The sequence below is a fragment of the Crinia signifera genome, chromosome 2, assembly GCF_055691185.1.
Source record: "Crinia signifera chromosome 2, ASM5569118v1, whole genome shotgun sequence".
NCBI classification, from domain to species: domain Eukaryota; kingdom Metazoa; phylum Chordata; class Amphibia; order Anura; family Myobatrachidae; genus Crinia; species Crinia signifera.
This window is the reverse complement of record NC_139218.1, coordinates 43,098,892-43,170,980: the sequence shown is the minus strand read 5'-3', so window position 1 is coordinate 43,170,980 and position 72,089 is coordinate 43,098,892. Positions and strand designations below refer to the sequence as shown.

Genomic DNA, 72,089 nt, shown 5'->3' with positions numbered 1-72,089 from the left:
TCGGAAATAGCGGCGGGACATTGCATACCCCTCTTAGAGATGTCAAAAATAACCAATTTACTGTAACTAAGGTGCTACAGTAATTTCAAGGACAATGGAAAGACAGAGGGTATGGATGAGTCGAGAGTTTCTTGAGAATGGGAATGTGGAGTTCTAGCGATGGGTGGGTGTGGAATGTGCACACACAGTCGCACCTTTGTGAATTTTTGCTGCAGTCTTTTAGAGAATACAGACTGTAAACTACAGTATGAACCCTTAACATAAATGTGGAACTGTATTTTGTGCCTCTATGATACCACCAATCCCTGATGAATTTAAGTTCTGCACTGTTATTGGTTCCTTAGGAAAAATGGCTGCCCACCCCCAGGTGTATGAGACAGACAATAGAACTACGTTAATCTGTCTATGGATGAAAAATCCCATTCTAGAATAACAGATGCGGACAACCCTGTTATTATTTTGCATGATGAGTGATGGCGGCGCTTCACCTGGAGTATTATAACTAACCTTTTGTCGTGGAGAAGAGTCTTGACGAACTCTCGGGCCCTTCCAGTGATCGAGCACACACTGGATTAATTGATGCTTATCACTTGATGGCAGCACTGAGATTCTCTCTTCATCCACATACTTGAAAATGACATTGCGGTGAACTTTACGTCTTTTCAAGAGTTCGGTGGCATCCTTGCTGTATGACAGAATTGCATCAATGGCATCTGTGCAGAAAAACAGATGGAAAATATTTTGTTGCAGAGAATGAAAAAGCTAAAACTGTACATGGTTACGGACATGCAACTTTTTTAAACTCCTCTCCGGGAGAAGACCGGAGAGGAGTGAAAGCAGGGCTGGACGAGGCTTCGTTTTGGGGGCGGAGCGAGGCTGATGTCACCAAGCCCCACCCCCGACCGGCAGCCGCATTAATTATCGGGTCCGTGGATGGGGGGAGGGGTTCAAGTGCCACAATTTGTGTAATTTTAGCCCCGCAAAATTCTGACATTTTTACCGCGGTGAAGGGGGAGCAGGGGCTGTTGCTACAATGCGGGGGACTTGCATACCTTCCCGGGGGGCCGAGAGGGGGACCCGATTTGCGGGACCCTCCCGGCCATTCTGGGAGGGTAGGCAAGTATGGGAAACAGCTGTCCATCAATACCAAACAACCGAAAAGGAACAACTTTACCTCACAGGGGGGAACCAAATCCTTATTGACTATAAAAGACAATGAGCCTCATGTTATGCAGTACAAGAATAGGGGACGCGTGGCATGCAGGCTGAACCAAGTTTTTTTTTTTTTAAAGGGGCAGTCATTTACAAGGCATGATTTTTCCTTGTATAATAGTGTTCATTCTACCACCTTGCATCTTTTAAAACCCGTGCAGTTCCTCTTTCCTGCCTTGCCTAGCATTGCGGTCGGCTGTGGAGTCTCTAGCAGTCTAGTCCGTTAATCAATACAGACCAGACTGTACTAGTAGCACCAAAGCAGACAGTGACACCCCAAAATGGAAAGAACAGGTTTTAAAAGGTGCAGGATGCTAGAATAAACAGCGCTGGCAGATTCCCGTAGCTGGCGATCGCCTGCGGAGAGGCTCTCCAACTCACTGGGACACGCGAGCGTCTTCCACACACACGTGTCCCTATCAACACAGTGGCGCGGAGCCCTTTCACTGCCCGTCTCCGCTTCAGGAAAATGGGCAGGGTTAGGGGGGAACTGGGGGCATCGGGGGAGTCACAGCGGGCGGCAAAGGGCTCAGTCGGAACGGGGCGCGCTAGCGTCTTGAGCGAGCGCACCCTTCTGGTGGCGGCTGGTGGTTCAATTGCCAGGAGCAGCTCTAATTAGACTCACACAACATTACATATGTGTGCAGGGATGAAACAACCCGAAGCTGCTTAAGTCATAAATGTATTTTTTTACAGTTTCTTATATAAATGTGATACCGGCACAAAGTATGGAGTTATTGCTTCCGCACATAACTCCCCTATTTAACACAGTGCTGTACAGAGAATATTTATCCTTCATGCCAGTCCTTGCCCCATTAGCGCTTACAGTCTACAGCCCCTACCATACACGTATCCCCGTCCACACACTCCAGGCTTCATTTGGTCAGATACAACTATCCTACCAGTGTGTTTATGGAGAAAAGGAGGAAACCCGGGAATTCAGCCATTATGTTGATATTTACAATGTTGACATCAGTATATTTATTTATTTATTTACATTTTCATATAGCGCAGCAGTATATCAAATGTTATGTCACAATTTTAAAAACTGTTGACATCATGAAAATGTTGACAATAGACATGTTAGGGTCAGTGTTCAGCTGGTGTGTCAAAACCATATCAAATTTTGTCGGTGTTCACATACAGTTGTGTTGTCTGTCAACATGTTTGTAATATCAAGAAGACATACTGAATCCAGAAACTGGAGATGGGGCCGTCGTCAGAAATGAAACTCACAGCCCAGTGTGAGTTTCATTTCTGTAAAACAACAATTATGTCACCAAGCAACACACAACTGAGCACTTTATAATTGCAGCTTTCATTTACAAGTGTAGTAACTTGGCAAATGTGTGTCAGTGTGGGTGGAGACCATTTACAGTATGCATGTAAACATTTCAGGGCTGAATTGTTAATGCGTCAGTAAAAAGTCCTTACATTTCCACCAACTTTTCACATCCCCACAGACACTCCTGTGTGGAGAGGAGTAATTTGACAATGAGGATCAGTCATATGACTTCAGCCGGGTCCACAACATACACACTAGACGATAAAGTGAAAGATATCGTTCAGAAAGGGATTTCTGAACGCGCTCCAGCGCACATGTAGCGATGATTGATATCTACCAAACATGCGGGTCAATTTGGGAATATAGCCAAATGATCTGCATGCTTATTGGGCACCGGTGACCCCACCAACGCGATATTGGCAGCCGATATCGTTCAGTGTGGATGCACAATACCAGCCGTGGCCGATATTGTTTACTATATCAGGGCTTTAGCGATCCACGACACCACCGATATTGTTAACTATATCGGCAGTGACGCGGGAGAACGATATCTTTAACGAGATCAGTCGGCTTTGTCACCCGATGCTCTAGTACACAGCTACCGCGTTGAACTACAAGTACCAGCAGAGCAATGCCAAAGCCCGACAGTGAGCCTGGGTATAAGGCTGCAGTATGGCGCCGCTCACCTTCCCTGCTCAGCACATGGATCATGCGGTTGGTTACGGTCTCCGCTATGGAGATCAGGTCCTGGGTGTCGAACAGCGCCAGCAGCCGCCTGCAGCCCTCCTTCTCCCGGCAGCTGAGACCGGACATAGCGGCTGACACACGGCGCCCTGGCTGAGGCGGTTCTGCTCTCTCGCACTGACAGTGACAGCGGTAGGAGAGCAGAACCGAAACTAAGGACGCACTATACTTCCGCTGACGTCACGGTACACTTCCGGGACATACTGTCATGAAAGTGACCAGATCCATGCCGCCAGTACACGCTGTAGTGACGTCAGGGCCACGTAGCTTACTCCCGCTGCTCCAGTCCTGACGGACATGATAGAGAGTGATAGCAGAGAGTAAAGCAGGGGTAGGAAACCTGTGGCGGTAATACCACACCTCCCAGCATGGCTTGCCCTAGTTTTCCTGTTGGGACAGGCTAAAATTGCGGAAGAGCATGCTGGTAGGTGTAGTTCTATAGGGCTGCCTACAAGACACAGTAAGAAAATGTCTGTAAATTCCCCATTATTTGGTTGCTATGCTCAACACCTTGAAACTCACCAAACCCCTACACAGCATGTCCAAACTGAGGTCCCCCAGCTGTTGTGAAACTACATTTCCCAGCATGCATTGCCATATTTTAAGCATACCCTTATAGCAAAACTGTGGCAAGGCATGATGGGACTTGTAGTTTCACAACAGCTTGGGGGGGGGGGGGCGGGCATAGTTTCGCCATGCGTGTTTTGTCCCGAAGTTCTGATCTTTTATAATTACAGGGCTCAGAATACTCAGGGCAGAATGATCAGGGCAGCTGATAAACAACGGGTCTCGCTTCGCCTGCATAACAATGGGAATTGGCCACCCGTAACAGCCTAATGTAATAACAACCCCCCATCCCTTGCGTCGATAAGGAAAGCCGATATGTCCTGTGTCCACGGCTCTCCCGATCAGCGTCCTCGACAGCACTGGGAACTGCAGTGAAAAAAAACCCCTCTCTCCCCCGGCCGGCTGTAATGTTCATGCGCAAGTTCTCGCGAGATGTCAAGCGCAGCCCGTAGCCAGAAGCAGGCCTAGCATTGTCCCTGCAGTGGGAATAGGACAATGCTAGCCCTGGGCTGGGGAAGTGGCCACAGCAGCTTAACAGGCGATGTATGCCTGACAGCCAGTCATACATCGCCCGAGCCATAAACGGCTTGGGGGGCTGTCCCTAGTATACACGTTAGGTGCGCTGATAATACATGTTAAAAAAACGTTAACCCCAGATAACCAGAGTGAAGTGCAGCATATGCACTTAGGGCCTTATTCTAATGCCAGTAATGGAAGTGTGCCCCGGCGATAAATCACCGGGTGCGCGCTCCCGTTTTCTGCCCCATTGTAATCACTGGTCGCAAGAGCTTGCTGCTGCGACCAGCTAATTACCTCTGTGGCTCCCCCAGCAGAGGTTCCTTTTCATCAGCGACCATCTCTGGTCGCTGATGAAAAGGAGACACTGAGCAATATATCTCCCCCCCCCCGTGTGTACGCACCTTCAGATAGACAAAACCATGTGCACTGCAGGTGGGGCAGATGTTACTTGTGCAGAGATAATTAGATTTGGGTGGGGTTTTACTTCAAAGTGAGATCTATATTGCAGTGTAAAAATAAAGCAGCCAGTATTTCCCTGCACAGAAACAAAATCACTCACACAGATCTAATTCTCTCTGCACATTTTACATCTGCCTCCCTGCAGTGCACATGGGTTTGTCCATCTAAGAAGAATTTTGTCAGAAAGAGTGAACTAGAATAAGGCCCTTAATGCTCGTAAACACATCTACCCCATTGTGTGCTATAAATCTCATAGTTTATTACTTACAGCATTTATTAACAATTATCAAGCAAACATACCCATGCTTAGTGGATACCAGCCAGGACTCAGATCTTGCCGAAATATTCAGATCACAAAACAAGGCAAAACATCATATTTTCGGCGTTGGATCACGTATATGTTTGGAATTTGGTTGCCATTTTCAAAATTGAACTTTTGTCCTGGGATCCAACAGACAAATAGCCCAGCCATCACTGCAGCTGCAGACGAGCGTATGATTCAAAATCCGATGTCCAATACTTTTGCCATAGATGGGGGATTACCAGATGGTTTCCCTTTATCGATGGCACAGCAAAACCAATGTTTTGCTTTTTTGTTCAAAGTTCCGGAATGAGGAGCATAGCTCCACCCCCAACACATATGTAGGCCCACCCAGTGTCTTTGAATCACAGAAAATAGCTGACTATCGATATATATATACATTGATGGTCATCCATTGCATAGTATAACACTATCGATGGGCAGTTGCACTATTACCATTGATGGCAAAGACTATTACCCCCCTCCCCCCCTCCCCAAACCTGCAATGACAGGGGGCAGAGCTTCAGAATCCTGGATAGACCCCCCTCCCCTCCAAGCTAAGTATGTGGAGCCAATATGTCGTCGTCACCCCCCCCCCCCTCCCCCTCCCGCGACGAGCCCCTCTGAGTCCTAGGCTCGGCCCTCTGCAGTCCACTACCCAGACATATCTGAAGCTACAAATTTCTTCAGATTTCCCTTTAACTCTCCCAGTAATTTAATCTAATATGACCCTGGGCTAAATTTTCCCTCTATTCACTTAGATAGATCTGATCAGACGGATCAGATCAGATTGATCTGATTCATACATGCTACATCAGATGTATTACCATCAAAGTCACATGACATTCCAATTCCTGCAAAGCTCCTCTTCACATAAATGTTTCTGCTCTCCTATATGCTTCACATAAGACACAACTACACTATTAATAAACAAACTACAATTTTTAAACGACACATTTTGCTACCTGTGCATCTATTTGGCCTGAATTTGATGTGTGCCATTCTTAGTACAATTTGAGTATCCTTGGTTGGCTTCTTGGGATATAGTTAAACCAATCTGAGAGATGGCAGCTATCTGCCTGGATATAGGAATGTGAATCAGTTGGCTTAGAAAAATTCATGGTATTCACTTTGTTTTCCAATTGCAAACTCATTGGTATGTTTTTTTGTATTTATTGAGGTATGAGATGTATACCCATCTTTAAAGTTACCGTCAATGACTATATGGAAGCTATATCCAAAACAGTATTATTGTTATGTTCAGAGATATTGGACAATTAAAACATGCAGCTTCCAGATGATCATAGTAACAACCTAGAAATTAGGTATTGACTAACAAAGTAATGGTCAGGACCATTACCGGCAGTTTATAAAAGAAAACTAACAATAAGAACACTGGGCATGGATATGCAGAGACGTTCTGATTCAACAGTCACTAAGCTAAAAGGACATTAAGGGGGAAATTTACTAAGAATACGAAAAAAATTTAGTCGTATTCTTAATACGAATGTATACAAATGCATACGGCTGTTTTGGCCATATGCAAATTCGTATTCCAGAGGAAAATTTACTAATCAGTCGTATTTGACTTTCGGATTTTCTGATGGCGTATCCATTCGTATATTTTCCGTTACGAATTCGTATTTTAAATACAAATTCGTATTTTTAAAATACAAATTCGTATTGGCAGCCTGCACGGATCAGTCAGATCCGTGCAAGGTTCAGTGTAAAAAAAAAACGGCGTGGGGGCCGCATGCTGGAACTTGTGGTTCTCCAAGTCCCAGTATGCATTCCAGGCTTGCTAGGACTCATACTTCCACAGCAAAACCCAGTGGTTTTTCAAATTTTTACACCATTTATCAGCCCAATACCCACATGCCAGGAGTACCGGGGACAGCACCAGGCTTCAGCCTGGGCAGGTAAGTTCTGGAGGGGGGACCCCTACCCAGGCTGACTGTTAAGGGTTAATGTTTTGGCCATGTGACCTTATATAATAAGGGTCCCCCTGCTGTGACATTACCCTGCTGGCTGGTTGGGCCTGGTTCTTAAAATACACGGGACCCCTATTCATTTTGTCACCCGTATTTTGCGAACCAGACCTGGCCCTGGAGCTGGTTTTAAAAAAAATTAGTGGAGCCCTACGCAAAATTTTCCCAGATTTTTTAAAACCAGAAAGGCTTTTTGAGCCTGGTGCTGGTTATGGCCACGGTGGGACCCCACGCCATTTATATTTAATTATTTTTTCCACAGTGAAGCCTGCATGTATCTGACTGATCTGTGCAGGCTAAAGCCAAATACGCCAGGAAATTGAAGTCTATTTTCCTGGCGTATTTGGCCTGCAATTACAGCCGTTTACCGCTAATTAGCGGCCGTATTTTCAATACAGCCAATTTTCAATACGGCCGTTTAGTAAATTCGGAATCACCATTGTTTTGAATGGTGATTCCTAAACGTATTCTGTCTATGGCATTTCCATTCGTATTTGTAAATACAAATGTTCCATCTTGAGGAATACGAATTGCCGTATTTTCGGGATAGTAAATCCCGAAAATACGAATGTGTAAAAAATAGGTGTATTTCTGTATACGAACACACCTATTTTTAACGATTTTGCTGTAGTAAATTTTCGCCTAAGACTTCAACCAGCCCTCTAACAAAAGCATTGCCGGCTGCTAATGTGATGTAACAGGAAGTAGTGTCTCAAAGAGATACTGAGTGGCCTTGCACAGCAAATAGTCATGGGTCTTGTAGGAAATTGAAGTGTAGAGAAAAGCTGTGCCAGAGCCACAATGATTGGTTGGACTGGGCATTTTAGGGAACTTCAGGACTTCACATTCTTGCTTTTGACATCTTGAGAAAAAGACCCTAGGAAGGGTCAAAACACAAAAGTGCTGGTACTAGGACCTCACCTGATGACAGTACTGCAGGATCCAACATCTAGTAACTGGCCAACGATCCAAGACGACACTGGGATATTATATCCATCGAATTGCTTAAAGAAAAGACCATTACCAGTTCTTTAAATCTGGCTCAGTGGTTCCCAAACTGTGTGCCGTGTCACCATGGGGTGCCTTGAAACACTTGCAGAGGTGCCGTGAGTTAATGGTCCAGGACCAATTCAAATTATTCCTGGTTAATGTAATTGGCAGCCACTAGCCCTGGTTTTGTCTATTATAAAGTGTACAAACATGCAAATCCTGTCCCACAATACATAATTAAACCTAAGGATGACAATTACAGTCTACTTAATTTTTAGATTTTTTTTCTCTTAAAATATTTTTGTCCTTGGGGTGCCTTGAAATAAATTTCCAGTTTGAGTTTTTTCCCACGACACCCCTAAGCCAAAAATGTTTTAAGAAAAAAAAAAAAAGTACCACATAATGGGATTACAATAGGTTTGTTTTTACTACATTTTTGGGCACATGATGATACTCTTATGAGAAATTGTTACACATGAAATAGAGAGTTATGGTAGACTTACCTTTGGTTAACTTTCTTCCAGGTTCATGGGAGCCACAGGGTTAACATCAGGCTTGGATCCACCTACAACCCCTGGGTTAGCCCTGTGGGGACCACGAAACCTGAAGAAGAAAACGAGAATGATCTGGTAGACTTACCTTCAGTTAACTTTTTCTTCGAGGTTCCTAGAAGCTACAGGGCTAACAGTGGGGGTTGTAGGCAGATCCAAACTATGTTAACCCTGTGGGGACCATGAAACTCGAAGAAAAGGAGGTTGATCGTGAAATTACCTCTGGTGGAACACCGATACAGAGAACTGACAAATAGACGTTTGTGGTTTTAACTTTCCTTAATTGAGCACCCTTTTTGTTAGTGCTAGTATATCGGTATAATTTTTTTCTATATTTGTTTCTGGTGGAGGGGTCTTGTTGCACTAGCTGCTTTCTTGTGCACAGTTCTCTTATTTTTGGTATAGCCATCAGTCTGAAAGTTATTTTTATACTAACTTTCAGACTGGGGGCCGAGAAATTGCCAGGTCTAGCAAGCCAGCAAATGCAGAAATCACAGGTTGATGCGCGGTCACAAACCATTAAGCGGCATTTAGTAACTTGTGTGAAAAGAGTTCTATTCTGCCTTAAGAATGGTGGTTGGGAAACCCGGTTTGGTGCTTAGCCCAGATCTTCTACTGCATTTGTGCAGACATCTAGGGATTAATCGTATTTGAGAGTAGCACTAACCCATTTAAATAAAGGATTGTGGCTTTTTCAAACCAGATATTTGTTTAACACACAGCAGTTCTAGATCATGCATATTTATAATAGACAAAATGTCACATTCGTACTAATGGATAGTAAATATATAAATGACACACAAATACATGAGTCACAATACTTCAGTATCAACCCCCAAAAAATTTTTATTGAACAAATTAAGTATAATACAAAAGTCTATCAGGAAATCACTAATGACTTAATGCATTTCAATGGCTCATTCTTTATTAAAATTCAAAAACAAAAATATATTATAATAAGAATAATAATAATAAGATTAATAATAATAGCACACATTCAAATCAGATATTGGACACATTGAAAAAGTGCATTTGTCCACCAAAACATTGTTAATATTTAAAAATGAACACATTAGTCTATTCAGTTTTCAGGTTGTATGATATAAAAGCATGGTAAAAATCAAACTACAAAATGAAAGACCTGGTAATTGCATTACCAGTGAGAGAATTTCTATTGCACTTTAAATATAAAATTACCATCATCGACAGCTCTACAAAAACGTAGATAATTTGAAAGGTCCACAAATAATGGTAGAAGTCAAAGGTGAATGTCTAAATGTAATACCAAACAATTTTTGTGTGTCAATACTTAAAATAAACTGCTGCATGCCTTCATAAGTTAAATTGCAAGTGGCATACGGCTGTGATCATTGGGAGCCAACTGTCTGTGCAAGTCCACTTATAAAAATTTACAAAGCATTTTCAGAAACCTATTTAAATTACTTTGTATGAGGTTTTGGAACTTTTACGGACATATTTGCAAATGTTAGTTTCAGATCAAGACTGTGAAAAATTCATTTTTTAAGATCACCTAAATAAGTTGTAAACCACTTTCTAGATTTCAGTGCAAGAGGCGTAAATGTCCAAGAAAAACAAAAAACAAACACACACTCGCACACTACCTTAAACACACATTTTAAAGATTCCATTTTTAGAATTCAATTAATTGTCCAGGTGAATCTATCAAAATGAAAATAATGTAGTAAAAAGGTTTTTCTGATTAACCGTACACCACTAAAAATGAAAATTGTTAATGGCCACAAGAACTTCCTGCATTCTGGAAAACTTTAATATTTGTTAATATTATCAAATTAGGGTACTTGTGTTATATCTGGGTGCCCGATGCGATTGATTGTATGCCTTAAGGCATACAATCAGATACGATTTTCCAGTAAAATCGCGTTGATCGCATCGCGACCAAATCGCATGCGATGCGATCAACGCGATTTTCCATAGGATTCAATGTTAAAATGGTCCTGTTCATTTCCCCACTATCCAAGTGGGCATAGAGTTGATTTTATATAGCGTGGCGAGCGCAGCGAGCCATCGAGCCCGAAGCATGGCGAGCCACGCGTTGGGACGCGGAATACATTTTAAGTAATCCGCGTGCGCTCGCCATGCTTCGGGCTCGCCACGCTATATAAAATCAACTCTATGCCCACTTGGATAGTGGGGAAATGAACAGGACCATTTTAACATTGAATCCTTTGGAAAATCGTGTCGTTCGCATCGCATGCGATTTGGTCGCGATGCGATGGACGCGATTTTTCCGACCCGATCAAAAATTTGGGCGCCCAGATATTACACAAGTACCCAAATTAGTAACACCAAAATGATTAAACTATAATGCCGGTTGTATAATATAAGTTAAATTAAATTATTCCAGTTCTTAGACTTAAGTTTTCCAAATGCCTTGTCTAACTTAGCCAAGGACCTCAATTTACCCCAATCTATCCATTGAACATACAGAAGTCAAACAACCATGACTCTTGACACCCGGCTGAGATTGTAAACGGTTGTGAAATAAGGATAAACATAACCTTTACTAAATTTTTCTGATTTGTAAAATTTTGCAACAAATGTTATATTTTTATTTCAATCATGCAAACATAGCCCCTTACTGGCTTAAATGGCTAATATTTGATAAGATAAGATAGTAGTTTGTTACAACCCTAGAGGGAATACAGATGAAGAATTGTTTTTTTATAATAACCATTTCCTGACTTATCACTGACAAAACCTCCACATTACATTTCAGAAAAAGTATAATGTATACAAATTATATTATTTAACACCTTCCTACATACTTCAATGCAACAGCAATACAAAATTATTCCACCCACAAGGCAGTAGAATTTTGCAAAGCCATATGCATTAATGCCCCTTTCAGACCGCACAAATTAAACGGTATATTGCCATTTCTTTACCGTTTCAAAACGGTAATATGTGCGGTCTGAAAGGTCCAGTGATTTTACCGTTTTAAAATAACCGGTATTTTAAAATAGTAAAAAAGCAGGGTCCTACACGTTTCAGACCCGTTTTTTTTGCGGTCTGAACGGGTCTGAAACGGTACCCAGGCAGCAGTGAGCACTATTGGTCCCCAGTGCCTGCATATTTAATGAGCCGGCCACTAATTACATATGCGCATATGTAATTAGCCGATAATTACATATGCACATATGTAATTAGCCACTCATTACATATGCGCATATGTAATGCTCGGCCGGCTCGTTAAATATGCAATGCGCTGGCTCAGAGGGACCAGCGCAGAGGGGACCTGGCTCAGAGGGGACCCCCCCCCCCCCCAATGTGTTTAAGAAAAACCCCACGCGCCGGTACCTCGTGTCTTACGATCCCAGCTGTCGGCTCCTGCTGCTTATAAAAAAAAAGTGACTTTCGGAAAATGGCTGCCCCATAGGAAAGACTGTTTGAAAAAACTGTCTTTGGTATGGGGGCAGCCATTTTCCGAAAGTCACTTTTTTTATAAGCAGGAGTCTGAACAGCCGGGATCCGCAAGGCATGAGGTTCCGGCTGCATGGGGGGCTTTCTTAAACACAATGGGGGGGTGGGGGGGGGGTGTTAGCCATATTGATTTGGGGGGGGGGGGGGTTGTTAAAACTGTAAAAACTGCCACACAGCGTGTTACAGGGGGGGGGGGGGGGGGGGGTGTTTCTGAAGACCGCACTGGCTTTGAACCTGTATTTGGAAAGTTTCCAAAAACGGGTCTGCCAGTGTCATAAAAATGGCACTTAAACAGTAATATCCAGTTTAAGAAACATTTTTAGAAACGTTTCAAATTACCGGTCAAAGCCAGTTTTGCGGTCTGAAAGCAGCACAAGTCAGACTTTGCTAATACCATTATATGACTTGGTAAGAAGAGGTCTGAAATAGGGTATTCTGCTTAAAGAATTAATATATTTAAAAAAAAAAAAAAACAGATCTGTATCCTCAAGTGTACACACCGCAGTGGAGAAAATAATAAATAACAAAAATAATAACGCCTTAACTGGCAATCAGTTTTGTTCCACAAAACCAGTGTTTGCTTATGGAACAAGTTTGCCTTCTTTGTACCAAAAGTTTTTCATTAAACTATTAAGTTATCATAAGAGTTCACTGGGATCATCCACATCAGCAATACAGTCACTTGCAGATTTTATGCATTAATCCCATTGGGCATGGATACAGGTCTGAGTTCTCAACAATTTTCCCATTAGAGAATGAATAATAAGTATGTTACATAATAGTTTCCCGAGACTAGCTTTCAAGTACAGCAGATGTTAATTCAGTAGATAATAGTGCAATGACTATTGTTTACATGAAAATGGATTTTAACTTGTAGTCTTAAGGCCCCCCCATCCTAACAACAAGTCGGACCAGATTTCCCTTAAGAACCCCGGTAACCCCAAAGGAAGGCTTACAAATGATTTTTTTTTATTTTTTACATGCGATAAAGCCACCTTGGGTGGCCGCTGATTCATATAAATGGGGGGGGGGGGGGTGGATTATCTGCCACCCGCCGGGGCTGCAGAGCACCTTTACTGCCCAACACTTCCCTGCTCTGCAGATAGGTGTGTGCCAGCGATGGCACACACTTATGGACCGTATTACTTGTACTCCAATTGGGTCAATTTTATTTCTTCAGTTAAAAAAGTTGCAGTCTAAACATACATGCACCTAGGTGAGAGATTTGGTGAGAAATCTCCAGTTTTGTTTTTTTAAGTGTCAATCATGTACACTACAAGACCAGTTTGATTTTAGAGTGCAAATGATTGCCACTTTAAAAAACCTGGAGATTTCTCACCAAATCTCTCACTTTCTGAATCTCTCATCCTATTAAATCTCACCCTGAATGTCATTTCAAAGGGGTCTTTGTTAATCTGTATTTTACAAAATGCCCAAACACGATCAAATTATAAAATTGCGCATCTTCTTTATCCTTTAAACCGCACATGCAATATTGCAGATGTGGTTCGCATAAATCTATGTCAGGCCTGTCCAAACGGTCGCTCTCCAGCTGTTGTGAAACATACTCTTCCCGGTATGCCTTGTGACCGTTTTAGCAGAAAAACTGTGGTAAGGAATTCTGGGACTTATAGTTTCACAACAGGTGGAGAGCCACAGGTCAGCCAGGCCTGATTAATGTTAAGCATTTCACAAATTATATAAATATATTTAACCCTTTGAGTGACAACGTTGCTCACAGCGACTGTTCTATTAGTATAAATAAATACAAATCCAGCCAAGTTTAGTTAAATACTGCACCCAAAAATAACAGAACAGTCGCTGTGAGCGGCGTTGGCATTTTTAGCTGATATTTTGAGAATCTCTTACAGCAACGTTGGCACTCAAATGATTCAATGGAAGATCAAGAACAGATGGCAGAACAATGGTTTGCCTAATTTTTTTGGAAGGTTTGCAACATTCTCTACAAAAAAAAAAAAAAAAAAAAAAGGATTGATATCGCCTCTTGATACATATGATAAATAAAAAATAAAATAAAAAAAGAAATACAGGAAGTTAAAAATGAAATACAAGGAAACAATGGAGACACAGAAACTAGAAGAAATATTATCACGAAACACTGAACTTGCAGGTTGTGAAGTAATTTCCACCTGAAATATTTATGCACCTCTAAAGGTTATATTCAGATATAAAGCTGCCAAGTTATTCCTTTATATAGGACTTAAACTACGTCTTGATTAAAATGTTAAAGTAGTAGCTTGCATTTTTGATTTTATTTAGACATTTAATGATAAATATCACTTTCCTTCTGTACCTTCCTTTCTGGTACTGACCGATGTACCCAATACCGCTCACAGACAGATTATTGGCCTCTACTGGTAAACAATAAGATAAAATACATAAAACCCATCACATACACACACGCACTGAAGAATAGAAAGTGGATTGATATGTAACACACCTAGTATAATAACATAACCGTTCCCATAACTTAATTTGCCTGAAGGAGGTCACTAGTTTCTAATAAATACTGGCTTAGCACACAAAGCTGCCTTGTGAAGATGATTGGTCCATATTAAACATAATCCATCTTCGGAGCCTTTCAACTTAGCCAAACTTGTTGTAAGTCAGCAAGTGGGAGTTGTATTTAAAAACAAAAAAAGCAAAAAAACGTTGCATGAGATCCCAAGGCGCAGTTGAGCACAATAAATTAGATAGCCTGGTTGAATGACTCTCAACATAGGCAGCTGTGATAAATATAAAATATTTTATTTAGTTCAATCTTCAAGGCAGTACACACTTCAAAAATGACATGGCACAAATTTTGTGGTTGTTGCTAAAATGTGAAAAGTGAACTTTTTTTTTTTTTCTGGACTTGAAATATATACACCTAGCACTGAAAGTATTCCTAGTAAAAATGTGAAAGCTGGTTAAGTCCCAATGTTTAAGGCCAAATTGATACCAAAAAAAGATGTTTGTTTAATCTTCTTGTGCAAGTGTTCACCAGGCACCTGTGAAAACAATGGAATATATTAATGTTGATTATAGCAAGCCAATTAAATATCCTATCCGTTAAATGGTTTTGTTAAAACAAAAATATTAAAGTTTAAATTCAAATTCACACACAAGAATTAACCAAAGAAGGTTTTGTCATTTTATTACGTCATCCCAATATGTTTTATTACAATGCAACATTATGTGATTTATAGGTGAAAATTTTTTTAGACTGAATTTTTAGGACAATAATTTTTTTTTAATAAATGTAATTTGTATTCTGAATCTGAACTATACAGGTGTACACTGTATAGTCTTATATTATAGTGGCTAATCGGCGCTTTCCCAATAGCATACTGGATACATTTATCCACACCCCTGTCCTACAAAAAGGGAAAGTCTGGTAAGTGCATTTAACTGTATAACATTTTATAGTGTTCATTCTAGCACCCGCTATCTTTGAAAACCCATGCAGTTCCTCTTCCCTGCCAGCCACTGTCTGCTGTAGTGCTTCTAGCGCAGTGTGGTCTGCATATCAGCACTGATATGCAAACCAGACCAGTGCTAGAAACATCACAGGAGACAGTGACACCCCAGGCAGGAACAGGAACTACATGGGTTTTCAAAGATGGCGGGCGCAAGAATGAACACTAATTTTATACACACAAAAATTAAGTACTTTTTTTTAGATATTCAAGGTAGAAGGACAAATCACGTGACCTTCAAAAGGTAGAAGTCAATATTAGAATCGAAAACTATTTTTTATTTAAACTATGGTCCCTCAGCTTCAAAACAAGACCAACATGAAAGCTCTAACACAATTTGAAGCGTAACATGTGCAGGGAGAGTTAGATTTTGGTGAGTTACTTTGTTTCTGTGCAGGGTAAATACTGGCTGCTTTATTTTAAGACTGCAATATAGATATCAGTTTGAAGTACACACCCCCACCCAACTTTAACTCTATGCACATGTTATATCTTCCCCACCTACAGCGCACATGGTTTTGTCCATTAGCAAACCAAATGCGCCTTGCGAATTAACCAGAATCAAGTCTTTTAGGTCATCTATTATCCTACCAAATTTCATGAAAATCTGAGATGGTCGGGTTGAAAGCTGTGATGATTTGGCATGGAATGACCCAGAAGAAATAAAGTACCAACCAATACGATTTTAACTGTCCCTTTTCAAACTAAAACAGAAGCGGATTGCTTAGTTCTTTACCAATCTCCAAGGTTATTAAGACTGTTAAAACAGATTGGTTCAAACGTTTATTTCTCTTCAATGTTTGATATGTCGCCACCCAACATGAAACGATGAGAACACTTAAGGTTTGTGGAGACAAGGATAACTGCTTGTCAACTTCTGCGGGTTCACGGACCATTACATAAACCATTAGAACAGAGAGGGAGTGGGTTTAAATTCTAAAGTCCAAAAATATAACGGTAGTTTAGTTGTCTAGCATAAAGGTGTGCATGTACACGTGGTAGGGAATATACCTGGGGCAGGGACTGATGTGCAAGGCCACATATTCTCTGTAACATGTATGCTACATAAGTAACTGGCAAAAATAAATGAATGTCAGACAGAAGTGTCAAGAGACAGGCCTGCCTTTTAAAGATCTTATTTCTAACTACTTTAGTACAACATTAGACTTACATTTTAATTACTTGATGGCATTCCAGACGATGTTCTAACTCACACATGAGACCACTACATGACACAGCTTAGGGTAAAGGTCCTACCAAAGACTGTCAAGTTCCTAATATTTAACCAAGGTAACTTTAATAATCACTATACAACTTCTACCATATAGAGTAACCCTGGTAAGTCATTAGCTCTAACTGGCGTCACCAGAAGGACAGAGAAAAGCAGGAATGGATACTGGTAACCTTCAGTACTAAGCTATTTGGAATAGCTTAATTAGGTGTGTCTGCGTTATTATTTTTAACAAGTCTTTAAGGCCCATCTGAAGGATGGGCGACAGTTTATGCAATTCTTGTTCCACCTACCGTTCCCAACCACAGCAGGGCAGTAGCTGCTGCAGCAGGTACAGAAGATCCCGAAAACGCTCAATGAATAAGCAAACAATCAAGAGAAAAAATAACTGTCTGGGGATCGATCTCACAATGATATCTAGTGTTCCATTCACAGACCACTCGGCCGATGAGTCGCTTATTAATTTCAGTTTGTCAATAGTTTTGTAAAGTGAAAATGTTTTTCATTTAATGGACCCTTATAGGCCTTTAAGGGTCCACTTAAGGGAGTCTGTATATTGTGTTGTATTCAGAATGTCATAGGCTTTCCAACGACATATCACAATGCATGAAAATGCTATTGCGCATACACACTGACCGATATCGCTTGTGCTATTGGTCAGTGACATCACCTGCCCGCTGCACCGTATGTGCAGTCGCTAGCGGTATTGTCAGATCGAGCTGCATGTGCAAATGACATGGGGGGTCGTTAACAACCCACAGCCACACGCATCTTTAACAATATTGACACAACACACTGGAGTATTTACACGCGATATCATCCATATGGTTAATGATATATAGCCAGGTGTGTACCCAGTTTAAGACTAACATGATATCAATAAACTGCCCAAAACGTAAACTGCTAAATACTAGACCCTCCTATAGAACATCTCAGGTTGAATTGGGAATGTTAATAGTGATGTACATACACTTAGTGAGTGGTTCAATTTAAAGTACAAAATACACTTAAGACATTTCAACTAATTTAGAGAACTGAAATGGAAGAGAAAATAATATTTTTCTTCTAAAAACAAGCCTGCAGTAATGCGCCATTTACAAAAACTAATCACACAAATCACAACATATCCTACAATGGGGCAGATGTATGAAGGGTCGTTATGGGGGAGAATGGGTGTCAGCGCACGTTATGTGCACTGATACCGCTTCTCCCCCATGTATGAAGGAGGTGAGATGCGGTAAAGGACAGGGGCGCTGTCAAAATGATAGCAGGCCGAATGTATGAACGGTCAGCATCGCTGACCGTTCCGCACGAAGCCTGCTTTGGCTTCGCCAGCATCAGGCTGGCGAAGCCCTATCTAAACAGCAGGGACAGCGCTGTCCCTGCTGTTATGTCTGGGCTGCGCTGGGGATCTCGCGTGAACAGCGAGATCCCGCGCATGCCCAGTGCGGCTGGCCGGGGGACAGGAGATAGCGCATCAGTTAATACTGATGCACTATCTCCAGAAAGGGACATCGCCGGAGGGGGGAGTTAACGCTCCCCCGCTTCGGCAGACAAGAGGTTAATACATCTTGTCGATGTCCCTTCCTGTTTCGCCTCGATATTGAGGCGAAGCAGAAAGTATCATAGCGGCGCTTATCGCGCCGCTATGATCCATCTGCCCCAGTAGTTGTTATAACATTTCTGGTTATGGTATGGATGGTTGACAGAACCATTAATGGTCAACAGTTAGTACGTTGACACCCTTGAATGACCGACTAGGTCAACACTGACAGAAATTCGACACACTGCAAAAGGTTACCATGAACAGGATCGACAAAGGGAAAGGTTGACACATTATTTCATGGTTTTTGGAGTCCGTATAAGTACCGCGTGTGCTCTCCATGCTTTGGACAGGGTGCGATCAGCACATTAGTCTAACCTAACTCTATGCCCATTTGGATCGTGATGCAAGAACAAGTCAGTTTAAAAGAAAATAAATAAATTGTGTCGACGTCGTGTATGTTGACCGGATAACCATATCTCTATTGCATGGTAGTATACCACAGCTTGCACAGTTCAGGGCCTAATGCATGGGACTTAAGATCTGCTCTTTTGCAAACAAGACCAGCGCATCAGTCAGACAGTATCTTAAGCACGCAATTTAGAAATTGGTTGACGAATGCGGCGATTGCTTGTATCCATTAAGTAAGATGGTTGACAATAGGGTTCAGGGAGAGGAGCTGGACTGTGCATTCTAATTACAAACCTCACGGGAGTTGCTATCATGCTGAGACTTGTGGTGACATGCACACTACAAGCACTGCTAATCAGCATAATGATAAAGAACTTTGCGATCTAAAAGTGCAAAGTCCAAAAAATATCAGCACACGAAAAACCGCCCATCTGGTGGGTCCCTAATACTAAGGTCCAAGCCTGGGGGGGGGGGGTGTGTGCAGAACTTGAACCTTAGTCTTAGGGACTCACAAGATGAGCTTACCTGGACGTTGGATGATGGGTAGATATTTTTTGGGACGAAAAGTATGCCAAGAATATCATTTTTTCTCTAAGTTAGATTGCAGACTTCATTATAATTATTCTGATAAGCAGCGCTTGGTAACTATTGAGTGCGTTACTGGGATGACTGACAGAAACCAGGTAAAAATAGGGCCATTTATTCAGAATGTCTCCATAGAAGGAGAGCCTCAAAACAGTATCTGTATTAGGGTCATTACTGAAGAATAAAAAAATAAAAAAACCACAACAACTTTTATCAAATATAAATCAAACAAATAAAGATGACCGGTCACACATTCTGCAATTTTAAGCCCCGTTGTCGTTTTCAACCACCAACAATTATTTTTATACTTGCCGACAAGATCAGCAGCGGCTCCAATCGTGTACTGGTCATAAGGTAATGTAGACTTTTGTAGGTTTACATACCCCACATGCTGAAATTAGTGGTATATAGGGAGGTGGAGGGAAAAAATTTGGAGCTGGAAAAAGGGGAGGGCACTTTCCGGTCATCTGCTCTTAAGTAATGAATATATTATTTGTAATGTATTAGTTATTGAATAATTATATTTAGCATAAATATTTTTAGGCTTTTCCAGAAGTCCTTGACAGTTTTCTATAAAAAGGTCCACTTTAAAGACAATTGTGACATAACATGGTCTCATTTAACGGGAGATGTATCAAGACTTCTGAAGAGTGGAGAAGCGGAGATGTTGCCTTTGCCAATTAATCAACCTTTGCTGAGCCAATGAAATTACTTGATAAATGCTACACACAAGCTGATATCTACTCTTCAGAAATTCTTCATACATCTCCCCCTTACTGGACCTGAGCAAAATACTCACTTTCATCATCTGAGTCGAACCCAAAATACAGCTGACACTTCTTTTGTGCTAGATGCTGCTCAAGTGCTTCTGAGCTGCAGTAATTCGTTAGGCACTTTGAGCATCTAAATTTGTCCACTGAAGTATTGGAAACAGTACAGTTTTCATCCAGGTGCCCTTCGGTGTTCTTTCTGCGTTTTGGCATGCTAATGTACTGCTCATCTAAGTAACTTGGCGGCAACGGTCTACAGTATGTCCGCTTTTCAGCTGTGCTAGAATCGGTCGTGCAAGTGGACAGATTTGGCTTGGAAGGAGTTTGAGGGTTTACAGCAGCACTGCTTGTCAGTAGAACCTCTTGTGCAGTATGGGAGCCCAATGTATCATTTACATCACTTTCTGTAGTATTAGCTACAGTTCCGGAGGTTTCTACTTCAACAGCAGTCTGCTCCAGCATACCATATCCATTGTGGATTTGTTCCTCAATAGCAGGCGGTGGAACTTCTTGAACTGGATCCTGCCTAACGTTTACCTCCGAAACGTTACAACTATTTTCGCCATTCATTTTCTTCTCCACTTGTTTATACGTCTTTGGTTCTGCTACATCCTTCCTGGACCTCCAGATGGGAACTGGCAAGTCCTCTTCCTGGACAGGTTCAACCCGCTTACTAGGCGGTGCAGGCTTATCTTCTACAAGAATGTCCTCCTGTGGAACAGGAACAGTCTCTATTGGCTCTATCATCTCCAGTACTGGAGGACTAGCCTGCAGAGGATTTTGCCCATAGTGCAGAGCTTCATGCTCGTAAAGGGAAGAAACTTGTTCGAAAACTTCAGCACAGTTTAGGAAACCGCACCGAGCTATGAAAGACTCGTGGCTTAGCTGATGTTCTGTAAACTGAGTTGCTAACTTGAATCTTTTATTGCAGTTTAGTTGCTGGCAAAAGTAGACATTGGGGTAAGCGTGTCTTTTTAAATGGTCCATAAAGTGACTGCAATCTGAAAACTTTCTCTGGCAGAAGCGACACTTCCCCTTATTCCATGCCATTATGTGTTGCTGTACCGTTACGTCAGAGGGGTGAGCGTTCCGTGCATGCTTATTCAAAGCCCTAATCCTTTGGAAAAGACGGTTACATCCCTGAGCAGGGCATTGGTAGTTAATTTGCCTATTTAAAGTCTCTACGTTCTTAAATAAAGATCCATTTAATTTAACACATTCAGTCACATTCTTACTTAATGGGTCTTTCACCTCTTGCGTTTCGTGTACTGTAGTCTTATCTTCTGAACTACTGACATCAGTGGAGAAAGAAGTCTGGGTAGCAGTTGAGCAATTTAGATCTGCGGCATTGAGTTCAGGGGTGTGATTTTGTTCCGGAATGATAAGTTCTGGGGCAGGTTCCTGACACAGAACATGCATGGCACTCAATATTTCATTGGTTGAACTACTAGAATTTCCATTTTCTAAAGATAACGATGAAGCTTCTGAGGAGTGAACTTCATTTGTATCCAAAGCCAATTCTAGGGGGCTTTCCGGTGGAACTTCTGGTGGACTTGCTACCGGATGCCTTTGCATTATCTTTAGGTGATGTCTTAAATGCCTAACCATGTTTATTCTATTCCTGAACTTTCGAGCACATATCACACATGAAAAGCAGCCATTATTTTGATGAGTCTGCGCATGTCTAAAGATGTGACCACCCAAAAACTCCTTATTACACAACGTACAAAGATGCTTCGGAACGGAATGCTCCAGCAAAGGAGGACCAAACTGAGTATGGTTACTCCTGGCATTTGTAGAAACTCTCAGCCTGCTCTTGGGTCCGTTGTGCTTTAATACCCCATTACGTAACTGCATTCCAGAAACATTCAAAGGCAAACTTTGTTCAACAACATCCAAACAAACTTCGGTGTGCGCGGTGTTCGGAGTTTGCAGAGTTTCTGGTGAAGTGGGGTTTGATAATGCCACATCAGCCTTATCGCCGAGTAAAGAAGCACAGTTTCTCTGGATCATTTCAAGACTCCAAAATTCTGGATCAAACACTAAACCCCTTTTTAATATTGGAAGTAGTTCGAAGCGTACCCGGTTTTCAACGTAGCTGGTGAACTCGTTATAATCCTCGTCTGAGCATTTGTACAAGCGTTCCACATCCCTATACAACTCTCGGGTTCGTTCCAAAAAGAAAACGGATAATGCGCAAATTCTGCAAATCTCCAAGTCAGTGGGTAAAAGGTAAGCTATAGTCTTATAAATTAAAGATTTTGTTTCGGGATTGTTGTGAAGATCCAACTGTAACGCACATCCACACAGCTCCACCGACAACTGTACACCAGCTTCTCCTATCTGTATAGATAAAGGACATGTGAATTATAAACTCTGCTGTACATCTAAATCATCATGAAGTATACAATGTATGCTGATTTAAAAAAAAAAATGCATTTAAAAAGGTACTAAGTAAAATCAAGTTTTTACTAATATGGGGGCAGATGTATTAAGCCAGGTGAAGTGATAAAGTGGAAGGTTATAACGCAGCAGTCATTCAGCTCACAACTGTCATTTTCCAAACAGAGTCTGTAAATTGACAGATCGGGGCTGATTGGTTGGTCCTTTATCACCTTACCGGCTTAATACATCTGCAACATAATTTCATATGTATGGCAAAAATTATATTTCAGATGTAGCGGTTAAGTTTTGGAACACTTTACCAGGAAATGTGGTAACAGCAAACACAGTAAATGAGTTTAAAAAAAAAAACTGGATGCATTTATGAACACAAAGGGAATATTATAGTTATTTGCTAGTCTGATATAAAATTAAATAGGTTGAACTCGATGGACTAACGTCTTTTTTACAACCTAAATTACTATGTTACTAGCTTCCCCACCTCCCCTACAGCAAAATACATTATCAAAAGATGAAATTAACCATGTTTAATTAGATGATTTTCCCAACTAAACTGGGTATCCTACACAAATAGGTTATTAGTTTACACTATTCTATAGTACAGTGGTTCCCAATTTTATTTATATCATGGCACTCTAAAGTATCAAAAGAAAAATTCACTAAACCAAAAGTTTCTCATTGAGACATTTAGAAAAAACGCTAAAATAAATTGGGCTTACATGTCATCTTTAGGGGAAGTACGGATGGTGCAATGGTGAGCATTACTGCCTCACAGCATTGGGTTCGATTCCCACCATGGCTCTAACTGTGCAGAGTTTGTCTATTCTCCCCGTACTTGCGTGGGTTTTCTCCGGGTACTCCGGTTTCCTCCCACAATACAAAAATATACTGGTAGGCTAATTGGCTCCCAACAAAAATGTGGTAGGGAATATAGATGGTAAGCTCCGCTGGGGCAGGGACTGATGTGAATGTTCAAATATTCTCTGTAAAGCGCTGCGGAATATGTGCGCTATATAAGAAACTGGTAATAAATAAGCTTTAGGGGCAGTTACGTGGTGAGGGACAGGAATGGCTTCTGTTTGCCCACATATATGATCAGAAGTCACCATCACTAGTTTTGCCTAGCACAAATCACCATAAATAACTTGAAAAATCGGTCCAATACCAAATGTGTGCACATATTAAAAATGAAAAAGGTCAAGATATTTGTGGTTTTCAAAATGAAAAATTATTTTAAAAAAATAAATAAAAAATGTATATTAACATTCCCAGCTGGGCAATCTCTCCAGTTCTGCTCAGAGAAGCAGTCACCGGCATGTACCTACACAAACACACTTACCTCCTCCTTGATTATCTTCATGAAGGGAAATATGACTTTAACATTGGCCGCGACCCTTAACATATTGTAGCACTGCTCAACGAACACTTGCTTCGAGGGGTTTACTTTCAGTTGAAGTTTACTCCAAATAAAGATTAACTCCCTGCAAACAGATAACATGAATACAATTAGAAAGCTCACGCTCGGTATCTGTATGCTAGCAGATAATTAATATGAAAGGCAACTTAAACACTGAATGCAGATTAGGACGGATATTTGGCTGCCCCCTTTTAGAGGGGATGGAGTAGTTACATTAGGCCTGTGGCCACAACAACATACAGGCTTTATTATTTCAGCACCGTGACCTTTGAGTTACAATGTCCTTATGAGGCTAGAACCATATCAACCTGCAGACATCTTGTGGTTGCAGTTCACACTCCAGCAAGTTCCCCGACTAGAAGTCGGTATTAGATTCAGTTATCAAGGGTCTAAAACCGTAAAGCAAGAACAAAGCTGAGGCCTCCTGCTATTTGTTCCACTTCTACGTACAGAAGGAACAGGTGCTTAATCATCAGAAACACAGACTTACTGAAAGCGGTGTACAATGACCATGTGGCCTACGCGTAAAGTAATACATCTATATCCAGTACACGCACTAATACTCTAAGGGGGGGGGGGCTTGGAGTCATGTCAACCTTTTGACCATGTAGACCTAAGGTATGCCGAACTTTGGCCTATTAACCAACCAATTGACTGTTGACCCTTATTACCGTCGACAACATCCTGCCTGACCGACAGTTTTTCTCTGTTTACAGATTCTGGAAGCAAATGACTGAATTACAAAGTGAATTTGTTCCCATCCTGTATCAGATTTTTATTCCGTCCAACCAGCTAGTTGGATGAAAGTTGATCTAGTGTATGGCCAGCATTAATTACACATGGAAAAAGCATAGTATGGTTTCTGTGGTACACTCCGGATGATCAATGAATATCATTGCAGTGAGAAACTTTGATGTCTTATGGAGAGTACACACTGTCCTATATATCGGCCGTTCTATGGAAAATCGGCCAGTGTGTACCAGTGATCTGTCTGAACGGCGTAGTTCACAGATATAGCGCATCGGCTGTGTAACACAGCAGATGCCTGATAGATTTGCGCTTTGTGTATGGGCTACCCGCCCATACAGTAGTCGACGGTGATTAACACTGACTGGGCGAGCACATGCAAGTGCTCCTACCCAGATAAGATGTCAGGCAAAACTGATGGAGCAGTTGGCATGGAGGACACGCTGCCAAATCTGATGACAAATAATCTGCCAGTGTGTACCCAGTTTTACATGTGTACCCCACACATATTCCTGCAATATGCAACACAGACGCTCAAATGTTTTGAGCGGTGGTTTAACCAACGGAATAAGTTATTGCAACAGAGCTCTGCTTAATTCATCTCAATGCTGTGGTTGCGGAATAAATGACTCACTAATTACTACGCTGCAGATCTGGCAAAAAAAAAAAGACAATGAGTATCCAGTGTTACAATTAAATGTATTTATAAATATCAGCTGCTACACAGCGGCTGTTCTATAAACCATCAATAAACTGTGTGCATGCAGGCTGAATGCTACATTACTACAGACATCCCTTTATAAAGGAATGCTTTGTGAACAGAACCATAATGATACAAATTGTATGTATGAACTTCAGCAATGGCATTATTACTCCTTGCTGTGCCAGCCGCCCTCCCATCCAGTCCTACCCCAGCATCAGAGAGCATAATGCATCCACGGAGGTCTCCCCTGCTCTATTACAGTACAATGTCTGAGTACAGTGTTCACATGGCAGTCACATTATCTTATACCTGACAGGTGTCAAATGTTACAGCTGCATTCGCAGGCCAGGGGGAAACTCCCACATCATTCGATGGTCGCCGACCATTCAGTGATGTAGTGAGTGCACGCATATCTAAAATGACTCTCAGGTCACCTTAGATATGCGTGCACATTCGAGAGGAAGTGGGCGGGCAGCTGACACCCCCCCCCCCCCCCCCCATCTTCTCGGCACCCACGTCACGGGGCGATTTGAAACACCCAGCGTTTGAATGGGAATGCACGTGAAATGCTGGGGGTTCCCATGCGCGCAACTACTCCCCCCCCCACCCCGAAGTGTTGGGTGCGTGCCCCTGGCGAACACCCTGGTCGCCGCCGTGGCCACACGCACCCTGCATCTGCGCATGAGCGGATATACAACATGGGCTACACCTGTGTGGCCGCTGTACGCCCCCGGGCCGCAGCGTTGAGTGCGAATGTCTCGGCGACTATGCAAGTCAACGTAGCCATTCGCACAGGGAGCCTGCACATGCGCTGTACAAAAACCGTTTGAATGTGAATCGGGATAGGCCACACTCCCGCATACTCTACTCCCCCTCCTCCCGGGGAACCACCCTTTCCAGCTCCTATGCTGAGACAGAGGTAAGCGCTAGCAGGAAAGAGAAACAACACTCCCTACCAACTACCCAAACTAGTTAAGAGACCGGAGAGAAAACAAGGAAGAAGGGAAGGAGGTTACATACCACCAGGAGGGCGGTTCCTAGAAAAATATCCTGTCTAGAGGAGAGGGAGAATATTCCAGTGTTATGGGTGACATGGGATTGTAGAGGTAATACATTTTAAAAGTAAAGGGATGCGGCTAAGATGCTGATTTATTGGATCTGCAGCACTTGTATATCTGTGCGGGACAATCTACGATGCAGTGGCGGTCTCTTTTTTCCATACCAAGTTCTGTTGTACTTCATATACAGACTCAGTTGCACAGATATACAAGTGTCGCATATCAAATTAACCCTGGTGCATCAATGAAAATACCAGATGCGAGCAAAGTTGCACGGTAATAGTCAGCTCACTAGCAGCACACATATCCAGCTACGTGCCACAATAAGGGCTAGATGTAGGAGGCCGCATCTGTCAGTAACGGTTTACAGTAACGCAACTCAATTTCCCGTTACCCCCTCCAATTCTGTACTGTGGCTGTACTGTACTGTACACGAAGCAGAAGACGCTGTATTTTGAATGAATGTTTTCTAGACACTTACCAAACACAATACATTTTCCCAGTCTGCAACTGCGTCACTAGAAAGGCTTCACTGAGCTGCAGTGCCAAAGCCGTTTTACCTTCTTTTTCAATATCGCAGATAATTTGCACTCCATCGCTGCTATCTATTCTGAGCACGTGCTGCAACCGGTGGAAAAACACAATTAGACAAGGCCGCATGGAGAATCGGAAATGTGAAGAGATCGGAATCATGGCAAACCTTTTTTCTCTTAAGCTTTATTTAGTTAAAGTTGCTCATACACATCAGCTTACAATTAAGCAAACAATTAAGACACATATCCTGCAATCTATTTAAGACTAACAAAAAAAAATAACTGCACTTCATTTTTATTTATTTATTTTCACACCCTCACTGGCACTCCCAAGAAATTTCTGGCCTATGCTTCAGTGCCCAGACTGGCAAACTCATGGGATTGTCACGGTGTGTCTCTTAGTGTCAGGCAGCTGTACTGAGCGCTGGACTCTGCTACAGCCACTGCCCAGTTCCGGCTGCCCGACCCTGTCTCCTTCAACCTGGCTGCATGTGGTGTGACCTTGCTAACATCAGGCCGCACACAGCCGGGTTGCCGGGGGCAGGGCCAGGCAGCGGCTGATGTAGTGCTCAGCGGCACTGCCCGACCACGGGAGACACAGTGGTGGGGTTTTTGGAGGGAGCGCCCCCCCCAAAAAACTCGTCCAATGGGGAGCGCTCACTAAAAAAACAAAAAACGCTGAAGGGGTTAATAAAGCCAAGTGGAAAGACACCAGCTCAACAAGTATTCATACATAAGAACTTAAGATTTAATAAAAATTACCATAAAAATATAGGAAACATCCCAGAGGAGATTTCTATTATACCCCTTTCAGACGCACCTAAGATTAGTACACGGGTCTAACCCAGGAGTGACTTGCCATTAAGTGTAAGCTCCCTGTCCGACTCCCGGGTCCCTGACATTACACGGGGGCAGGGCAGAATGTCATCGGGGGTGGGGGTAGGCAGTGTTGGAGCCGCCAGCGCTGCCTCCTCCATAGTGTGAATGGGATCCGGGTCGCTCGACCAAGGTTACCCGTTCACATTCCATCTTGACCCGGGTCAGAGTAGTGTTCAACCCAGGGTTGAAATACCGGGTTGCAAAACCTGGGGTGGCATAACGACCTAACAATAACCTGGGTTGAGTGTGCAATCTGAAAGGGGTATTCACAAATAAGACACCACACAAAAAGGACCTTATTCTAATGTTTCTCAAATGGGCAAAACCCCTGTTGCACTGCAGATAACAGATAACATGTGAAAGTTAGATTTGGGTGGGGTGTGTTCAAACTGAAACCTAGATTACAGTGTAAAAATAAAGCAGCCAGTATTTACCCTGCACAGAAACAAAAAACTCAGGGGAGGGACCTGAGCCCCGATATGTTATGTAACAAAATGCAAGACGAAAAAATAAATATCAAACCTCAGATAGCAGCCTGTCCGTTAAGCGAGTCATGTACAGACATATAAAATAGGCCTGATGGTAATACAGATTTCTGCTGATTTCAGGATGACTCAGGCAAGTTGTTATTAGAGCGACTGCTTCTGAAATGCGTTCACAGGCAATGAGGTATCTCACGCGCAATTCAAAGAACAGCTGATTCTCAGACTTCAAGTATTTATCAACTAGAAGAGAGGGGAAAAGAAATAGTGTGTGATACATTAGTATCTGCCCCTTTTGGTTATTTCTTATTCTTCCAAATGTAGAAGTCTGCAATATGCAAATACCAGATGTTTGATATAAACATAAACAGGTTAAACATATCTATATAGACGAATACATAAATATACACACAAATGCTGCATATGGCATTTTTCGATAAAACCAAAAAATATTCACACACAAGTGTCAAAATTAAATCTGCAAGTACCTAAGGTAACGCTGTGTAAAGCTCATTATTAAGTACACATTTTGGACCTTATTCCGGTCCATTTGCAGTGTCCTGTTCATTCGCATGGGGCCAATGTTTTCTCAATGCGCATTTCTGCACCTGTGCATGCAGACACGGCGGACAGATTGCACATTGCGTCTGGTGGGCAGCAGCCAGGGGTACTCGCTAATTGGGAACGCCCAGCATCGCCTGGTGAAGTGGGAAGGCAGATGACATCACCAGATGTCAGCTGCCCGCCCACTTCCTTCAGAATGTGCACGTACATCTAAGGTAGCTCTGAGCAACCACACGTTCCACATCATTCAATGGTCGGCGACCATCGAATGATGTGGGTGTTCCCCGGCAGGCTGAGAATGGATGTTTGTGTAAAACATCCACTCAAGGCCAGTGCGTGAGAACACACGCTGCAAATGGGTGGCGAGCAGGCCACCATTCGCACGGGTTTGGTGGACTTGTAAGGCTGCGAATTATACTGGTCCCAAGTCATCGCAGCTGCCGCGTAGTCCAGGACTTACTTGGTGGCTGCAATGAAAACAGGCACATCCTGGCTGGTACCGGACATCACACAGCTTCCCTTAACAGCCTTAGGCACGCCTGAGTTTTCTTAGATGCGCCCAGCGGTTTCCACTCAACGGCCTGCTACCATTCAATCATCTTGCGAATGGCTAGCCCTGGTCATGCCTGCGCATTGCGGATCTTGCACATGTCTACTGAAAATCGTCCGCTGTGCAAATCTGCAGCGGTGCGGTCTGAATCAGGCCCACTATTTTAAACCACATTGAAACCCATTAACCCCTAGACAAGGACCTGGGATAAGTTGGGTCATGTGCTATACAGGTCTTGGGACCACTACCCTGGTCATTCCTATGGTTTTCGGCTGTGGCCTGAAAGGGTTTTCCCGGGTTATGTTGCAGGGAGCCCATAAAGCACCTTTTAAACCTAACACAGGTCTAGCAACCCGAATCACCCCCTTCACAGCCAGCAAATACGGCTCGGATCTGGGAACTGCTCACTTCATGCTCGGTGTCGCAGACCCATCACATAACCTGGGGACTGACCCTTTCCCAGCGACACACGACCCAGGGGGTTCATTAATGATCTGCATTTTTGCTTGCAGAATGTGCAGAACCGGCTGTATTAAATCCTGTGGTAAAAGCAGCAATTGTGTATTTCCAATCAGCTACTGTATGTAGCAAATAATCTCTATACAATGGTTCAATGGCAGCAAAGATACCAGTCTGCGTTTCTCGTGGCTTATAGATGAAACAGAGGCATTTTTAGGCCAAAAGAAAGGACACTTACCAATATCTTGGGGTTCTGATTTTCCCTTGAGTACAGCTTGTAATACCAGATTCTCCCAAGGGCCTCCATCCTTAATAACACAAACAACCAACCTTAGGTCTGTATTGTCATATCGGATTAAGAGGTCATGGCATTCCTGAAAAATTACATTATGGTCAATGAATGAGTTTGCTGTAATCTGCGGTGAACGTTAACAGTAATGAAACACTAGTTTCATATCAGTTCATTCTTATGAATACAGGTTAGAATTATTTCTTCCTAAAACATTTGTTTATTTTCATAATCCTATTTCTTATGGTGCATTTGTGTTTGTCCCTGAATAGGATACTAAATTGTAACTGCTCCCACTAATAGCATTTAAATGCCACTAATAAAGAGAAAGATTGTCCAAAGTGTAGATTTACTAAGAGGCGGCATATGCAAACAGTCAGTTCATGGCGGCTTTGTCCTCAAAATTGAAAGTGGTCCTATTTAACGGACATTAAAAACACCTCCCTGGGCAGTGTCATGTTTACCATTCTTCCTCATAGCGCTGAGGTCATGGGCTCGATTACCACCATGGCGCTAACTGTGCGGAGGTGGTATATTCTCCCCGTGCTTGCGTGGGTTTACTCCGGTTTCCTCCCACACGCCAAAAATATACTGGTAGGTTAATTGGCTCCCAACAAATGAACACTGGAATGAATGTAGTGTGTGTGTGTGTGTGTGTGTGTGTGTGTGTGTGTGTGTGTGTGTACACATGTGGAAGGGAATATAGACTGTAAAGGTGCCCACACACTAGAACGATTTTTGGGCCGATTGGCCGATTTTCGATAAATCGGCCGATATTTACCGATAATCGGTCGAAAATCGGCCGATGCTCGCTCCCGTGGATCTTTTGCTAAATCTTCTGATCTTACGTGCTGCACAAAAGATCAGAAGATTTACCAAAAGATCCATAGGAACGCATACGGGATCTTAAGAAAAATCTTTGGTAAAGATGTGCGCTTGGCTGAAATCCTTTGTCCAGATCGGACAAAAGATTTGAAGGCTAATTTATGCGCACATCTTATGATCGCAGATCTTTCTAGTGTGTGGGCACCTTAAGCTCCACTGGGGCAGGGACTGATGTGATTGTTCAACTATTCTCTGTAAAGCGCTGTGGAACATGCATTCGCTATATAAATAATAATTAAAAGCAGTGTAAAGCTAGCCCTAACTGAACATGCCAATTTCTCTCTTTACAATACTGTCTGAACACTTTATGCAAAATATGTATATTATGAATAAAAACCACCACAAGTACCTGCACAGAGCCAAGAATGTCTTTTAAAGGGGCTTCGTAGAATTCATCTTTTCCAAAAAACAGCAGCAGCTCAAACAAACTCCTGTAGCAAAGCAGATGTGCATTATACCACGGAATGATACACTATATTGGAGAGCTCACACATAGTAGCTGTTGCCTTATATTTCTTACAATAAACGATCTACAGCTTTTAAAATGACTGGTTACAAAATACTAACAGTGATGCAAAATGACTATATAGCCTTAGAACTGGCAACCTCTGGCAAATAACACAAGAAAGTGATAGGAACTATTCACATCATATATGCAATGTTATCCAATTAACAAAATGTTGAGTAAATACATTCTTTACAATTAGACTTTTCGAGGAAGAGTGGCTGTATGTTGGGTATCATGTTCTTCTCTGACATTAAAGCCTATTCCTGGCACAGAGACACTAAATAATACATCTCTCAGTATGTCTTGTGTAACATGTAGAGTTCCTACTGATAGTGGGCACAGGACTACAGTGTGGGGCAGGAGAGAGGACACTGGAGGCCTAAACATACATGAATGGCACTGTAGGCAGGAGGTGTGGCCTAAATGTGCTGCCTGACTGGATGACTGCTGCTCTGGCCTGATCAGGGGCCACATTTACATACCATTCTTTGCAGATTTATAACAGAGACCTAGTTCTCTCTATCCATCACACTAGAACGATTTTTTGGCCGATTTCCGATAAATCGTCCGATGTTTACCGATAATCGGTCGAAAATCGGCCGATTTTTGTCCGATGCGCACTCCCATGGATCTTTTGATAAATCTTCTGATCTTACCTGCTGCATGAAAGATCAGAAGATTTACCAAAAGATCCATAGGAACGCACACGGGATCTTAAGAAAAATCTTTGGTAAAGATGTGCGCTTGCCTGAAATCTTTTGTCCAGCACAGGCAAAAGATTTGAAGGCTAATTTATGCGCACATCTTATGATCGCAGATCTTTCTAGTGTGTGGGCACCTTTAGATTGGGAGATGGGAACGGAGGTTAGATGTAGCTAGTTGTAGTTTTTATCTACATCGTATACAGTGCACTATTACCACATACTGTAGCATCACAGAAGCAACAGCTTGCTAGCCCCATTATCTAATTAGCAGCAGTCTCCTCAAGTGCATAAACTGTATGAAAAACCATTACAAAAACAGTAAGGGATAAAGAATGCAACAAATCAAACATTCCTTTGATCATTGCCATTAATATATGCCACCATCACCTTATTATAGCTCACCTTCCCAGTCACATGGTGCTCATACACTTGTGTGATTGGATGCAATTCGATATCGCGCTTCGATCTGCATACAATCATGTGATAAATCACATGCCCCACGTGACCTGAAATATGGTCATGGAATGAGGGCAGGGCTATCTGGGGAAATATAAACACCACAGATCGCACTCGTGATAAATGGAATGCGTTAAACACCCCACCTTCGATCGCACATGAGATTCGATAAATATTATGTGCAGCACATAATACCTTGAGATGCGATATTCGACTAATGTGCCCGTGCATCGCGTCGGGTGACACACGCGATTGTCCTGTTATACAATTTGTCACTGCAATACATCAAAATCAAACGTGTATACCTGTGATCTCACAAGTGTATGGGCACCAATACTCTGAGGATATTCAGAACTACAGAAGTAAACCAACAAGTCACAAATCTACACTTTTGCTTGAAGTATAAACTTAAAACTAGTTTCCTTCTATATGCACACACACACACACACACACACACACACACACACACACACACACACACGGAAATTTACTAAGATGGGAGTTCTACAGTATTTGAGATGGGCTGTTGCTATGGGCAACAGAGACTTTGGGCAACGGCGCTAAAAAAAAAAATAGATTCTGATTGGTTGCCTATAGCAACATCCCATGAGAAATAGAACTCCCATGTTAGTAAATTTCTCGCACAGAGTGGGCCTAATTCAGACCTGATTTCAGGGCACATTTTGTTTGCAAATGGACAAAACCATGTGCACTGCAGGTGGGGCAAATGTAACATGTGCAGAGAGAGTTAGATTTGGGTGAGTAAATTTGCTTCTGTGCAGGGTAAATACTGACTGCTTTATTTTTACACTGCAATTTAGATTTCAGTTTCAAGACACCCCACCCAAATCTAACTCTGAACAGGTCCCATCTGCCCCACCTGCAGTGCAACACGCGAGATCTAATGAAGTGCAAAAATGATCTGGCAACAAACCGATGCGGATACCTCGGCCGTCAGATTAACCATTTTAAACTTATTAACTTTCACACCCATAACCTAGTTACATTATTTAGGATAACAAGGAATAACAAAGGGAGAAAGAAAAACACAAATATGTTAAATGTAAAAAAGTGTACTTACAAAGCTAGTCTACTCAAAACATACTGTATGTGCTCACTTTCAGCTTGGAAAGACACACTTGCCGACGTGAAGCAACACAAAGCCGTCTGGAGTACTTGAAGCTGAGGCAATGGGACTTGCCACCGTGTGGTATACTCCTCAACCACCTGGTGGAGACAAGAAAACAGGATTGTAAGCAAAGTGCTAGAAGAGGAGGCTCATAGGTACACAGCTACCTGCTCAGTCTGTAATGTCATATTGTTACTATACCAGGCAGCATCCGAGTTCCATCCAGTACTGGTTAACATAAAAAAATCATTTTTACAACAGTGCAAAATTATATATATATCCACTTTAAGGGTTGATATATGTAATGCGTTTATTTAGAAATGTAATATGTGTTTACACAAGCATTAAACAAACATGTGTAATAGTGGGTACAAACTTTGAAATTTACACTATTTTCCTAATTGATTTTTCCTTATAGAAGCAAAATTAAATCGGAGTCGATTGGGCATCAAATTGTTTTTCCACATTCCATGCAGATTCGATCCCAATGCGTGTAAATCAAACAGAAGGCAAGACTATAGTGCAGTGATGGCTAACCTTGACAGTCCAGCTGTTGTTGAACTACACACCCCAGCATCAGTTTTAGTATAGCCAAATAGCAAAACTGTAGCAGAGCATGCTGGGATGTGTAGCTCAACAACAGCTGGGGTGTCAAGGTTAGCCATCACTGATATAGTGTAAATTGAGAAGGAGATTGAGAAGGAGTAGAATAATGGAATAGGCCAAATCTAATCTAGATAGAAATCTCACCGTGTGTACCCACTATTACAATTCAGAAATGTATCTTTGCCTGACATAAGCAAATGCCAGTTTGTACACATCTTAAAAGTGCATAAAATATAAGCATATTGCAGCCACTAAAATGGACATGCTGTATTTCATATTGTGGAAGGGAGCAAAGCATATCAAGCGGTGCTACTATACTGGCAAACACAATGGGGGGAATTTAATAGAGTCGGAAAGAGATTTGGTAAGAAATCTCCAGGTTTTTTTTTTTTGTTTTTTTTTAAGCGGCAATCATTTACACTGCAAAACCAGTTTGATTATACAGTGTAAATGATTGCCGCTTTAAAAAAAAACCTGGAGATTTCTTACCAATTCTCTCACTTTGTGAATCTCTCACCCTATTAAATTTCACCCAGTGTCACAGAAAACACATCATTACAGCATGCATTCGTTTTCACACATTTGTAGATATTTTCAGAACATATTATTGTGAACAAGACTTTAAAAACAATAATCAAAGCCCTGTTTAACTTCTGAAAATGCAAATCCTAAATATTCGAGGAAGTGATTGCCACTATGCAATAACAAAAAACAAACAAACAAAAAAACCTTATATGCAAATGATGAAATATTTGTTCATTCCAAAGTTGTATAAAGCAAAGTAAATACTTAGGGGGGGTATTCAATCCTGGTCGTAAACTGCCAAACTGTTGAGTTGACTTGGTTTCCTTTTGCTCGCCTGTCAATTCTTAACTCGACAATCAAGTTTTCCACCTAGTCACAGTTTGAAACTTTCATAATGCCTCCTGTAGAGTTTGGACCAATGTTGCGTAAAATAGTTATTCCTAAATCGCCTTCCCACCTAGACAGTTTCTATATAAATCCCTGTTCTATATGGCTTGGCGCCATTATGTCTAACTGCAGAGCTGTAATAGGAGCTGGGGGGGGGGGGGGACCAAAACCAGGACCTGGAGAGGTCAAAGAATATAAATAATCAAAATATTGATGTACAAACACTGCTCCCGACAGAAAAAAAATGTCTAATTCAAATTGTCATCGTAATCATGACTAAAAACTGTCTAAACCAACTTGACAACTTCACATACAATAGGTTCATGCCATTTTTCTAAGCTCTAACTCGACAAAATGGTAAAAAAAAGTTGAGGAACACACATTTCGGCTGTCGATAGAAACTTAAACAAAAAACTGTTGAGATGGATTCGACAGTCGGAAAAACAGAACAATGAATAGGTGAACGCATTGATAAGTAGTATGTTGTGTATTAATGTGAGTGATGTTTACTGTTAAACACAGCTAACACATATTATACTGTTCAGTTACACAGATGTCTAGAATTGGTGCCCTGGTTGTGCTCACGACTCCAAGGTACTTGACAACTCTGATTTGTTCCACATTGCAGAGGAGAATCAACACGGCTGGTTGTTCCCTAGAGAGGTAACTATGTGTATTGTTTTCTTATGCAAAATCTCCTATATATTTGGCTACATCTGTCACTCAAAGTGGGTGTCTGTGTCTATAACGCTCTGTTCCTGGACTTTCCTCTTAATGTGTGATTGCCTTCATCTGTGCTGAACACCTTTCTGAGAAATTAACCTGTTTAAAACAGGTGATGGCAATCATACATTAAGGGGAAGTCTAGAAACAGAGCATTGTGTCCCTCCTGGAGAGGGTCATGTTGGGAGGTATGTGACAGAAAACCAGCCCAGTGAGCCCACAGACAGTGCCAGACACCCACTGCCTTCCCATGTTGCCCAGCACTGCTACTCCACAGCCACCAGGTGAGCGCCCCCCTCCCGCGATTTGCGGCAAAACCTCCCCCCCCGCGCGCCCCCCCTCCCGCGATTCGCAGCAAAAACACCTGCTCCCCCGCGACCCCCCCTACCGCGATTCGCAGCAAAAACACCCCCGCGACCCCCCCTCCCGCGATTCGCAGCAAAAACACCCCCGCGACCCCCCCTCCCGCGATTCGCTGCAAAAAGAACCCCCCCACGACCCCGCCCGCAATTCGCGGCATAACCACCACCCCGCGACCCCCCCCTCCCGCGAATCGCGGCAAACCCTCCCCCGTGACCCCCCCCCCCCCGATTCGCAGAAAAAACACCCCCCCCCCGCGACCTCCCTCCCGCGATTCGCGGCAAAAAGAACCCCCCCCCGCGACCCCTCCTTGCACGATTGGCAGGACCCCCCCTGCGACCCCCCTCCCGCGATTCGCGGCACCCCCCCCGCAATTCGCAGCAGCCCCAGGATTAAGTGGCACATGCAAAACACTGACATGGCTATGGTCGACAATGAAAAAGGTTGACATGAGTTTTTGAAGATTTATTTTTAATTTTTTTAATTTTTTCATATTCATTGTCATGTGTCGACATGGACACCAATGAAGTGGCACACTTATGTCAACATTTACATGTGTTGACCTTTCTGTGTTGATTTTTTCTTGTGGCGATTCGCGTCACACCCCCCGCAACCCCCCCTCCCGCGATTCGCGGCACCCCCCGTGACCCCCCACCTCCCGCAATTCGCGGCAACCCCCCACCGGAACCCCTGTGAACCCCGCCCTCCCGCGATTCGCGGCACCCACCCCCGCGACCCCCCCTCCCGCAATTCGCGGCACCCCCCGTGATTCGCGGCAGCTCCAGAATTAAATTGCACATGGAAAACACTGACATGGCTATGGTCGACAATGAAAAAGGTTGACATGAGTTTTTGAAGTTTTTTTTTCATTTTTTGAATATTTTCATATTCATTCTCATGTGTCGACATGGACACCAATGAAGTGCCACACTTATGTCAACATTTACATGTGTTGACCTTTCTGTGTTGATTTTTTCTTGTGGCGATTTGCGTCACACCCCCCCCCACCCCCCCGCAACCCCCACTCCCGCGATTCACGGCACACACACACCCCCCGCGATTCTCGGCACCCCACCCCGTGACCCCCCCTCCCGTGATTCACGGCACACCCCCCGCGACCCCACCTACCATGATTCGCCGCAACCCCCGCCCCCGTAACCCCCCTCCCGCGATTTGCGGCAACCCACCCCGCGACCCCCCTCCCGCGATTCTCTGCAATCCCTCCCGCGATTCGCAGCATCCACCCCCCCACAACCCCCCCCCCTCCTGCAATTCGCGGTACCCCCCGCGACCCCCCCTCCTGCAATTCGCGGCACCCTCCGCGACCCCCCCTCCCGCGATTCGCGGACACCTAAGTTGCAATACAGGGCATCTTTCATACAATTCTAACCATATTTCTCATATACAAACGTTCACAAATTAAGGGGGCGCAGCCCCTTACGACGGTGTGAAGAGCGCCCGTAGGGCGCGATGAATCACCTAGTATAAATACAATAGCTTGCAATTGTGGTACAGGTTTGGACTATTAGGTTTGGTAGCAGGGGAGGTGTTAAACTCACACCTTCTATAGCTGTTGTTTATTTATTCTATCTTTGCGATGTTGGTGTACACTGTGGCGTCCTTCACTGTCCCAGGGATCCATTTCCTTATCTCTTCCCCTCTCACTGCCAGCAACTCACATACCTCCTACTCCTTCAATATGCCATTCTGTCTTTTCTGCAGCACAATTGTGCCATCAGATGCCAGCGCCAGTACCCCACCTGCTCAATCAGGGGGAACCTGCCACTCAGCCAATCGGCGCTGTTAAGCGCGACCAGTTTCTAAAAACCCAGCTGCGTCAAATCCGGCAAAGTCCCGGTAATTCAGCCCTAGATCGACCCATTCAGACAGAAAAAGGTAGAATTATGCTCACCGATAATTCCTTTTCTTCCTAGAGATCCCATGGCAGCCAAGACCTTGGGATTTCATCCCTCTCCCTTCAGATAGACAGGCTGTTTTTTTCTAGGACCTCCCCCTTCCTGCATAAATGGGTGCACCTCCCCTCTCTCCTTGTCTTTTTGAGTGTCTCCTTAGCTCTTGGTCCTGGAAAAAAACCACAAGGGGAGGGCAAACTAATGGCTGCCATGGGATCTCTAGGAAGAAAAGGAATTATCGGTGAGCATAATTCTACCTTTCTTCTACGATCCCCATGGCAGCCAAGACCTTGGGATAATACCAAAGCAGAAAAAAGGGGGGGGACACATAAGTGCTGAATAATAATTTTTTATTCGTTCATGGTGCTATGGAGAACCTTTTCCCCAAAGTTTGATCGTGACACATTCAGTGCGTAATGCCTGGAAAACGTGTGTATCGACTTCCAGGTTGCTGCATTGCAGATATCCTTCACCGACGCCTGTGCCTTCCTTGCCCATGAGGTCGCCATGGCCCGAGTAGAGTGTGCCTTTATGATACCTGGAACTTCTTGTCCTTCTTGTTTGTAGACAAACGAAATGAGCTCGCGGATCCACCTCGACATGGTCTGCTTTGAGGGGGACAACCCCTTCTTTGCCCCGTCTGTGATTATGAATAAGTTCTTTGATTTTCTTATCTCCTTGACTCGATCCATGTAGATCGTGATACTTCTCACTAAGTCAAGGGTATGCCATTCTTCTTCTATTTCTCCCTTTGGTTCAGGGTAGAAAGCTGGAAGAGTTATCTCCTGGTTGAGATGGAAGGTACTTACTACCTTAGGTAGGAAATCGGGATGTGTGCGTAACACCACTCTGTCCGGAAATATTCTTAAGTAAGGCTCTTCAGTGTAAAGAGCTTGTAGCTCACTGATCCTTCTAGCGGAAGTGACCGCCACTAGGAACAATATTTTCCAGTTCATATACTTCATATGTACTTCTTGTAAGGGCTCAAATGGGTCTTTTGTCAAAGCTTTCAATATCATATTGAGGTCCCAGGGAGCTACTAACGACCTTACTGCCGGGCGTAGTCTCTGGACTGCATTGCAGAACTTTCTTATCAGGTCCTCTTCAGCCAGTTTTTTATTGAGTAGGACGCTGAGAGCTGAAATTTGAACTTTCAATGTGGATGTCGCTAAACCTGCATCGAAGCCTAAGTACAGAAACTGCAGAACCTGGGCTGTGGATGACTGTTCTATGTCAATAGCCGACCCTTTCCAACGAATAAAGGCTTGCCAAACTCGGTAATATGCCAACGATGAGACTTCTTTCCTGGCCTTTAATAGTAGACTGACCACTTGGTCCGACAGTCCTCTGCTTTTTAGTAGCCCCCTCTCAATTTCCATGCCTTCAGAGATAATTTTTCTGGATTTTGAAACAGAACTGGACCTTGGTGCAGTAGGTTCGGTATGCTCGGCAGAGTCAGGGGTTCCTGAATGGCTAACTTCAGGACTGTGGAGAACCATGACCTTCTCGGCCAAAATGGCAGGATCACAATGACTGTTACCTGATCCTCTATAATCTTTTTCAGCACCCTGTGAATCAGTGGGAAGGGGGGAAAAACATACCCCAGGCGAAAGTTCCAAGGAACTGAGAGAGCGTCTACTGCAGATGTCTGCTGATGATAATATCTGGAATAGAATATCTCTACCTTTTTGTTGGAGCTCGATGCCATTAGATCTATGTCTGGCTTCCCCAATTTTGCAGTTATGTGTTGGAATACCTTTGCGTCCAACTCCCATTCTCCTGGTGATATTGTGCTTCTGCTCAGGAAATCTGCCAACATGTTGTCTTTCCCTGGAACGAAGACTGCGGTCAGTGAGAGAACATTTTCTTCTGCCCACTTCATTATCTTTGAGATGACTGACATGAGGTCCCTGCTTCTTGTCCCGCCTTGGTGATTCAAATGTGAGACCACTGTGAGGTTGTCTGAGAAAACCCTCAAATGTTTTCCTTGCATTTCCCGGTAGAAGTGCATTATCGTTCTCCAAACCGCTTCCGTCTCTCTCCAGTTGGAAGATTTGAGACTCTCTGCCCTTGTCCATATCCCTTGGGTTGTTTGATGCTCCATGTGAGCACCCCAGCCCGACGAACTGGCATCGGTTGTAACCACTAGGAATTGAGGAAGGGAAAGAGACACCGCTCTCCTCTCCATTTCTGCTTCTTTCCACCACCTGAGCGACTCTTTTACTTTCAGTGACAGTTTTATATTTGTTTCTAGAGCTGTTCTTGCTTTGATATACGGAAGAATGGCCCATTGGAGGGTTCTGAGCCTCCAGTGAGCCCAAGGCACTGTCCCTATGGAAGACATCATCATACCCAGCATCTTTAGACATGTTCTTAGCGGTACATGACTTGATTGTATCAGCTCTTTGGCATTCTGTCTTATCCTTTGACATCTCTCTTCTGACAGTTTGACTTCGAATTTTTTGGAGTCTATTATCAGCCCTAAGAATTGAATGGACCTTGATGGCTGCATCTGGCTCTTTTGGAAGTTTATTATCCAACCGTGCTCTTCTAGTGATGTAATCACTATTGCTAGATCTTCCTTGATCTTTCTTTCCGATGATGCCGCGATTAGTAGATCGTCCAGGTACGGCCAAATACGAATATTCATTCTCAGGGCTGCTATCAAAGTGATCAGGACTTTCGTGAAGACTCGAGGCGACGTTGCCAATCCGAAAGGAAGGCATGTGAACTGGAAATGTTGTTTCATTACACAGAATCTTAGAAACCTCCTGTCTTGATGTCTGACTGGGATGTGGTAATATGCATCCTTTAAGTCCAGTGAGACCATAAAGTCTCCCATCTCGACCCCTGCTAGTATCGATTTCTGCGTCTCCATCCTGAATTTTTTTACATTCACGTAAGAGTTCAATTTCTTTAGGTCCAGGATGGTACGATATCCTCCTGTACCCTTTTTTACCAGAAAGAGATTCGAGTAGAAGCCTTTCTTCTCCTGCTGTTCTTCTACTGGTTCTATAGCTTTGATGCGTAACAGTTGGGATATAATTTTCCTTAATTCTTTCTTTTCTAATTGATCTTTTGGTTCTCTTGATATCCAAAAACGATCCTTTTTTGGAGTATGTAGGAATTCTATCGCGTATCCATTTTGCAGAATCTTCAGTACCCATCTGTCCTGAATGGTATTTTCCCAAATCCTCGAGAACTGGAACAGACGAGCTCCTACCCAGGGACCACTGTGATTGTCATTGCCTGGGCCCTCCCCTGAAGTTCTGCCGAAAGGACTGCTTGGAAGACTGAAAGGAACCTCTTTGACTATATGGTCTTCCTGGTCTGTAGCCTCTTGCTGCTCTATATTGAAGCTTTGCTGGATTCTGGAACTGAAATTTATTTCTTTTCTCCTGAGGCAATCTGAGAGATTTCCCGCCTGTGATCCTATGTATTAACGCATCTAGTTTTGAACCAAATAGCTGTGATCCCTCGAAAGGAAGAGAGACTAATCTATTTTTTGAGTGTGCATCTGCTGACCATGATCTTAGCCATAATGCTCTTCTTGCTGACACACCTGCCGCCATTGATCTTGCCGCGAACGAAACTGTATCCAGTGATGCCTCACAAATGAAATCTATGGCTTTCTGCATCATTTCTAGATTCTTAAGTAAGTACTGCTTGGAGATCTTGTCTTCAATATCACTATGTAGTGACGCACCCCACAATCTCAAAGCTCTGGCTACTGAGGCCACCGATACTCCTGCTTTTAGCGACACAGCCGCCGAAAAATGTAGTTTTCGGAAGGAACCCTCCATTCTTCTGTCCATGGGGTCCTTGAATGAGGCCCCGTCTTCCAGCGGGATTGTTGTTCTTGAGGTTAGTTCGGCCACCGCCGCGTCCACCTTTGGCAGCTCACACCACTTTAGAAAAATGTCGTCCTTTACTGGGTACATACGGTCTACTCTAGATAATTTACCTTGCCTTTTCTCAATATTGGACCACTCCTTAGATATCAGGTCTTTCATTACTTTGTGGACCGGAAAGTTACGGCCTTTTTTAGATCTGTCTTCGAATAAGATATCTTCTCCTTCTACTGGTGTGACTGACTCCTTAATATTCATGGTTTTATATATGGCTTTAAGTATATTTTCCACATTATCAAAATTAAAGACTCTTGTCTCCTCTTTAATTTCTCCTTCCTCTGCAGATGTATTCTCAATTTCTTCTAATAACTCTTCTGATGAGGCTCCTTCGTCACTGAACCCTGCTTGGTCCCTTGACCTTTTACTGCCCTGGGAATCTATAAACTCTTCTTTTGAGACAAAAGATCTTTTCATCCAATCCATTAAGTCTTGTAATATTTTGGGTTGGTCAGACACAGGTTTAGGTTTAATTTCACATTTTTGACACAGATTCTTTCCTTCAGTTGAAGAAAATATTACATCACAGGCCATGCAGGTCATATTCAGGTGCTTCTTTTTTGCAACTTTCTTTTTTCGGATAGTAGCTGATTCTTTAACAGGCACACTATAAAAACAAAAAATATTCTATCACTGCCTTTTGAAAAACAAACACACTAGCCTGCTTTTGTCAAAAACCATACTAGAGCTTACCTCACAGGGGCACTATCAGGCCTAGGGGGGGGAAGGCGTATCCATGTTCTAAATCTGCAGCAGTACACCTGCATGATTTTAATATATATATTAATACGTATCAATCCATTCCTGAGCGAATATAATCATATTCAATTTCCAAATCATTTATGAAGTAACCAGCTTCAATACCTTATCCTCCAGACAACGATAGCTTGCAGGCACGCACTCAGCTTCCTCTCAGCAGCAGCAGAATAGATCTGTAACAGCGCCATCTTCACTTGCTGCACCCAGAATATATAGCCCTTTTACAGCTGTAAGCACTTGCTTGTCATTAGCTATTGCCGCCCAGCGCGATCGCTACCACAGTGTATTCTGGTAGCTGTAGTTTACACTAGGGCGTTCGCGCTTGTTTGCGCATTGCATTATGGGCACTGTAGTCCTCTGCCAGGGATTTTCTGTGCTCCGGCGGCCATCTTGCGGAATCCACCGCATGGGATTATGGGACCTGTAGTTTTCCGGCGTCCGCCGCTGGCGTCCCGGAAGTCTGTGTACTGGACACAGAACTTCTTTCTCCCCGCTCACGCATGCTGTAATCAGCCTCCTCTTGCGTGCGGCCAGCATGGAGCTCCCTCCGAAGGCTTCCATTTACCTCTGGGACCCTGGCTCCAATTACCTGAACAGACTCCGTTTTTCAGGCACACTTTCAGGTCAGTTTATGGGCAGGAACCTTGTCAGGTCACACTCCCATGTCGCTCACTTCCCCCAGAGTGAACCCTGTGTTTGAGGCAAGCTCCTAGAAAAATAAAACAACCTACTCTGCCTAGTCTAACTGTATAACTAGGAGACAGGAAAAAAAGACAAGGAGAGAGGGGAGGTGCACCCATTTATGCAGGAAGGGGGAGGTCCTAGAAAAAAACAGCCTGTCTATCTGAAGGGAGAGGGATGAAATCCCAAGGTCTTGGCTGCCATGGGGATCGTAGAAGAAATGTCCGTACTATTGCCAGAAAACTAACGAGTGGTTTTGTCTGACTGAAAGTGGTATTAGTGACATATTACAGCACAGCACAAGAACGCCATTGTTTCAAGGTCTTTATTTAAAACTTAGGGACAAGCCCAGCACCCACATTTATGGCACCCACATTTATGACATCGGCAGGCCCGCCCCACCACATTCAAAATGCCTCTTGTCCCCCAGCACCCTGCCCTCCTGTGATGCTGGAGGGAACACTATCCTTTATGGTACTTGTGTAATAGCACGGAGCCCGATTTTACTACGTATGCAAACGTAGTAAAATCGCATTGCATGCCGTTATGGTATGCCATGCGATTTAGACGCTTACAATGGCATTTAATGTAGTATACCATTAAATGACATATAATGTCATTTTTTAAAGACCCCCCAGTATCAACGTGATCTAGAAGCATGGCAAGCGCAGTGAGCCCCGTGAGGGGCGGCGGTACGCGTCCGTCCAACCTTTCATACCCTCACTATCCACGTCGGCGTGGAGTTGATTTTATATAGTGTGGCGAGCGCAGCGAGCCACCAAACCCGAAGCGTGGCAAGCACCGCGAGGGGCCGCGTATTGTTACATGTATTATGCGTGCGCTTGCCTCGCTGCGCTCGCCACACTATATAAAATCAACTCCACATCAACGTGGATAGTGGGGGTATGAAAAGGTCGGACGGATGCGTACCGCTGCGCTCGACACGCTTCGGGATGACGTGGATAGTGGGGGGGGGGGGCAAAATAAATTACAAGATATGTCATTTAATGGTATATGACAGTGGTTCCCAACCTGGGGTACTCTGAAGGCAAGTTGGGGGTACTTGAAAATAATATTGGTAATGGTGGAAGATGAAAAAGTATTTTGATGGCAGAAGAAGAGGACCCATTGCTATTGAGAAGAACCACGTTGTGTCACTTATGGTTCTGTCTTCAGCATCATCAGCGTCTCATTGTGCTTTTGCCTGACCAGCAATCCAATGGGAGCTACCAGTGCTGCCCGCAGACATCAGCAATCTGCCCTGCGCTGACACAGGTGGAGGAAGCAGCGGCATTAATCCTACAGGTGTAAGTGGGAACCCTGGAGACAATACACAACCAGCGGCCAGACACGGAAGGGCACGATTCCTGTCCGCTACTTCTTAATATAAGGACATGCCCAAGGATACGCATACCGCTCACTTCCTCTCCACTCCTAAGTGCTGTCTATATTTTAAATTGAGAGGAGGGGTACTCATCAATGTAAAGCCTAATAAAGGGGTATGGGAGAAAAAAAAGGTTGGGAACCACTGGTATAGGACATTAACTAATATTATTATATGTTCCATCAGAACCGATATCTCATCGCATGCGATGCAATTTTTCATCACACCCTATCTTTTTAAATGGATTCACTGACACGGAGCAGTGAATACATTATATAGGAAAATTGCATCTACAATATGGTATGCAATGCGATTTCACTACCGTGAATAGCCCTCTACGCAGAGTAGTGGGCGCCGTGATAATACACAAGTACCTCCTTTATTTATAGGGTGCCACAAGGGATTACCAGCACCCAATTACAGAGTACATAAATGAATAAGCAAAACAGTGACATACAGTAGAGGACGAGTACAGGGCACATAAACATAGCAGCATAAGCAGATGACAATGAAAGAAGTATCAGCGTGGCAGAAAACCGCAAGATTTGGTGCCTTTAAAGTGGGTTAAGAGAAGGAAAAGTACATTAGGCAAGAGGGCCCTGCTCGCGAGTGGGTCGACAATGTCTAGTTTGACAGTCAGTAGGTAGACCACTAATGGTCGACAGTGGCTATGTCAACACATGAAAATGGTCTACATACCATATGTCAACACCTTTTTTTCTTCTTCAATTTTTGGGGTGTCTGTGTTGACGTGGATTCCGAATAAGTGTACCGCTGCGCTCGCCATGCTTCGGGTATGGTGCTTTGCTGCGCTCGGCACACTATTATATTCTCAGTCTACGCCCACCTGGATAGTAAAGTATGGACCAAGTCTGTCTACACCAAAAAACATACCAAACTCGTGTCAACCTTTTGAGTATCAACCATGTCCACATTGACCTTAAGCTTGTGTTGACCTTCTGTCAACCATTCCCAGGTGTGGACCTAGTCACTGTAGACCTAGTAATTGTTGACGTAGACATTGTCGCCCCAGGGACAGTACACCAGTCGTGAGAGCTTACATTTTGAAGGGATGGGTAATATTACACAATATTTTTAATCATCTTGAACATTATTTATTTATTTATTATTTATGGTACTTGTATACCTTCACGGCTCCCATCTCATGCCATCGCATGCCATATGTAGTGGCATGCGATGCGATTTTTCCGGGGTTTTTTATGCATTTGTTATAAAAATTGCATGCCATGCGATGCGATTTTGATCACAAATGCATCCAAATGCATTTAAATTAGTAGCAAACATGTTAAATGCACCCCAAATGTCTTTTTTTCACACTGTACCACCCCCACTATCAACGCGAACCCGAAGCGTGGGGAGGCGCAGCGAGCCCGCGAGGGGCGGCGGTACGCGTCCTACGACCTTTTCATACCCCCACTATCCACGTCGGCGTGGAGTTGAGAATAGAAAGTGCGGCGAGCGCAGCGAGGAGACGCGGATACCTTCACAGGTATCCGTGTCCCCTAGCGGGATTCACAGCTATCCATGTCCGCTCGCCACACTTTCTATTCTCAACTCCATGCTGACGTGGATAGTGGGGGTATGAAAAGGTCGTAGGACGCGTACCGCTGCGCTCGCCACGCTTCGGGTTGGCGTTCATAGTGGGGGTGGTACAGTGACAAATGCCCTTTGGGGTGCATTTAACATGATTTTAACACGTCAATGATTTCTGTGAAAAATGCCATCGCATGCGATGCCCATCGTGGGAGCCGTGATACTACACAAGTACCTTATTTATTAACAGTTTCTTATATAGCGCACACAGATTCCGCAGCGCTTTACAGAGTATAGTTATGAGCAAAAACACATAACAAATTACAGCACAAGACAGTTTAGGACAAGTACATGGTTAATATGGATAGTTGCATCAGGGGACAGGACACTGAAGCAATCATCAGGGTGGCAGAGGTTTATATATTCTAAGAAAGGCACATGAGGAGAGAGGGCCCTGCTCGTGAGAGCTTACATTCTAAAGGACATAAAACAAAGGTAGTGTACATTGGACCATCAGAAAGCAAAGCCGTCACTATCTCACTTAATAAAGTTTGGATTTTGGAATATTTCAGATTTTTGGATATGAGCCTCAACCTGTATGAGCGAATAGATGTATTCAGGAAGCTTCATTTTCCAGGGCAGTGTCAGAAGATGACCACCATTGTGCAGAATTAGGTCAACCAATAGTTGCGGGTTCTGGTAAGACATGCCTTATCAGTAGCAGTCAACTTTGTGCTATTGTAAACAACCAAACGCAAAATGGGTAAATACTAACTAACCACTTCAACAAAGAATAGTAAAGGTAGAGCACTAAAACCCACACAATCCAAAAGGAAAAACTCAAAGGGAAACATTGGGGCAGATGTATTAAGCTTTACCAAGAGATAAATCCAAGGGTGATAAGGAGAGATTAACATCCAGCCAATCACCTGCTAACTGCCATGTTACAGCCTGTGTTTGAAAAAAGTCAGTGAGGAGCTGATTGGCTGGACGTTTATCTCTCCTTATCACCCTTGCATTTATCTCTTGTTAAGGCTTAATACATCTGCCCCAGAGTATCACTCAGAGAAACAACAAGGTCAACAACATTTAAAGAGGGTTTGGCACCATGAACCTATTATTGAATAATCTTAGAAGAACACGGACTGGCAAGAGGTATTAAGGCAATCCATACACAACTCACATTAATAATTGTGATCGCTACAAATAGAGAGGATTTAGTTTAAACCACCTATACAAAGTGGGCGAGTCAATTGTTTAACCTCTCCCCGCTGGGCATCTATACTAATCGGCATCTGTCAGAGATTTTCATTTGTTGCCAATTAGCAATTTATGTAATTGACAACTCCTGGTTTAAGCGCGCAAAACAGCTAAACCCATCTAAGGTTCTCATTTGGGTGCCCGACCTACAGGAGGCTGCGAGAAAAAAAAGGATGCCGTGATAATTGAATAGTGCCAAAAGATGCCCGTTACTATAGACACCAAGCAGGGGATGCAAGAAGCAACTCAATTGTTCCCAAAATGTGTGTTTAATAGGCATTTTATTTACAGGAGCAGGGATATATTTGAATGAATAAAAGAGCTCTATAAATAGTGATGCACTATATGTAGACGCTAAATGAGTAGTGGTCTACTGGGCAGTGCAGGGTACACCCAGGTGAGGCAGGTATACTGGGCAGTGCAGGCTACACCCAGGTGAGGGGCAGGTATACTGGGCGGTGCAGGCTACACCCCGGTATGGGGCAGGTATACTGGGCGGTGCAGGCTACACCCAGGTGAGGGGCAGGTATACTGGGCGGTGCAGTGCACACCCAGGTGAGGGGCAGGTATACTGGACAGTGTAGGCTACACCCAGGTGAGGGGCAGGTATACTGGACGGTGCAGGGTACACCCAGGTGAGGCAGGTATACTGGGCAGTGCAGGCTACACCCAGGTGAGGCAGGTATACTGGGCGGTGCAGGCTACACCCAGGTGAGGCAGGTATACTGGGCGGTGCAGGCTACACCCCGGTATGGGGCAGGTATACTGGGCGGTGCAGGCTACACCCAGGTGAGGGGCAGGTATACTGGGCGGTGCAGTGCACACCCAGGTGAGGGGCAGGTATACTGGGCGGTGCAGTGCACACCCAGGTGAGGGGCAGGTATACTGGGCGGTGCAGGCTACACCCAGGTGAGGGGCAGGTATACTGGGCGGTGCAGGCTACACCCAGGCGAGGGGCAGGTATACTGGGCGGTGCAGGATACACCCAAGTGAGAGGCAGGTATACTGGGCGGTGCAGTGCACACCCAGGTGAGAGGCAGGTCTACTGGACAGTGCAGCGCACACTCAGGTGAGAGGCAGGTATGCTGGGTGGCGCAGCGCACACCCAGGTGAGAGGCAGGTATGCTGGGTGGTGCAGGATACACCCAAGTGAGAGGCAGGTCTACTGTGCGGTGCAGGGTACACCCAAGTGAGAGGCAGGTCTACTGTGCGGTGCAGGGTACACCCAAGTGAGAGGCAGGTATAGTGGGCAGTGCAGGGTACACCCAGGTGAGAGGCAGGTATAGTGGGCAGTGCAGGGTACACCCAGGTGAGAGGCAGGTATAGTGGGCGGTGCAGGGTACACCCAGGTGAGGGGCAGGTATGCTGGGCAGTGCAGGCTACACCCAGGTTAGGGGCAGGTATACTGGGTAGTGCAGGCTACACCCAGGTTAGGGGCAGGTATGCTGGGCAGTGCAGGCTACACCCAGGTGAAAGGCAGGTATAGTGGGCAGTGCAGGGTACACCCAGGTGAGAGGCAGGTATACTGGGCAGTGCAGGGTACACCCAGGTTAGGGACAGGTATGCTGGGCAGTGCAGGGTACACCCAGGTGAAAGGCAGGTATAGTGGGCAGTGCTGGGTACACCCAGGTGAGAGGCAGGTATACTGGGCAGTGCAGGGTACACCACGATGTGGGGCAGGTATGCTGGCAGTGCAGGGTACACCCAGATGTGGGGCAGGTATACCGAGCAGTGTGTTATGTGCTCAGGTGAGGGGCAGGGCCAGAGCAGTACGGCATTTGGAAGCCTCAGGCCACAGACCGTAATTGCCCCGACAGACATTTCCCTTTGCTCACACAGACCCTCACCTCACAGAAGCGGCGGCAGTACTCCTGGCTCCTCAACGCACCCACTCCCAGTCCACCCAGCTCCTCCTCGGCTATGGCTTCTAGCTCCTCCACCAGCCTCTCCGACTCCTGATCACTCTCGTCTTCCGCCATGCTGCTGTCCCCGACCTGCGCGTACAGCAACGCCGGGCAACCGCCCCCTCCTCTTCCTGCACCGCCCATGCCACAACGCTATTGGTCGAGAGAGAACTCAATCAAGTGAATGGGGCGTTGCTGGTGTTGGTGGAATTTCAATGCTAATCACCCATTGGACGTTTCCTATATCCGTCAACAGTCTGTCTCTGGGATAGTTGACGTTTCAGCCTGGGCGCCGGGGATTGGCTGAGACTGCAGTTGTCAGCAACAGCTTTTAGACTGGTCTGTCATACAGGGAGTGGGCGGGGCGGCGGCTGCTGTGCTGCTAATTATCTCAGTGCGGGGATGGCCTTTGGTGTGTAAACTATCGAAGCGTGCGAATCTGAGTTACCATCGATTATCACCATCCGAGACAATGTAGGCCATCGATGGTTGAGAAACATCAATTGGATTGGAGATGGCCAGCCTTATGTTAGTGACGGTGTGTGTACCCTGTGCTACACACACACACACACACACACACACACACCCCACCCTTTTTAGAAGTGCGAGATGTTGCCCATAGCAACCAATCAGAAAACCGCTCACCTTAGTAAATGTACTCCTACTACCTGTGACTATAGTGTGACAGGGAGCTGGGGTACTTGTGTATTATCACGGCGCCCACTACGCTATTTGCGTAGAGGGCTATTCACGGTAGTGAAATCGCATCGCATGCCATATTGTATGGCATGTGATGCGATTTTTCTATCTAATGTATTCACTGCTCCATACCTCCCAACTTTCGCAGATCAGCAGGCGGGACGCTGCTGCTGCGCGTCGGAGGCGCGCCGAAATTTTCGGGGGCGTGGCCTAATTTGGGGGCGTGGCATATACTCGCGGCTCTTCCGCGAGGCCACGCCCCCATTTTGCCGCTATGGGGGCATGACCCAGAGGCTCTGTGAGCCTCTAGCCATGCCATCAGCCCCCTGGCTGCGGGAATAGACGCTGTGCGCATGCGCACAGCGTTTATTCCCCGCTGCTTAGCATCTGACGGGGGGACTCCCAACAGCCCCCCCACACTGCGGGACACTGCCGCCCGCAGGTGGGACAGCGGGACAGGCCCTGACAATCGGGACTGTTGGGAGGTATGCTTCTCTGTGTCAGTGAATCCATTAAAAAGATAGGATGCGATAAAAAATCACATTGCATGCCATTATTGTATGCCATGCGATGCGATGGTGTGCGGTTAAAAATTGCACCATTATGGCATACGATGCGATGAGATATCGGTTCTGATGGAACCTAGAATAATGCCATTTAATGGTAAAATGACATATAATGTAATTTATTTTGGAACCCCCCCACTATCCACGTCATCCCGAAGCGTGGCGAGCGCAGTGAGCCCCACGAGGGACGGCGGTACGTGTCCGACTGACCTTTTCATACCCCCACTATCCACGTCGGCGTGGAGTTGATTGTATATAGTGTGGCGAGCCACCGAGCCCTAAGCGTGGGGAGCGGAGGCGCAATACATGTAAAGGAGCCCACACACGCACCGTTGCCGGCGGTGCGATGCTGTACGATGGGGTGCGCGCTCCCGCGGCACCTCATCGTACAGTACAAAAAGTATGTGCTGCACATACTTTTTGTACTAGCTTTTTCTAGCATAGCATCGCATCGCATGCACATCGTATGCACAAGGCATACGATGCAATGCTATGTGTGCTAGTTAAGCCCACAACGCACGCCGGGATCGGTGCGTGTGTAGGCTCCATAACATAATACATGTCCCCTCGGGGGGCACGCTGCGCTCGCCACGCTGCGCTCGCCACGCTTCGGGCTCTGTGTCTCGCTGTGCTCGCCACACTATATAAAATCAACTCCACGCCAACGTGGATAGTCAGGGTTTGAAAAGGTCGGTCAGACGCGTACCGCCGCCCCTCGCTGGGCTCGCTGCGCTCGTCACGCTTCGGGATCATGTCGATACTGGAGGGGGCATTAATAAATCACATATGTCATTTAATGCTATATATAAGCATCAAAATCGCATCACATCGCATGCCATACCATAATGGCATGCAATGCGATGCGATTTCACTATATTTGCGTACGTAGTAAATTCAGGCGCCGTGATAATACACAAGTACCGGGAGCTGTAATTGCCAGAATGTAGAGTTATTGTACTTGCTGCTGTTTTTATGGCTATTTTTGTTAATGATTTTTTTCCCTTGTGTATGAGCTCATGTTTTGCTGAACGATTTATCCAGACTAGGAATACTGAACATTTGTCAACCTGCAGTACCTGTGGTGGATGCTGTCGGGGCGTCCCTGCACCCTGCAGTGCTGGAGCGGGCAGGGGTGTCCGTGCCGCGGGGGTACCTGCAGCGCTGTCACTGTATAAAGCTGCTGGCGGCAGTGGGGTCCCTGCAGTGAATAGAGAATAACTAGAGCTATGCCAATCAGCCAATCAGCGTGCGGCAAGTCGTTTCAAACCCAGAAGCGCTTCCCGCGCCGTTGCACGCATAGCGCTAGTTATTCTCTATTCACTGCAGGGACTCCGCTGCCGCCAGCAGCTTTATACAGTGACAGCGCCGCAGGTACCCCCGCCCGCTCCAGCACTGCAGGGACGCTGACAGCTATATGCTGGGGGTGAGGGGCGAACTGCCGCCCTACAGGTGCCGGCGCCCTAGGCAAATGCCTAGAGCTGCCTAGTGGTGCTGCCGGCCCTGCCTGTCATGCCGTAGCTTGTCCTAAGGCAAGCTACGGGAGGACAGAAACCTCCCATGGAGCAGAGGGCCATAGATCTGGTCTCCTTGCCCAATAAACAGCCTTTCTAGTTGCACCATAAGAACCCAGTATTGCAAATACTCATCTAAGTCGGGTGCCTATCTATATTCATTGTTACATCTGTTAAAGGGACAGGAGTGGATGTTATCTGGGGTGTAACAATTTCTGGGGTGTTTCTGGGGTGTACTGGGGCATAGTGGGGATATTTGTCATGGTATCCGGACTCGTGATAAATTTACTCTAGGTCGACAGTCATAAGGTCAACAGTCAAAAGGTTGACAGGGTCAAAAGGTTGGCAGTTAAAAGGTTGACAGTGTCAAAAGGTCGAAAGTTAAAAGGTTGACAGGGTCCAAAGGGCTACAGCCAATAGGTTGACAGGGTCAATAGGTCGACAGCCAAAAGGTTGACATGGTGAAAAGGTCAACATGGAAAAGGTCAACATGCATTTTTGTAACAAAATTTTGACCCAACATATGTCCACTACGGTGTGGAGGGAGAATATAATAGTGTGCCGAGCGCAGCGTTGTACGGAGAGGAAGCATGGCGAGCCATGCAAGGTGACGCAGTACACTTAGAAAATGTCCATGTCGACCTATGTCGACATAGACACCCAAAAAACACGTAAAACGCATGTCGACCTTTTGAACCCTGTCGACCTTTTGACCCTGCAGACCTTTTGACCCTGCAGATCTTTTGACCCTGCAGACCTTTTGACCCTGTCGACCATTAGTGGTCGACCATATGACTGTAGACCTAGACATTGTATTTGTACACCATAACCATTTGTGATAATGATATTCCGGGGACTATGGTAATGAGTTGTTTGTCTGCTAGATTGAGATTTTGGGGTCTGTGTTCAAGTGTGAAAGTTGGGGTATTAATGGGTCAGATGTATTAAGCCTGGAGAAGAGATAAACTGAAGATAAGTGAAAGGAGATAAAGCACCTGCCAATCAACTCCCAACTGTCATTTTTAAACACAGGGGTAGATGTATGAAGTGGCAATCAGGGAAATGCAGCCCCGTTGCTGATCGTCAGCTTTTTCTAGCACAGCGGGTCTCCAGCCTTCTAATACTCCGCCTGCTTGCTGGTCTTCTGCATCTTCAAATTAAAACAGGGCCGGGTGGGAATAACGCACTCCCATAACGAATACTTAAACATTAATACATGCAGGTGATGTGCGGGGCCGATTCACCGTGATAAAGTGGTGGAGCAGAATGGGACTGGTAAGGATTGAAAAACCAGGAATGATAGATCTACCCCACAGTTCATTGGCTGGTGCTTTATTTCCTTTCACTTTATCTCCAGTTTATCTCCTTTCCAGGCTTAATACATCTGCCCCATTATTTGAAATGTGAAGGTTTGTGGTTTGTCACAGTAACTTAGGTCTGGGGGCCACTAGAATGCTAAGCATATTGAAACCAATGGCTTCCACACAGGTGTAGTGATGTATTAATACCACATATTTTTGTGTTAGCTCCGCCTATATTTGATTCGGTACCGCCCATGTGAGGCCACTTCTACAAAGTTTTCCAGGGCCACTTTTATTTCCCAATCCACCCCTACTAAGCAGAACAGCGAGTGTCAGGGGGACTACCAACTGCCTCCCACACCCACCTCAGGACTCTACTGCACGATGGTGGGACAGAGTTCAGAAAAAAATAACTGTGCCGTGAAAAATTGGGACAGTTGGGAGGTAGGCACACTGGATCTGGAAGTTAAGATATTTAGGTTTGAATTATGCACCTATACACTGTTGTTCATAACATTTGCTCACTCATCATGATACACAAAATACAGTGACAATCAATGTAAATAAATACCTCACAAACAGATCCCTTTGTGGTCATCTCGCACGTCAGCCGCACTCCCAGTTAACAGATACACAGGGGATATGCTTATAAGTATTTATTTACATTGTGGAGCTAAAAATTGATCCTTTTATTTGTTTATGACATGTGCTTTATACCCAGGGAAGCTCTTTCGGTTATTATTGACATGTGTGTTTTCTATATATTCAGGTGGGCGCAACCCAGGGTTGCCTACCCTCCTGGAATGGCCGGGAGGGTCCCGGAAATCGGGTCCCCCTCCCGGCCCCCTGAAAAGGGTGGCAATCCTCCCGCATATCCTCCCCAGCTGCCCCGATGTGTCCCTCGGCGGGGAGTTGGGCGGTAAAATGATGCGATCGCGACATTTTAGCCCCGCCGTGCAATGCCTGAAATAACGGCATTGCACGGCGGGGGCGGGGCTAAAATGACGCGTTGCTGTAGGCACGCCCCCCAACAGGGCAGCATCTGTGTGGCCACGGCCACGAACCGCCTCTTTTCACTCCCGGATGTGGCCCCGCCCCCCCTGCCTACCAGAGCTGGCTGCCCTCTCCCGGAGAGGGCAGCTGAAAAGTCGGCAGGTATGGCGCAACCTTCTTAAAAAGATTTCAAACATGGTAGGTTCAAAATAACATGAATTTATTGAAATACAGTAATCGTTTAAACATGAGACAAAATATACTTGTATACTAAATATACTTGTAATTAGCTGATATAAGGACCGCATCTACTGTATCTTCCTGGAGATTTGCAATAGTTTGAAACAGGGCCGGACCGGGACCAGAAATCGGCCCTGGCATTTTGAGCACACAGGCCCACTTGCAGTAGGCGGGACTGTTGCGCGGCGAAGCCGTGCAGTGAAAAGGGGGCGTGGTCTCACGGAAAGGAGGCATGGCATCAGAAAATGGAGGCATTACATGGAACACACCGTAATGCAAATTACAGAATATGACACAATGTGGACCCCACAGGCTGCTCCCCCTGCACAATAATAGAACACCACAGGCTGCCCCCCCCCCCTGCACAATAAATGGACACCACAGGCTGCTCCCCCTGCACAGTAACAACACCACAGGCTGCTTCCCCTGCACAATAACACCACAGGCTGCCCCCTCCCCCTGCGCAATAAATGGACACCAAAGCCTGCTTCCCCTGCACAGTAACAGGACTGTGGAGTCAGGACACCACAGGCTTCTCTCAGAGAAGTTCTCTGGAAGAAGCCTGTGGTGTCCTGACTCTTCAGCCCTGTTCTCCCTTTACAGATGAGGCTATGAAGCTGATTTCATATAAAGTATTCCTCTATAAAGAAGTGGCGAGGGGGAAGAGGAACCATTTTAATAAAGCAGAAGCGGTGACAGGGGGAGAGGAACAGTCTTTATAAAGCTGCAGCAGCGTGGAGGCCTGAAGAAGGGAGACGGTGGAGATGAGAGTAAAAGCAGCTAGTGAACATTAAAATCTTACCCTTGCTGCTGCTCGCGCAGGTGCCGCCGTTCCACTGTTCCGCTGGTGCTCCCACTCTCAACCCTCCTGTGCTACCTGGGCTAGTAGTGCCCCCAAAGAGAGAGACCCGCGGTGGCTGGAATTTGAAGGAAAGCGACGTCATGACGCCACTCTTGCAGGACCTGACCCCGGAACTCCGGTGACTCGCGCATGCAAAGTCACATTTTTCACGGGAGACAAGTTTCCTAAGCCGCGGCTTTGAGAATATGGCTTAGGTAACATGGCCTCCGGCATCCTGCAGACGGATCTCAAATTCAGCCCACCTGGCCATCGGCCCTTCTGGCATTTGCCAGAAGTGCCAGATAAATGGATTATCTCACTATGGGCCCGATGTATCAAGCTTCAAAAAGTGATAAAGTGGAGAGTGATAACAGCCAGCCAATCAGCTCCTACCTGGCATGTAACAGACTGGGTTTAAAAAATGACAGGTAGGAGCTGATTGGCTGGCTGTTATCACTCTCCACTTTATCACTTTTTGAAGCTTGATACATCTGGCAGCATATAACGGTGCTGCAGTGGGCTATACTTCCATGGAAGGTCTGCGGCAACACTGCCGATGGCTTGGTTTGTGTAAGTGTCCAGGTAAAGTGCAGGTGCATCCAAATAAAGTGTCCAGTGACCCTTAAAGTGCAGAGTTAAAGAAAGTGGAGAGGCATGAAGAAATGTGTGTCCAAAAGATAGCTGCAACGCGTTTCGGAGACACACCGGTTTCCTTTTTCAAGCTGGTATGAACACATAATGCACAAGATTTCCTTTTAAACCCACTTTCTGGGTTTGGACAGGCTAAGCGGCCAATGAGGGCCGGCAATGGCCGGAAGTGCCTGATATTAATACATATTGATCGGGCAGCATTGCATGCCCCATAGAGGCCTATGGGGATTCAGCTGGTGGCATGGTAGGAGGAATCAAAGCAGGGATTGGAGATTCCTACTGTGGTCCCTCCATGATACATGTGGGGGGTAGTTAATATTAGTAGCTAATCTTCAGGGAATTAGCTGCAAATACTAAATGGTCCCCTATTTGAGAAGTTACTCATTTAAGGCACTAGGTGGCGCCACCTGCCTTTATTTGATCTCATATTATATACAAGCTACATAACAACTACCTACTCAAGCCCATTGATGGAAACAGAGACATACATTTGATCTCCCAGGGTCATCCTTACTGCTACATCCCCTACTTTCACATTAATCATCTGGCCCAGAAAAAGGTATCCCACATTAATGGTGTGCACACACAGGTACAATCAGCATGAGATTTTGCATGCAGATCGCATAGGTTTTTACCTTGGGATCCCGATGCGCGCTCCCGCAACAGCACAAATCGAAACCCAGATAGACCGGGCTGCAATGACTATATAATGCAGATCTACACTACAGTATATCGTCCAAATCGCATGCATGTCGGGATCGAATAGCAAGGCTAATCGACCGTGTGAACACACCATTAGACGTTACTGGTCCCTTGGTAAGTTACTCTAAAGGTGTGTACACGCTTTAATTTGCTTCCAATTCGATTTTCCATTAGATTTGGCATTAGATCTTTGCATTCAACTTGGCATTAGATCTGCATTTTTGCATTAGATATCGATTTCGATATAGAATTTGATTTACAAGCAAGGTACAGTGTAAACATTCGATTTACTGGATCGAATTCGATATTTCCTTTCCTGCACAGTCTATTTTTCTTTTTGATATAGAGAAAACGGGAGCGCGCATTGAATGGAATACAGATCGAAGGCATCTTAAAAAACCATTTGATTTTGCTTCTATAAGCAGAATCAAATCGAAAACTTGTCAAAATCGAAGCGTGTGTACACCACTTTTAGGAGTGTACACATGCATCGATTTACTTTCGATTCGATTTCCATTCGATTTGCTTTTGGGGGTGGGGGTGTACTGGAATGCAAAGGAAATTGGATAGATATCGGATGTGGGCAACTTTAGACGGCTTCATTTTGGAGAATGGTACTTTGCTTGGCTCTGTTTTGTGCACTACATGTACAGCACCATCATTTTCATTGTATAATGTTAGAGCCTGGTAATCTCTGCCGATCTGCACATAGGCCTTTTATTCTAGTTCACTCTATCTGACAAAATCCTTCTTATATAGACAATACCATGTGCACTGCAGGTGGGGCAGATGTTACTTGTGCAGAGAGAATTCGATTTGGGTGGGGTTTTACTTCAAAGTGAGATCTATATTGCAGTGTAAAAATAAAGCAGCCAGTATTTACCCTGCACAGAAACAAAATGACTAATCTAATTCTCTCTGCACATTTTACATCTGCCCCCTGCAGTGCACATGGTTTTGTGCATCTAAGCAGGATTTTGTCAGAAAGAGTGAACTAGAATAAGGCCCATAGTCACTGCCTTGCCTAGTGTCTTGTGTTCTAAGCAATCTCTCTCTGAGTGCATTATCAGTTATTCCACAAACATCATAATATCTTATCAGCAAATCCTTTAAATCATAAAGGAAAAGAGAGGAAAGAAGACTCCTTATGTGGGGCACTCTTATTGATTAGATTAAATCTAAAATATAACTTTTATTGATTGTATTTTAAAATAGTTGGGGACAATACAGCAAAAATTAAGAGGTCTCCTGATTCTTGTCACAGCCAGATAGTCAGGAGAAATGTTCCATGGCCATCAATTGGCAACACATATAGCAGTCTTTTCAGACAGTAGCGGTAGTATTTTGCCATTTGCAACAAATGTAATCATTGTGTATAATCTGTGCTTCCCAGACACTGAGGAGAAGCACGCTATGCCAGGCAGTTCTGCAACCAATGTAGCAACTATGTGTTATATCAAACGACCTGCAGTAAGTATAACAGAGATATTATCGCTTGTGTTCCCTAGACATACGGGAGATGATCTCTGCAGCTAGTAGGTAGTGTAACCTGAAATTGGCACCCAATGTTGGCAACAGATATATTGTAGCTATTGGCAACAAATCTAAACAATTGCACTTAATATTATTATAAAATGCTTGTTGCGAAATATTTCTAGATAACATTAGTAACTATACACTTTGGGAAATGTAGTAAATATTAATAATAACAGTGGCGCCTGCAATATTGGATTATTAGTTTGAAATTATTTGCTGTAATATTTAGTTTCTTCTTGCTCATCTTAATATACAGTATGTGATAATAAATGTGATGCCTATGCAATAAATTCCAAGTGCAATTCCTATATTATTGTATATATCTCTGATTTCTTTTTCCCCCCCAAAAAAAGGTAACAGCTGCATAAGGTGGGTTAGGAGAAATCAGGGAGATTGCTAGACTAATCAGGGAGAGAGGGAGATTGGTCCTATTTTAGGGAGTCTCCTGCAGAATTCAGGAGGGTAGGCAACTATGCTGTAACAAACTGATCAAACCCATCTCCAGACTTCTGATCTCAAGTGAAAAACTTATATCTCTCATATGTCACATTTTTCCTTGGCAGAAAGTAATCTTCAAACTTCAGAGGAGGATAAAAGTTTTTCATTGTATTGGCATCCCTATACACCACTGATGGAATAGTCTCTGTACCCTCTGTACCAAGGGCGTAACTACCATAGCTGCAAGTGGTGTGTAACCCACTGGTGATGAAACACAATTTACCTTGAATAGATGGTATTCGGGTCACTTCACCGTATCGGGTCGATAGCCTTCTCGTTCTCAAGAAATGGACAACATGGGACAGTTGTGAAGTTTATTCTGGGCCTAAAACTAGGGGCACCAGCCGTTTCGTTCAACACAGCAACAGTTACGTCAATAACAAAGATAAGTCAACATGCATTTACAATGGCATTGTTACAGATGGGTCAGGTCCCATCTTTGCAGGGGATGGCGCTGGCGTCGCCAGCCGCCATCCCCCGCCAGCGCCATGGCGATGGTGAGAAGGGGACGCGCGCGCACGAGCGGCGCGCGCATCCCCTTCCGACGGCGCTTCGATCCGTTCCCCCGGGTCCCCGCCGGCTTGCCGGCGGTAACCCGGGGTCCCCGCCGCCTGCCCGCACCCCCCCTAACCCCCCCTAACCCTGTCCGTCTCCCTGAGGCGGAGACGGACAGGGTTTCCGTCGCGCTAGCGACGGAGACTGAGACGCGCGTGCGCGTGAGACGCACGCGCGTCTCAGTCTCCTCGCTGGCGAGGCTGCTGGCGGGTCGCCAGCGCGTACGTTCTGGCGACCCGCCAGCAAGGATGTATACAGTAACATACTGTATATCGAACAACAGCACACTGAGTAATTCACTATTCGGGGTGTTATTGCATAAGGAAAATCGAAGACTTCCCTGCTGGATCACGGAACAACGGGTAAGCTGCGGTTGAATGCAGTACCACCACCAAATACGAATAGGAGTTGCAACTCACACTTTTAGTCTATGCATGCATATAAACTACACTTTACACATGTGCACTTTAGAAACGGTAACATCAATTTGTATCATCAGCTCAAATACGTTATTACACTCTGGCCTAGGTACCCGGGTACTATCTGGTAGATTACACTAGCCAACAGTGAAAATGCTTCCGAAACAAAAATAGTAATTTGTAGTTTATTCGAGCATGGGAAATACGAATATGGCATTTAAAATGTTGAGTTAGCTCTGTTCTGAGATATAACCATATTTCATTAAATGCTAGAGAATTTGAGGGATTTTCGAAAAATACTAGGTTTTTTTTTTAATTTAAATAAATTGTACAGGTATCCTGAGTCATTGTCAGCCATATTTTATTTATTTCTTTATTAACAGTTTCTTACAGTATATACCGCACACATATTACGCAGCGCTTTACAGAGTATAGTTGAACTTTCACATCAGTCCCTGCCCCAGTGGAGCTTACAATATATATTCCACAAGTAAACGCACACACAGACATTCTAGGGTTAATTTTGTTGAAAGCCAATTTACCTACAGTACCAGTATATTTTTGGATTGTGGGAGGAAACCGGATTACCCCGAGTAAACCCACGCAAACACGGGGAGAATATACAAACTCTGCACAGTGCTGTGAGTCAGTAATGCTAACCATTACACCATCCGTGCTGCCCCACATTTTGTTACTCAATAGGTATGTTACTCATATATGTCACTCAAAATTAATTTTCTCGATTCTCATCTGGACTTCTTTCCTCCGAATTGTGGTGCAGTAAGTGATGAGCATGGTGAGAGATTCCACCAAGATATTTCAACTATGGAACGAAGATATCAGGGTAAATGGGATGTTTCCATGCTTGCAGACTACTGTTGGACGTGACAAGACATGCTCAAGGACCAGAGTACAAACGACAAGCAAAACGAAGGCGCACTCATAAATACTGTAGGTCGTCATACGAAATAGCAAGGCTTGTTATCTTATTTTCTGCTAATTTACCTGTACATAGATTGAATTAAAACAATTGCTACTACTGTTGTGTACAGATAACATATTAATATAATATTGTTTTTTACTACAGAATTACATGTATCACAAGTAGTGTATCTAAAAAACTAGAGCTAATAAACAAATTCTAAGGTCATATTCGGTTTTGCTGACCCAAATTTAGTAAAAAATTACTATTTTTGTAAAAGAAGCAAATAAAAAGTAGTTTTTTGTTGGCTAGTGTTATCACTTAATTGAGTCCTGTAGGCCACCTGTGATCAGGATTTTGGTGCTAGTGTGAAGAATATGCTTTCCAGCCAAGTACTGTATATGCTTTAGTAACTTCAAGAATTTAGTGCAATATGTCTTGGCACCACAAGATGGCGTAAGGGCTTTGTAATCCTCGGGCAGAGTATGCTCAATGCAGGGTTCCTGAGGCCCATACACACTTGAAGATTTTCATTTCAAAAGACTTTGCCAAAATCTTTGATAGATATGTCTGTCACCAAAGTAGTGCGTACACACTGAGCTATTTTCCCCAAAGAGCAAAGGCCCATACACACTTGCCGACTTAAAGCTGAAACTCGCTCAAAACAGCCGTTTTGAGCGAGTTTCAGCTTAAAGTCTGCAAGTGTGTATGGGCTGCCGGTGCCCGACTAGCGATGATGCGCGCTCCCGCATCATCGCTAGCAAAGTGGGCTATCTGCTGGTTTTACCAGCATGTCTGGCGATGATGGCTCATATTTGAGCCATCATCGCCAGGTGTGTACGGCAGCCGGGCTGAAGAATCGGAGACTTTCAGCCCGACTGACCGCCTCCTCCCTCCCCCTTCTCCCCGGCGCTGGAGCATACTCACCACCTTGGTGACTCTGCCACTCCCTCCCCCTGCTCCACGCGCGTAGTCACACCACTGCGCCACTCTGCTTCATACATACTGGTCCCTGCCCACAGCACAGCCTGTCATACGCCCTGCCCCCTGCCGCCGTGCTCCACACACTGCCACCAATGAATTCATTTTTATCCAGTAATATATACATAGCTGGCATATGCCAGCTATGTATATATTACTGCCACCATTGCCACCAAGGAATTTGCTTTTATCCAGTAATATATACATAGCTGGCACATGCCAGCAATGTATATATTACTGCCACCATTGCCACCAATTAATTTGTTTTTATCCAGTAATATATACATAGCTGGCATATGCCAGCTATGTATATATTACTGCCACCATTGCCACCAATGAATTTGCTTTTATCCAGTAATATATACATAGCTGGCACATGCCAGCAATGTATATATTACTGCCACCAGTGCCACCAATGAGTTACAGTAGTTATTAGCCAGTAATATATTCATAGCTGGCACATGCCAGCAGCGTATATAATACTGGCACCACTGCCACCAATGAATTCGTTTTTATCCAGTAATATATACATAGCTGGCATATGCAAGCTATGTATATATTACTGGCACCACTGCCCACCAGTGATGATTTATTAGCCAGTAATATATACGTTGCTGGCACAGGCCAGCAACATATATATATTACTGACATAACTGCCTACCATGGGTTAAATTGATCCGGCACCGGGCATAACTACGTTCCGTCAGTTCATTCTGGAGGCGGAACCTCCGCTCACCTTGCCCTGCTGTCTGTCCCTGCCTGCATCGTTAAAGGAGACAGCCGGCAGAGCAGTGGTAAACCCGGCTGTCTCAGCCACAAAGCAGATGGTTGGGCCTGCTCTATTTCAAATGGCACGCCGGCTTGGAATTTGCGAGCCACCGTTGCCTGATTGGCTGCGAGTCTCGGACAGATGGACCTGCTCTGAGACAGTCGGATTTACCCACCGTTCTGCCCGGCGGTCTACTTTAGTGATGCAGGCAGGGACAGACAGCAGGGCACGGTGAGCGTAAGGAGGCAGAACCGCACAGTGCAGTGCACATAGCATGTTACCCCTGGCACAGTGCATGAAAACCCTAGCAATGAGCACTGTAGGTAAACGGCAATTATGTGGCATTATATATAATGGGCATTATGGTGTGTTGCATGTGTGTAATGGGCATTACGGTGTGCATAGTCCCCTGACCCACAAAGCCATGCCTTAAATTTTTTGCAGGCCAGCAATGTATATGTTATCCCCCCCCCCCCCGAATGTATATTTTGTTATGGCGCAATATATACATTGCTGTCGCAAGTGAATGGATTTCTCCCTACGTGCACAGCTGCAAATGAAACGTTTGCAGTGCACATGGGTGGGATTTTCCCCGGTCAGGGCGGCATGGGGTGGAGTTTACCTGATTGCTGGGCTCCGCATATACGCAGCCCAGCAATCAGTTCTGAATCAGGCACCAAGAACAGAAATGCACTGAATAAAATGGCCGCTGCTCCCACCCTTGGAATACAAACCCAGCCCATTATGTAAATCGCCTTTTATATGAAAGATTTTCAGCAAAGTCTTTCGTCTCCTGAAAATCTCTTGCTCTGGGGAAAATAACTCAGTGTGTACGCACTACTTTGGGAAAAGATAAATCTATCAAAGATTTTGGCAAAGTCTTTTGAAATGAAAGTCTACAAGTGTGTATGGGCCTCAAGAGATTTTCAGGAGGTGGAAGACTTTGCTGAAAATCTTTTATATAAAATTGTATTAACATAATGGGCGGGGTTTGAATTCCAAGGGTGGAAGCAGGGGCCATATTATTCTGTGTATTTCTGTAATTAGGGCCTGATTCAGAAGTGAACGCTGGGTTGCATATATTCGGAGGCGAGTGATCAGGTAAAAGCCACCCCACGACACCCCACAAGGATCCGAAATCTCACCCATGTGAACGGCAGCAATTTCATTTGCAGCCGAGAAAGTAGGGAGAAACCAGTCACCATTGAATGTTTTTCCCCTTGTTCACAGCACCATGGAGGCCGCTGGCGACTTTCAATGGCCAGGGAACGCCTGCATTTTCTGGTGAACTCCCAGAATATGGCGGTGGCACCCTCCAATGGCCACTGCTGTCAATCAGACAGCAAACGGGCAGAGATCAATCACAGGTGTTCACTGCCTGTGATCGGAAAAAGGGCTTGATCCACACGTGCGCATGTGACAACAATGTATGCGTTACCACCACAATATACATTGGTGAGGCAGTGGCGGCGGTAACGCATACATTGCTGGCCTGCGCCTGCAATGTATGCGTTACTTACCGCCGACACTCCCCAACGCATACATTGCAGTGGTGCTGATATGTATATACAGTATATATTGTGAACATCTTCACATTGGTGGCAGTGGTGCAAAAAAAAAAAAAAAAAAAAAAAATATATATATATATATACACGCACACATTATTAAATATATATATGTATTATATACGTATATATATATATATGTATACATATATATATATATAAATATATATACATATATATAATATATATCAATAATATATACACATATATATGTATATATATATATATATATATATATATATATATGGGATGCGGTCATTTGGTCTACTGCATTATGGTCAACAGTCATTAGGTCGAATCCATTAGGTCGACATGCTAAAAGGTCGACATGACTCTAGGTCGACATGGGAAAAGGTCGACATGATTCTAGTTCGAAAGGTCATTAGTTCGACAGGTCATTAGTTCGACAAGGTCATTAGTTCGACATTGTCTATGTCGACATTCACAAGGTCGACATGGAGTTTTTCACTGTTTTTTGAGCCAACATGTGCTATATATATGTGTGTGTGTATAGGACAGCCTCACATTGGTGACAGTGCGTCCCATTTAAGATATATACACATAGTGGGCTAACATGCTTTTATTGATAGTTTGCCTACCGCGGACAGGGGGAGCTGGAGGAGGACCCGTGAGTGCTGCTGCGGCAATGTATCTTTTCTCTCCCCCTGCTCCGTATTGTCACGCCGCACGGAGCAGGGGGAGGCAGCGGGCGCCGGGAAGGGAGCCGGACCGGGTCTGTGAGTGACACGGTCAGTGACACAGTGGAGAAGGGGGAGGGAGATGGGCGGCGGTGGTATAATGCTCCATAGTGAGCAGGGGGAGGCAGCGGGGTGGTCCGGGCTGAAAGTGGTTAATCTTTCAGCCCGGCCTTGCGTACACACATAGCGATGATGGATGGAAACCATCCATCATCGCTAGACATGCTGGTAAAACCAGCCGACGTGGGACCTCGTTAGCGATGATGCGGGAGCGCGCATCATCGCTAATCTATCATCTGTGGGCCATACACACTAGGCGATTTTCAGATGAAAATCGCTCAAAACAGCCGTTTTGAGCGATTTTCAGATGAAATCGGCAAGTGTGTATGAGCCTTAACTGTTTGCTAAACAGGGAATGTCTTGTGATGACACTGGGAGTGAGGAGTTACTGTATCTGTCTGCTGAGGTTTCCTTTTATGCTGGTGAGGTTACAGTCTTTTTAGGGCAGTCCTGTTATATTCTGCTGGGGGGGGGGTGTCTGGCAGGGACCCACTTCCATAGCCAAGAGCTGTCTTTTGCCTGTGCTCCCTGTGGGTGCTTTCCTCTGCTAATACTGGAGTTGGGGTGAGTGGTGCAAACTTGGCTCTAGCAGGGAGCACACTGTTACAAAGGGGTGTGATTTTCAGACTCACGCTTTGCTGGGTGTAGCTGGCACAGGCTGTTATAGTCAGGCTTGCCTACCCTCCCGGAATTCCCGGGAGGCTCCCGAAAATCGGGTCCCCCTCCTGGCCCCCCGGGAAGGTTGGCAATCCTCCTGCATTTCTCAGGCAGCCCCCACACCCCCCTGCCGTGCCGCACTAATTACCGGTTTTCGTGGGTCAGCGGCAAGGGGCGGGACTAAAATGACGCAAATAGCATCATTTCACGTCATTTTAGCCCCGCCCCCTATGTGCGGACCCGCGAATTGTGGCATTTGTATGGATTGGGGGCGGGGCATATGTATTATACTTCACACATAATTATACACCACCCCCCTCCCAGCACACATACACTACCCCACCAGCGAACACAATAATATGACATGCCGCCATGCACATAATACACCATCCACCCACTCCCAGCACACATAATTATAAGCCATAAACCCCACTCCCAGCGCACAATATACAGTACACCCCCTGCCAGCGCACATAATTATACACCATCCCTCCTCCCAGTGCACAAAATTATACGCCACCCACCCACAGAATTATACACCATTCCCCCCTGTCAGCGCACATAATTATAAACCCCTCCCAGCACACATAATTATACACTATCCCCCTAGTGCACATAATTATACACATCCCCCACTTCCAGTGCACAACCCCCCCCCCCCCAAAAAAAAAAAGTCCAGTGTGCACCTAGAAGTAGAAAAGAATAGAAGGGGAGAGACGTGGGAGAGGGGAGGGCCGGACGGTGGTTTTGCATGATTGCTGAAAGGGCCGCTGCTGCCTCTCATTCAAATGCGGTAGCGCAGACTGTGGCAGCCAGTAGTGCACAGCAGGGTATTAAAGCAGGGAGAGCACCTCCCTGCACCGCATACCTTGCTGTGCAGGTAGTGCTGGTCCTGGCCATCGCACCAGCACGGCGCCTTGTGTTCTTGGAATTCCCCAGCACTGTCTGCCGGGGCTCAGAGGCAGACACGTGAGCCGTCATTCTTGTGCTCCAGAAAGGACCATGGGTTGAGCTGTGCATAGCCGCGCACAGCAGCCTCCCGTGCCCATTATTTTTCCTGGCAAAACGCTGCGGCCGCAAGAGGCTGTAGCTGTCCTTCGCAGCCAGCGCGTGGCCCTGCAAATAAGGTGAGCGGCCGGTCTTGGTGGGCATTTGGGCCGGCCCACCGGAATTTTACCCAGTATACCGGCATGCCAATTTGCCCTTGTGCCCGATGTACTAATATCAGGCAGCATTGCATTGAATCCCGCAGCTACTGTCATTTGCAGACTCCCCGGCACCCGGCTCAGCAGTTTGCATGGGCACCACCTTTTGGAGCCCGTGTCCCCTGTGTAACTGTATACCACCGATAGGATCACATATTGCAATGCTCTCCTGGGCGGTAAGATCCCACCCAGACCACATTGTATATGTGATTCTTAGTAAATGGGCCCCCAAGTGTTGAAGCACCAGTAGCCTCTGGGGCTCAGTGTAGCTGCACAGATCCTCATAGCCCACAGTACTGCACCAACCTACAGTACCGTACACGTGTTATTACACATTCCCACAGCTATTTAACACATGAATGGGTCAGACCAATACAGTAGTACAATGGGAAACATTCACATTAGTGGGAAATAACACATCAGACACTGATTGACTTGTGTTACTGTTTATTGTTGAAACAATAGATCATATAGAGGCCGCTCAGCGACCACATTACTCCCCAGAAAGTGTAAGCAAAATGATGCTTCAAACTTGCTGGATATGGAGAGAGGGAGTTGTGAAGACAGAGATTGGGGGTAGGGGGATTACCCGTCAACAGGACAGGGTAGGGGGATTACCCATCAACGGGACAGGTATGAGTAGGGGATTACCCATCAACAGGACAGGTATGAGTAGGGGATTACCCATCAACAGGACAGGCTTTTCAAATAAACTTTGCATAAACTATAATGATTGAAGTTTGATGCACTTAACAGTAAACAGAACAAATCAAATGTGCAAGTTCCCAAGTTATGGGATATGCATTATAAGATGTCAATGACTCCGTGAGTCTGATGTCCAGGTTTGGTCTTGTTTAAACATCGACCCTGGGCATCCCATCCTCCTCGTCATCCCAGATGAAGCCAACATCGATGCGGTTCTTGTAGATTCTCTTCCTATAAATAAAGACTTTGATCAGTGACTGTTATTGTAAAGACACAAACGTTTGCCATGTACAAGTCCTCTCATTATTCCCTGGCCTGCGGCTATGTAGCGCCTGCACCAAGCTAGAGGCCCTTACTGACTACATTTATCTGTGTGATCCCTCTTTGGACCAATAAGAGCGCTGATACTATGGGTGTGAAATGACAAGGACGGCCCCATATAGGAAGCACAGTGCACAGTGATGTGAGATTCCTCTAATGGGGCGACACACTCAGCGATTTTCTAAGCAATAGACTAGATTGCTTAGAAATGAACCACACATCGCTGTGTGTGTCGGGCCCAGAGCAATAGTGATGTGTGGCCCCATGCGTCCCTATCACTGGGAGATGTAGATGCTGCATGCAGTATTAATCTAGTCATCGCCTGTGTTCTCCCTATTGAGAACATGGGCAGTGACAGATCACTCAGCTCGGTACTTATGTAGTATCTGGGCATCCGATTTAGAAATCGGGTCGGATCGGGCACATCGCATCGCATGCGACCATTGGATGCGATGCGATGACCCGATTTTTCTATAGGAATCAATGTTAAAATGGACTGAGTCCATTTTAACATGGAATTCAATGGGAAAAAGGGGTCCTTTTCATACCCCTACTATCCAAGTGGGCATGGAGTTAAATATAAAGCTGTGGCGAGCGTAGCGAGCCACCGAGCCCGAAGCGTGACGAGCGTTGCGAGCCGCGCGAGGGGACACAGAATACCGTCCCCTCGCGGGGCTCGCTTCGCTCGCCACGCTTCGGGCTCGGTGGCTCGCTACGCTCGCCACAGGTTTATATCCAACTCCATGCCCACTTGGATAGTAGGGGTATGAAAAGGACCCCTTTTTCCCATTGAATTCCATGTTAAAATGGACTCAGTCCATTTTAACATTGATTCCTATGGAAAAATTGGGTCATCGCATCGCATCCGATGGTCGCATCCGATGGTCGCATGCGATGCGATGCGATATCGCATCGCATCTGATTGTATGCCTTAACTTAAGGCATACAATCAAAAAATCGGACGCCCAGATACTACATAAGTACCCTCAGCTCATATCGTCTCTGTGCAGCATTGTGTGCTGAGCGATCTGTGCTGAGCGATCTGAGCGATCTAGCATCATTCAGATCACTGACAATATCGCTACATGTGTGTAGGCCTCATTATTGACATGACTTCATTTCTCCTGCTGTAGCGTTTCTCTTATTATATTGGTACACTTGTTAGTATAATGATATATACATGTATGTCATACAAGTAGAATACCAGCTCATCAGCGCTCTTGTGTAGCAGCCCCAGCTTCAGCAGATATGAAGATACCATTTCTACATCACAGCATGTACGTAAGACAAGACACCTGAAATCTACCCCAGCGACCAGAGCAGGGAGGACGCGCGTATTGTGCCGGCAACCTACCTGGGGGAGGAGTCGCTGCTCGCAAAAGAGCCGGTGCTGTAGTTATCTGCAGATGTTTCTGCCAGATCCATTAGCTCCGGACATCCACTGCTGCTGCTGTCAATGGAATCAACAGATGATGTATCATCTGAAAATGAGACAGAATCCGATTAGTTGCTATGGGCAACATCACCTCTTTTCATTGTAGTAAATGTAACCAGTATTGTCTATGGGCTCTATGTAATAGGTTGCGAGATCTGTGCGGAGGCGCAATCTTCTCTGTAGATCAATGTTCATTTCATCAACAAAATTTCTGACTAAAATGTAACAATAACAAAAATAGGAATTTTTTAAATAACGAAAATGTTGACTTAATATTCTTTCTTGTTGTCATGACTAAAACTGACTAGACAAAGATCCTGTATTATTTTCGTCAGGACACCACATTATTGAGTGATTTATTGGATTCTCTAATTCATAATACAGGTTGAGTATCCCTTATCCGAAATGCTCGGGACCACGAGCATTCCGGATAAGGGAATTTTCAGATTTTTTAAATAAAAGTTTGTTAGGCATACTTACCTGTCCCCTGGTGGTGCCCGGTGGTCCCTCGGCATCCACGTTGTCCCCTGGAGTCCACAGCAGGACTTCAGCATCCTCTCCGGCGTCTCCAGCGGTCCCAGAAGTGCTTTGCGCGAGTGACGTCACCGGCGCGTGCACTCACGCAAAGCACTCCTGGGACCGCTGGAGACGCCGGAGTGGATGCTGAAGGCCTGCTATGGACGCCGGAGGACTTGGTAAGTATTAAAAAAGGGTTGGGGGGGAGGGGGGGGGGAGACAAAAAATTTTTCTGTAATTATTCCAAAAAAAACCAAGGTTTTTGGAATAATTCGGATACGGGATGCACGGATAGGGGATACTCTACCTGTACTATATTTTAAACAGTTTTATCCATCCTCTCCGGCCCTAGATTTACTTACTTGCGCTGCAGCTGCCCAACATCTCTTTGTCATGAGAATCACTCTGTTTATGTACAGATGGAGCCCTCTAATCTATCCCTGTAATAGGATGAAGTGAGTAATAGGATTACTCTGCTAATCCCCTACTGTACTGTTTTATGTATTGTATTCAGGGGTTAAAGTGAGGGGGAACTGGGTGGAACTGAGGTCCACCACCTCTAATGGTAGGGGGAACTGAGTTCCACCTGTATCACAGCCCTGAACAGTAATTCCAACAGAAAAGCCTGTCCAAGCCATTTCTTCTGGCAAGGCATATGTGATGTCATGCGATCACCACCGCTGAAGTGAAGAAGTGCCACTAAGAGGAGCAGGCTTTGTGCATGCTGAAGACAGGGTGAGAGGGGGCTGGAGGGACACAGAGGTGGGGAAGCTGCTGGATAGACACAGGGCATGGAGCTGCTGGAGTGACAGAGACAGATTGTATAAGCAGTACAACTGGGGACTTTATGTGTAAAAGGGGCACTACTGTGTGGTGTAATATGAATCAAGGGCACTACATCCGGTGTAATGTGTCCCTTTATGGGAGGTAGGGCACAAATTCCCTGGCACTGGTCTAGGCTCTGCCCAATTGGGGGTGGGGGTGCTTGCCGTTGTTAGGGAAGGGAGTTCCACCACTTCTCCAGGACCACTTTAAGCCCTGATTGTATTGCAGCTGAGAACAATAGGACAGCCATGGTAAGCCATGCTGAGCCATGGCCTAAGGACGATAGATGAGAGGGGCTCCATCTGTAGCTAGCCAATTAGCTACCTTTAGCTGAATAGCTATATATTATAATATGCATCCTTACAGCTACATTTAATTTTGCAGTAGACTAGTTCTGTACTACTTACTTATATCAGGAAGGTTGTATTTTTCTTTAATTATTTGAATACAAATTTTTTATGAAAAAAAAAACAAAAGAAAACAATCGTATTCTTGAATTGATATTTGCAGAAAAGAAATGACCTGATGTGAAGGAAATAGCATTTGAGTGGCACTTGTTTGATACCTAGATGACTAAACAGATAGGGGGAAATATACTAAGAATACGAATATGACTGAGACGTATTCGTATATACGGCCGCTAAATACAAATACGAGTCGGCAGTCTGCACAGATCAGTTAGATCCGTGCAGGTTGCAGTGTATAAAAAATGAAAAATTGAATAAATAATTTGAAAACAAATGGCGTAGGGTCCCCCTCCCATATCTATAACCAGCCCCAGGCTCAAAGAGACTGTCCTGGTTTTAAAAAATCGGGGAAACAAACAGCCTGGGCAGGGGTCCTGGGGAAGTGTTGACCACATCCTCTTTAGTCCATGTAGGCATCCCAGGGACTTGGCAAAAAACAAAATAACTACTAGCGGCCTAGCAACTCCTGATTGACCGCTAGTCGCCGCTAGGCAGCCAATAACAGTATTTAGGAGGAGGAGACGACGAATATGAATGTGCTATGAATACAAATATAAATTGATGTATTTTTGGTATAGTAAATGGCAAAAATACGAATACCCCTAAAATATTCATATTTACTAA

The 72,089-nt window shown here is 44.7% G+C and overlaps 2 protein-coding genes across 3 annotated transcripts in view; both read right to left on the bottom strand.

Annotated features, from left to right (window-relative positions):
• Window positions 1-3,458, bottom strand: part of C2H3orf38 (chromosome 2 C3orf38 homolog) — a 6,572-nt gene extending 3,114 nt beyond the window's left edge. Inside the window, exons 1-2 of one of the 2 annotated variants that reach the window (XM_083171933.1) lie at window positions 3,184-3,458; window positions 508-713 (exon numbers count right to left, since the gene is read on the bottom strand). In XM_083171933.1, coding sequence (XP_083028059.1) covers window positions 508-713; window positions 3,184-3,310 — 333 coding nt within the window. In that variant the 5' untranslated portion in view covers window positions 3,311-3,458. The remainder of the gene's footprint in view (window positions 1-507; window positions 714-3,183) is intronic. The other variant, XM_083171934.1, reaches the window with a different exon arrangement.
• A 9,863-nt stretch (window positions 3,459-13,321) lies between these two features.
• ZNF654 (zinc finger protein 654) lies at window positions 13,322-49,988 on the bottom strand. Its single transcript, XM_083171932.1, has 9 exons — window positions 49,771-49,988; window positions 33,816-33,961; window positions 31,416-31,497; window positions 30,131-30,266; window positions 28,360-28,562; window positions 26,907-27,046; window positions 23,840-23,981; window positions 20,127-22,440; window positions 13,322-15,089 (listed from the first exon to the last, which is right to left on the bottom strand). The coding sequence occupies exons 1-9, from the start codon at window positions 49,969-49,971 to the stop codon at window positions 15,079-15,081; spliced, it is 3,375 nt and encodes a 1,124-aa protein (XP_083028058.1). The 5' UTR covers window positions 49,972-49,988; the 3' UTR covers window positions 13,322-15,078.
• Window positions 49,989-72,089: the final 22,101 nt, after the last annotated feature.

What these genes read in the sequence shown, in the direction of transcription:
- ZNF654 (XM_083171932.1), bottom strand. Translation starts at nt 49,971, where the DNA reads ATGGGCGGTGCAGGAAGAGGAGGGGGCGGTTGCCCGGCGTTGCTGTAC. An exon ending in ACATTCTTGGCTCTGTGCAG is followed by an intron (nt 30,267 to 31,415) that starts GTACTTGTGGTG and finishes GTAATTTTTCAG; the next exon opens with GAATGCCATGACCTCTTAAT. An exon ending in ATCAGAACCCCAAGATATTG is followed by an intron (nt 28,563 to 30,130) that starts GTAAGTGTCCTT and finishes CCTCTCTTCTAG; the next exon opens with TTGATAAATACTTGAAGTCT.